At 52.5% G+C, this 58,260-nt stretch overlaps 1 protein-coding gene across 5 annotated transcripts; it reads right to left on the bottom strand.

The window, feature by feature from the left end:
- Positions 1 to 5,247: 5,247 nt before the first annotated feature.
- On the bottom strand, positions 5,248 to 49,075 carry Pstpip1 (proline-serine-threonine phosphatase interacting protein 1). 5 transcript variants are annotated; one of them, XM_006971555.4, is made up of 15 exons: positions 48,578 to 49,075; positions 21,103 to 21,203; positions 20,006 to 20,080; positions 14,393 to 14,427; positions 14,113 to 14,219; positions 11,385 to 11,447; positions 11,070 to 11,168; positions 10,452 to 10,497; positions 9,611 to 9,690; positions 9,103 to 9,201; positions 8,121 to 8,217; positions 7,411 to 7,501; positions 6,698 to 6,753; positions 6,355 to 6,488; positions 5,248 to 5,541 (listed from the first exon to the last, which is right to left on the bottom strand). In XM_006971555.4, the coding sequence occupies exons 1-15, from the start codon at positions 48,611 to 48,613 to the stop codon at positions 5,410 to 5,412; spliced, it is 1,251 nt and encodes a 416-aa protein (XP_006971617.1). In that variant the 5' UTR covers positions 48,614 to 49,075; the 3' UTR covers positions 5,248 to 5,409. The 5 variants fall into 5 exon arrangements, with proteins under 5 accessions (XP_006971617.1, XP_076432453.1, XP_076432450.1 ...); XM_076576338.1 differs by lacking the exon at positions 48,578 to 49,075 and adding an exon at positions 26,134 to 26,363; XM_076576335.1 differs by lacking the exon at positions 48,578 to 49,075 and adding an exon at positions 23,162 to 23,296.
- Between the last annotated feature and the right edge of the window lie 9,185 nt (positions 49,076 to 58,260).

Here is a 58,260-nt window from a genome sequence, read left to right as displayed (position 1 = left end):
AAGAAGAGGTCCGGCATAAGTGATGTGGGGCACCTGACAAAGTCTTCTCACTTTCTCTAGGATAGAGTTAACCATGTTGTTTCTCCCAACCGAAAAACAATCTCTAGAGAGAACGAGCTGCTGATAGAAATATCCTCCCCAGATTCAGCAGATATTTCTGACTTTGGCATGATTCAGATTTGACAGGTAATTTGCCAAATAATTTTTTTTTTCCGATTTAGGACTCTGATGACCCAGACAGCCTGCCTCCCTTTCCTGTTGTTTATTTTATGTATCCCTATGGAGCAGTTCATACTTTATCATCATCGTCCTTTGGAAGGGACTAAGGGTTTGGCTAGCTGGGAGCCTCTTCAAGCTGTCCCGGCATTCAGAAGCACTTCTGTCATGTCTGAAATGAGGTCCCTGGCTTCTCTGTGATGATAAGTCTGGGTGTGACCTGGATGCAGTCACCGGATTGGTGCTTCCCGAGGAGCCCTGGTCCTGCTGCTGCTACTGAGTCATCAGAGCTTCTGTCTTACCATTAAAAAAAAAAAAATTAACAGAAGCTTATTGGTACCTTTCAAAAATGTAGTCTGTGTATAAAGAACAATGTGCCTCGGTCAGAAGAGGTGTGTCTTTCCAGAGGACAAGCGCAGAAGCAGCTTGTCCTCTGGAGCAAAGCTTCGCCTTTGGTTTTTGCTCTTACATGAGCTTTGTTCCCTGGAATGTGCCTGTCCTCCCACAGCAGGACATGGTAGTCTTTTGAAGGCCAGACTGGAGAGCTGCTAGGGCTTTATGTTAGCATCATGGATGTCTTAGAACATGGCTAACCACTGTACCGAGTGGGCTGCTTCCTGCTTTGCCGAGGTGGACACCTCCATCTGCAGTCCAGTCACACGTTGCTTCTCGACAAGCACGTGTTCTGAGAAACGTGTTGTTCCGAGAACCATGCTAATTTCATTGTGCAAACACCTTGAGTGGTTAAGGCAAGTGAGTCCACTGGCGAAGCTCCTGCTGGTGTGACAACATGGGAGACGGGGGTTGACTAAACTCACCACGTAGCCCAGGCCGGCCTCAGACGTGATCCTCCCTCCCCGGCTTCCTGAGAGCTGGGATTACGGGTATATGCCACCAGTCCTGGCCACTCGTTTTAATAAATGGAAGGCATATGGATGATTAAAAAAAATCATAAAGATCAGGCCTGATGATACAGTCCTGTAATCCAGCTCCTTGGGAATCTGAGGCAGGAGAATTGCAAGTTAAGGGCCTGTCTAGACTACAGAGTGAGAAGGCCAGCCTCTGCAGCCTAGTGAGACCCCGTCTCAGAAAGTAAAAGGGAGGTTTGAGGAGCTGGAGAGATGGCTCTGGCTGAGTTTGAGCGGCTTTTAGGACTCAGTTCTCAGAAGCCACATCAGGCAGCTCATGGCTGCCTGTAATGCTAGCTCCTGGGACTCAAGGCTCTCTGGCCCACCTCCGCTCACATGAGTGCTTGCTGTCTCTCTCACACACAAGTAAAAATAAAATCTTCAAAAACAAAACCTTTTTTTTTTTTTTTTTTGGAAAGGTGCTTGGACTGTACCTCAGTGGCAGGTACTTGCCTATCGTGGACAGTGTCCTGGGTGTAGTCCCCAGTACCACACGAAACAGTAGTGACTACAACGTACAGTGTAATAAATACCTAAGCCTGTAAGTACAGTGTTTCTGTCTCTGAAAGTGTGTTCTGTGCAGCAGAAACCAGAGTGGAAGGACTTGGGACGTCGCCAGGTGGTGGGAATGTTTCGGCTCCTTTGTCATCTTGTATGTGCCCTTTGTTGACAGAAACCTGTGATGTACTGACTGCTGGCAGGCCTTTTGAAGCAATACTCACATGGCATAAAACGGACCAGTTTAAACAAGCTGTATGATGCTGTCCAGCCCCCATGGCCAGTTTGAAAGCCATTTTTATCATTCCATGTCAGCCTTTGTTTGCATGTAAAGGATTAGTTTATTCTGTACCCAAAAAGGTCACATTGAGTTTTCACAGATGTTTCCCATTGCTTTTCAAAAAAGATTGTACCGATTTATGTTACCACTGGCCAGGCATGTGAATGTGTATTTCCCCACACCCTGTTGGCCCTCAGGATGTTACCTGCCTTTACCTTCTGTTCTGGTAGGTAAAACTGTGTCTGGCAGTTAGAGCCAGTCCTGGACCTTTTAAAAAAGTGGGTAAGCATTTTTATCTACTGAATTTCCAACGTCATCCTTTACCTTATTTGACAAGGCTTGTTTTCTGTATGTCTTAACAGCATCTAGGTAACTTTTCTGTGAGACCTCTGATTTCCTGATACTCTGTGGGTGGTTGCTATGGAGGAGCACCTAGTTTTTTAATGTGTTGACCCTGTTATCCATCATCCTTGCCAATCTTGAAAACAATTGTGTGTTCTCTGTGGCTTTCTGTTCTGGTTTCTTTGGGGTCTCCTAAGGGTGCTCCAAAAGAACCACCGAGTTTACCCATTTTTTTAATTTTAATTTTTTTATTAAGGAATTTTTTTTATTCATTTTACATACCAGTCACAGATCCCCATGAGTTTACCCACTTTGAGAGGGGATTCGGGCAGCTGAGGGGAAGGTGACCCCTATCTGCTGAATATGCCCAGTGAGGACAGAGATGTGATCATTCTAACAGAAGCATCCTTGGGATCTGACACCTAGTGGACACTCAAGGTCGGAGGCAAGTCGATGTGTTATCGTAGAGTATGTTTTTCAAACCTTGAGCAAGAACTATGGCTGATGGGCTCCCGACACAGGAGTTTCCTGACTCCTGCTACACATCGGAACCACCAGGAGACATGTTGGGAATACAGGCTACACTGTACAGATCAGGGCTCAGTGGCTCCCTCAGCAGCCTAGATTGAGGAGCATTGGTGGGCCAGCGTGTAAACCTTGAGTGCAGCTGGAGACAGACTGGGCTTTCTCCTCCTTTGGCCCTGCAGTGGGCTCTGCTTAGACAATTGGAAAGCCCATCCCTGAGATCCCAAGACCTTGAGGCTGCTGAGGGCAGTGAGTCCCCTGTACGCGGTGACCTTTTAGGGGCCACAATGGGAAGTAGCCAGACCATGGAGTAGATCCTGCTGAGCTGGCTCGGTCCAGGAGCAGCTAAGGGGAGTGATTGGATTTAGGTGCTGGGCACCAGTGGCGCTTGACTTGTCTGGTCAAAGAAGGTAGCACCTTGCACAAGGCCAGCGGTGCCCCTCCTGCTGGTGATGGAATTCGCAGATAGGGAGAGGCTTGCCTGAGGCTGCCCAAGGGTAGTCAGACCCCCTCCTCTGACACGAGAGGCCACATTCTCCCTTCTGCTGTCTTTGAGCTGCCCTCTGACGGGAGAGGCCAGAGTTATTTATGTTCAGTTGTGCCAGCTCCTTCTTCGTCTGGCACTGTCTCCCTGTGTAGTTGGTTCCCAGCCACTGACGTTGTGACCTGACCCACAGGAGAACGGGGAAGCTGACTAGCATTCATCTGGGGCCTTATTTCCCCCTGGTATAAATTGAGATCCAAGCGTTGCTTTCCATTTTCTCTGGACGCTGGCGAGCAGGCTGTTTACCCATCACCCACTGGGGCCCGCTGACACTGCAGTACCTGTCAGGGATGATGATAAATATCTAGGCCAAAGGTTTTTAAAAAATCTTTGCCGTGGAATGGGATGATCCATCAGGATGACAAGGTATTTTCAAGGAATAAAGAAAGCTGTAATATGGCTACCTTAGAATCCAGTCAGCCTGTTTGCTCGCCTGCTCCAAGTCCCCTGCTCCACGCCTCCTAGGGAAGACCTGCCCACCTTGAAAGGCTTAGGTCAGAGTTCACATCTCTCTTCCCACCCTTCCACACACCACCCTATTCCCATCCATTCCTATGTCCACCAGAGTTCTCTAGGCCACTTTGCAGACCACCCTTCATCCTGTATATGGGACCGCCCCCTGACTGCCTTGGACAGAGAAACAGCAGCTGTGTGCCCTCTGGAAGGGTGAGCTCTGTCAGGGCATCTTGGCAAGTACCAACCCTGTGACTGTCTGGGTTGAGTGAGCTGTGGGAGTCGGGTTGGGCGTGGCAGGGTAGGACGAGGGTGACCAGGGTAGCTTCCCGGTTTTCTGACCCAAGCAGGTTTGTCGTGGCTGAGTCTTCCTTTGCTAACTCTGCTGACCTTCGAGGGAGGAGACCAAGCCCTGAATTAAGTCACTCTCCAAACATGTCTGTGTGCGTATCTGATGTGTCACAGGTGGGTGTGGTGTCTGGTCACCTCAAAGGGTGTTCATGAGCAAAATAACACTTCCAGAAGGATGTCAGCATCTGGTTCTTTCCCATTCTGTCTGCCACATACTCTGCCAAGAAGCAGTGATGGCTGGACCCTCCCCCACCCCCAAAAGAGCCTGTCCTCAGCTCAGAGCCCTGGTTCCAGAGAGCTGTTTGGGGGTGAGTCTTTGTACCCTAAGATGGAAAGGAGACCACAACCCATAAAAGGCCCAGCCTTGGGACGAGGCATCCTTGCTTAAGCCAGCCCACCTTTCTGCTCCATTGAGGAAGATCAGAGGATGGAGGCAGGCGTTGGTGGGGAACACTGAGGAACCCCTTTCAACAACTCCCCGCTCCTCCTCTCTAGGCCAGTGTTTGCCCACAGTTTTGCCTCTGGCAGCTGACATTTGCCTAGGTACCTGGATAGGTAGGCAGTGTCCGTGAGTAGGCCACAGCTCCCACAGCTGGCTTCTGTGGTGCAGGCCCAGCTCTCACAGGGGGTAGGGCGTGTCACGGAGGGACACCGAGGGCAGTAGTTTCCTCTGGTAGACGGTGAGGGGGCCACTGAGGGCTGTACACCATGAACCTGAGTGTCTTCAGCTGCCTCCAGGCCACCCACCGGTTATTTCTTGTCCCCAACAGTGTTCTTATTCCCAATGTCCTCTGAGTATGCCAGTGTCCTGTGTTGACACGTTTGCCTTATCCGAGCTGCTGCTGCCTCTCTGAGGTCCCACTCCCCTGCCGCAGGATGCCTGATCTCATTCTGCAGCCCTCCTGAGCCACTCTCCAGCCTCACCCACCTGCATCTTCCTGGCTGTCCCAGGGATCAGTGAAGCTCTGGCAGCCTGGGAGCTTCAGCCACCTGGGTCCAGGCCTCTCCTGTCCCTAGCTGCTGAGACTGAGCACAGCTGAAGACTTGTCTAAGTGGCAGAGCTCTGTTCTCCCAGACTCCGCCTTCTGAATTGAGCCCCTGGACACGGGTAAGAGAGGAGGACCCCAGCAGAGGAAGAATGTGCCCTTTATTCCTTCTGGAAGAATAGCCAGCACCCATCCCATCCCTAGGGCAACCAAGCTTGAGTCTGGCCCCACAAGGCCTGGGCAGTGATGAGAACAGTCCTGACCTCACCGCCAGGGCAGAGGTGCATGGGTACTACTGTTCTTTCCTCAGAGCTTCTCCAAGTAGGACCCAGGAACAAACCCACGCTGTCCATTCCGTTCCACGGTCCACCAGCCATCCTCTCCTTCCGAGATAACCACCAGAATGTCTCCTGCAGAAATGTCCAGCTCATCGGAATTCTGGGCAAGAAATGGCAAGTGCATGAGCTGGGAGGGCCCCCTGGGTGGGCTCTGGTCAGGCACACCCCTCCTTGACAGCCCATGCATGCTTGTCCCAGGGTATCTAGTCTGCTGACTCATGCTCAGGCCTCCAGGGTAGTTCCTTTGGAGATAGACAGGCTGTGGGATTCCCCAAGAGACTTGGCCTCCTAACTTGCTCGGGTTGTCATGGAGACCTCCTGTCCTGGGCTCCTTTCACTGCTCCAACCACTGCAGCATCTCAAAGGCGTTTGTCACACCCCAAGGGCAAGCTGTCTTAGACTTAACTACAGAGCCATCTACTGTCACCTCAGTACCTCAGTGCTCTACAGGCCTGTGTCCCCGAATGTGACCTCAGTTAGTGCAGCCCATATCCAGCCTGCCTACACGCGTGGGTATTTTGGCTGAAGTTCAGGGAGGGCCTGCCTTTCAGGGCTACACCCCTCCCTCACTTCAGGGCTAGCTCTGGACTCCATCTCAGCATAGCCGCTCTGCAGCTGCCCTGATGAACTTTCTCCAAGGATGCCAGAAAATCAGTTGTTCCAGGGCAGCTGAAGGACTCATTTGATCGATGTGGCTCTCTGAGGCCACAGCTAGGAAATAAGGCCTGACCCCCAACCGATCATCCACAGCAGCCCTGTCAGCCTTGTGGACTCCACATGTGCAGATCTGAGCAGCTGTCGGCCCGGCAGATGTTCACTCAGCTCTTCCAGTCTCCGGTGCTGGTCTAAATGCCCACACCCCAGGCATGTTCCCAGGCACTGGTGCCCTCGAGGCGGAGGGTGAAGGCCTCACCTGTGCCGTGTAGTCATAGAGTGCCCGGTAGTCCTGGGCTGATGCGGCAAGGGTTCCCTGTGTTGCCTGCACGTCGATGGCTGCATAGACCAACTCGTTTCGATCAGGAGTGGGACCCAGATTCTCTGTGGAAGCTGGGAGCAGGATGAGGCTCAGATTAGCCCCTCTCGGAGGACGGTGGTCCCTGGAGACATCCTACCCTCATCCTCTTTCTTGGACCATATACCCCTTCCTTTTGGGGTGTTCGTGCTCCCTCTATGCTGTGTAGGAATCCTCTCCTCCCCACTGGGGTCTTAGGTGGAAGACATGTCCCCTGTCCCAGTGTCCCATCCCCCTCACTCACCAGCAGGAGGTTGAGAAGATGTGGTCTTGGGACTTCCGTGCAGCAGCCCCGAGAACCTAGAGGAAGGGAGGGGAGAGGGGAAACGGAGGGACTGACTGGAATTCTCAGCGCTCTACCCGCCTGTGGCCACCCCACAGACCATTGCTGGCCGGCCGTCCATTCTGAGCACCCCCTCCCATACACTGTGGTCTTCCCGGCACCTGCAGCCAGCAGGACCCTACCCCCACATGCTCACCACCCCCACTCCATGCAGAGGAAGTCTCCCTTTCCTTGGGCTCATGGACACTAGACTGGGTCACCCACAGGGCCCAGAACTAGGACTTGGCACCTGACGACAGCCAGGCCAGGGAGCTGGCCCTATAAAAGCCTGTGAATTCTCCAGATGTCTGGGCTCTGGGCCATTTTTAAGCCACCTGGAGAGTGCCACCACTGCTGCCTGACGGTTAAGACACCATCCTGCCTCACGGTAGGGCCAAAGGGACAAGGGACAAGATGAGGTGCTTGTCCAGGAGTCCGCATAGTCACTGGCCAGTAATTGTAATGTGAGTGGTTAGTACTCGGATCCTCTTGGACCGAGGGCTCCCTGAGGATAGTTTGATCATAGACTATCTCCGTGGAACGCCCTGCACCTGGACAGCTTACAGGAGCTGTTCAGTCATTCACGAGATGTGGAAGGGGCAGGGGCAGGTGAGGCCAGCCCTGGTGTGTCTCACCTCTTTATCATACCGCAGGATGGCTGGACACTGGGGCTGCCGAGGAGTGGGGTGACCTCCCTGTCGTAGTAATTCTGATACGGCACCGGAGCTGTAGGGAGCAAATGCATGAGGCCCAGAGCAGCGAGGCAGGCGGGACCGTGCCTGGTCCCTCCGGGTAACCCTGACTGTCCCGGGACTCTGTGTAAGCTGGGTTGGCCTCACATTCACAGAGATCCACTGGCTGCTGCCAAGATTTTTGTTAATTTTAATTACGTATAGATGTGTATGTGTTCATGTGGAAGCCAGAGGCGTTGGATTCCCTGGAGCTGGAGTTGGACAGTTGTGAGCTGCCTGATGTGGGGACTGGGACCTGAATGGCTCCTCTGGAAGAGCAGCAAATGCCCTTAACCACTGAGCCATCTCTCCAGCCCAGAATGGGTATTCTGGATACATGATTTTATGCAACTGGACAGGCCTGGGATTGGTGCAGACCACTCTCCTGCGGCCCACATAAAATTCCCACCCTCCTCTCTTGCTCCTGAGAACACTGGTGCACTCAGCTCTCTTCCTTCTAAACCTTTAGGGAAATAAGCTAGGAGGCTAGCGCCAGAATGTACTGTCCCCCAGCCTGTGTGTGGCCTACCTCTACCCAATAGGGAAGTGTGAGCCACCCCAGCCTGAGCTTGGCATCCAAGGCTCCAGAAAGCTGCCTTCAGGCTGGGTCTTACCCGGGGGCTCTCTGCCGGTGCTCTTGGACTGGATGAAGCCATTGATGTCGCCGTCCACATTACAGCCTTCAAGTGTCAACCGTACTTCTTCATAGAGCTGGGGGCAGGGAATGAACAAAGGTGTCCAGGCTTCCCCCCAATATCTGCCCTTGCCATAATCACCTTGATAATCTAGCCTTGCTATAGACAGTCCTGCCTCTGAGTGTGAACTTTCCAGCTTTGGTGCTGGCCAGGGGAACCTTGGGATGTCTGGCCTGCCAGAGGGATTACGGACCTGGCTGATGTTCAGAAGTTTCCTGAACACCTGAGCTCAGAGCCCTGACGAGAGGCCCTGGATCACTCCTTTCCTCCAAAGCCCATGGTTTAACTTGTTTTTTTTTTTGTTTTTTTGTTTTTTTTTTTTTTTTTGGTTTTTTGAGACAGGGTTTCTCTGTGTAGCTTTGCGGGTTTAACTTGTTTTAAGATGAGGGAACTAAAAAAAAAAAAGGGGGAAGTGGCATGCCAAGGTCACTCTGGGCTTTGACTCTGTGGTTAGCTTCTGCTGCCACAAGGATCAGCTAGGGCATGGGCAAGGAGTGATCAGAGCTGCATGGGTCCCTGGTGGAGGTGGTAGCCCCTGACCTGGGGTAGTTTACCCTGGCCAGCCCTGAGTGTTGGGCTCTGTAAGGTGACAGAGACCCTGAGAGAGAGAGATGGGGAAGGAGTGTAAGAGAACCTAGACCAGGTTCCCACAAGCCTGAGGCAAGTCTCTGCTGTGTGGGGGAGAGTGGGACACAGCCTTGAAGGGACAGGTGCCCTGAGTGCAGGAGCAGGGAGGAGAGGACAGATACAGAGAACACAGACAGGAGCACAATGTTCCCGAGGCCTGGAGACCGGGCCAGAGGCCTTGTCAGCCTCGTGTGTGAACTGAAGAACCCTGGGGAGAGGCTGCTGGCCCCAGGAGAGCTGAGCTCACCAAGTTGCCCGCCCTCACAGCACACACCTCGTCATCCTTGACGCACTGCATGGAGAGCTGGTTGCAGTGTACCCACAGAGCGTTGCGGAGGATGGTCAGGCGGTCAAACTCCTGCAGCTGGAAGGCCTGTGGGGGAGGACGGAGGATGGTGGCGCCAGACCAGGTGGCCAGTGCAGACCACTCTGCTGCAGCCCTGGGGGCCCCCACCCCTGCCTCTGGCTAGGGCAGCTGCAGGGAGTTGGGCTGTTAGGAATGCCTGTTTGCTGCATCTCCATCAAGTCCCCTGTCCTAGAGGGGAGGCACGGGACTCTGTCCTGGTTCTGTCCATCAACAGGTCACAGGGCAGGCTTTGAGCTCAGTTTGGGTTCTATGAAGAATATATCCCTGCAGCAAAAGGATCCAGGGCATAAGGCCAGATAGGAAGTACTGGGGACAGACCCTAGGCACCAGCCAAGCAGGTGACTTAGAAGTGAAATGAAGGAGTACCATCCCCACAGATAGAGTGGGGGTGTATGTGGAGGGGCAGGCCACTTGCCTCACAGGTGGTCCGGTGTTCCTGCTCCCATTCGGTCCTTGCTCTCTCCAGCTGTTCAATATTTTGCCTGTACATTCGCTCTGCAAGCACAGGGGACCCTTAGGCAGGTCTGGACCTACCCTGAAGGATCTCCTCTGTCCTTCACTCCTGCAGAGACCCACCCAGCACGACCTCCCCCAGGTCCTGGGAGCCCCCTCCCCAAGGGGCCCGGCTAGCTGCTGGCCAATGCACACAGCTGCCATATTGCCCTTTCCCAGGTGACTCTCCAGTTCTCCATTGTGCTGAGTGCCAACAGCCGGAGCAGAGCTCTATGTGCAGAAGTTCTGCTCCATTTCCTGTGTCCCCTCCCCTCACTTTACAGATGGTAAACTGAGGCTCAAGGAGGGTGCCTCTGCAAGCTGTTGTACTACAATCCAGCAAGCTAGAGTCATGATCGGGTCATCTGGCACCTCCTGAGAGGTGGAGCAGAAGGATCTGCCCCTGGGATGGGAGGCCAGGGAGCAAATGCTGCCATCAGGTAAAGGATGGGAGCCAGGTCCCAGGAAGGCTGAAGGTGAGCATTTGTCACTGAGTGTGAGATACAGGGATATCACCCTGTGGATCCCAGGCCCTGAAACCCAATGACTTCGATTCAATGCTAACCACCACTCAGTGGCTGCGTGACATTTTTGTTTCTGTAGGTTAAGAACAAACAGTCGTCATGACTGCAGGCAATAGCTGAGGAAGAAACATGCCGAGTCATGAGGAATGGTCTCTGTACTCTGGAGTGGCGCATGGGGGACACAGGCATGTATGTGGGAGAGCACCAGCCGAGGGAAGAGGAGTGGCCAGGGCCTCGTACCTGCCTCTGTGGCGGACTCTTTGCACTGCTTGGCTTTATTCTGGCTCTGAGGAAAAAGCAGAGTGGCATTGAGTCCCAGCCCAGGAATCCTGGCTCTGAAGCTACACAGAGGTGATGGGCACCCTCCCTGGCAAATCCAGGGACATCAAGGTGTGGGTAGGTAAATTCTACCATTCACCAGCAGCCTTGCTGCAGAGGGGACCAGGCTGGTTCCATGAAAGGAAAATAAAATAAACCCACAGCCACCAGGAAACATAAGAAATGCAAATGTTGAGACCCTTGTGGCCTTCGATGCATTGCCGCTTAGAACCTGGCCTCCGGCCAACCGGGATTCAACTCATCCACAACCCCCTGCTCTGTCTGGGCTGTGCAACAGGTGTTAAGGGCCCTGATAACTCACCCACTCCCACCCTGTCTGGAGGTTGCCTGTGCTACAGAGGACCTGTGCTTAAGAATGGTTCTTGAGGAGTGGACACTGAGAATTGGAAAGGGGTAAGCTGCTAGCATGTCCCAGATGCAAATCCAGCCCAGGGATGGCAGCCCTTCCCTGCCTACCAACTCTACCCTGCTCTGGGTGCCAGGACATCCATCATCTCCACCCCCCAGTACCCTACATACCTTCTCTACTTGCTTCTGGTGGCCGTTGGCACTCACGCGCTCAAAGACCTGTTCAGCATCATCTGCATCCCGGCACTTCTGGTCATATACCTTCTTGGACTGAAGGAGCAGAGAGGTGTGTCTGTGGGGCTGCATGCCCTACTTGGGGCCCCAGGATGAGGCTCCCTAAGCCCGGACTCCCTCCCTCTGGGGGGCTTTGGTGGAATAGGCATCCCTCCCATGGAGACTTTGGGCCCTGTCTTCTGGGTCCTTACACCTGCCCTCTCAGATGTCCAAGGTCTGAGGCAAGCCTTGGCCCAGAGCCCTCCCGTTTACCTCCATGGTCTTCTTGTAGAGTGACAGCTTGCTCTTCTGGACTCGGTCCATGACGGCCTCATACTGCAGGAGACATGAGGCCCTGAGCTGGGGGCTCTGGTCTCAAGGTGCTCCCCTAGGCCAAGAGGATGGGTTGTCCTTGTCCCTGGCACATAACACCTCTACATCATGTGCATGTGTGTCAGTGTTCAGTCTGCCCTAGTTATCTTCTTCAAAACAGTACCTTTAATCCCAGCGTTTGGGAGGCGGAGCCAAGAGCAGCTCTAGGAGTGTGAGGCCAGTCTGGTTTATATAGCCAGCTTCAGACCAGCCAAGGTTATACAGTGAGACCGTGTCTCCAACAAGCAAGGACACAATACCTACCTCCACAGAATGACAGAGAAACTTAGGCTGTGGGTATGCCTGCTGCTTCCTTACCATGGACCTCAGCCTGCCTTGGTCACAGCCAGGGAGAGCATCCTCACTTACACATCCATGAGACCCGAGTCTTTCATTCACAAGCTGCCACTTGCTCACACTGAGTGGACACTGGCATACACATGCGTACCCAGTCCATCCCCAGCCCCCATCTCCCAACCGCTCATACTGCACACCCACAGGCCACTTGTGCATACACGAAACACACTGGTATCCACCCATTCATGACCCTAGGCTGAACATCCATGTATGCATGCACACTCATAGCCACATCACAGGCCCAGCACAACACCCACCCTGGGCTGCTTGGATGGAGTCGAACAGCCAGGGCCGGCTGAGAGTCAGGAGGATTATAAGTAAAATGCCCTGGCTAATAGGATTGGAGCCAGTCTGGCCCCTGAGGTCCTGGGGAGGCTCTGACAAGCCACCAGGTTACAGAAGCAACAGCAGTCACAGGAACCTGCCTGTGCACCTGGCCAGCCAAGGCCACCATGTGTCCCCCTCTTCACCGAGGGTGTATATAGACCCAGTCGGGCTCACCACATGACCGCGCCGGTGGCAGGGCCTGAGCCCTCTGGGTCACAAAGCTCACAGCAGCCCAACCAGGTCTCTCCTGTCACTGCAGGTTTTCCAGATGCTGTGACAAGCCTCTGATCAAAGGGGTCAGGTCACCTGTCAAACACTCAAGTCCAGGGAGTTTCTGGAGATAGCTCTGGGGACTCATCGGCTCAGGAGAGCCTGTTTAGATTCCTGGAAGACTGAGGCTGTCCGGATGGGCAGACAGGGTGTGGTAGTTTGATGTAATCGGGCCCCATCATATCTCACAGGGAGCGGCACTGTTAGGTGTGCCTTTGTTGGAGTGGGTATGGGCTGGTTGTGTGTCAGTGTGGGGGTAGGGGTGGACTTTGAAGTTTCCTATGCTCAAGATACTGCCCAGTGTCTCAGTCAACTTCCTGCGGCCTACATATCAAGGTACCAACCAGCACCACATCCATCTGCATGCTGCCATGCTCCCCACCATGATGATGGACTGAATCTCTGAAACTATAAGTGAATCATCCCAATTAAATGTTTTCTTTGTAAGAGTTGCCATGGTCATGATGTCTCTTCACAGCAATAGAAACCCTAAGACACAGGGTATACAATCCACTAAGTTTCTACCTTAGAGCCTTGTTTGTGAGGGGTCAAGTTCCCAAGGCAAAAGATCTCGTCAGAGTATCTCGTACAAGAGAGAAACTAAGGCATGGGAAGGGCCTTTCCTGGATCTCCAGGTGCTGCCTGGGCCCCAGCTCTGAAATACAGCCTCTGCCCTCCAGAGGCTGGGGGTCCAGGGGGCAAGGTGCTCAGCCAGTCAGAGCCACAGGCTTGGGAGAGGCGTTCCCTACCGCAGCCTTGCAGCCTCCCTGGGAAGCACCCCCAGGCCCGCGCTTACACGTGCACTGCCCGTGATGAGATGCTCACTTGCTTCCAGTGTGACCACCCCATGGGGGCCAGCCGTGCCCTGCACCTTAACCAGAAGCGCCTTCAGACGAACTGAGCCTGAAGCCTGGGCTGCGCCCCTGGAACTGTGTCTTCCCCCTACCTGTTGAGCAGCCCTGGCCCCCAAGTCTGCCTGTTTTCAGAACCTGCAGCACTAATCCTTGTGTTCAGGACCAGCTTCCAGGGGCCACTCAACTCAAGTGGGCTCCTCTGGACACCTGACGCTGTCGCTGACCCTCTGCAGTCTGTGAAGTGGGATGTTGGTCAAGCACCTTTTCCTCTTCCTGGCATGGGGCAGCCCTGCAGTAGCCTCCGTGGGGCACTGTGGCCCAGAGCTAAGCCTTTATCTAAACCATGTTGTCGTGGTTGCTCTCTATTATCAACTTGACACCCCTAGGAAGAGAGAGACCCTGGACTGAGGAATTGCTTCCACTGGATTGACCTGTGGGCGTGTCTGTCTGGAGGGCATTTTCTTGATTGTTACTAGGAGGGCCGAGCCCACTGTGGGTGGTACTATCCCTAGGCAGGTGGGCCCGGGCTGTGCAAGAAATGAATCTGGATATGAGCCTGGAAGCAAAGCCAGTAAGCCTTCCCTGTGGTCTCTGCTTCAGTTCCCGCCCCAATTGCCCTTAGTGATGGATTGTGACCTGGCAAATGTAAGCCAAATAAACCTTTCTTCCCAAGTCAGTGTTTTATCACAGCAACAGGAAAGCAAACTAGAACACACGCCTTCTCTTTTCCATCAAGCCATACTTCCCAACTGGCCCCCAGAACAGGGGGTGATCTCAGCCACCATTCCCTCCTTGGTCCCCTGCCCCCCATCCCTCCTCACCTTCTTCCGCTGCTCTTTCTGCCTCTCACGGAACTCCTCCAGGCTCCGCAGCTCCTCACGCAGGGCCAGGGCCAGCTGGATGTGTGCGCTGCCCACGTTCTCCGTCTCTAGGGTGACAGTAGGGCCCCCGCCTGGACCAGTGTGGCACCTCACACTTCACCTCCCACCCCTCCCATCTTCGATATAAAGCTGGGCCCCAGCCCAGGTGTACAGCCCAGTCACCCCCGTGAGAGCGGCACCCCATGGCCCTGCTGCCCGTGTGGGGAGGGTTGGAACTCACGCTGCTTCAGGGAGTCAAAGGAGGTCCTCAGGGAACTGCAAAACAGAAGTCCAGGTCAGCAGGCAGGTATGCAAACCCCGCAGTCCTGCCCGGCCCACAGGACTTTCATTTCGGAGAGTGGTCCTAAGCCATATGCACTGCCGAGGAAGGGACTGGACAGTTCCTTCCAGCAGGTGGCCTGGAAGGCTGTGGAGAGGGTGGGCAGGGTCACAGGCCCCGAGAGCTACGGCAGCAGGCTGCCCCTTGGTGCCCTCCTAAGGGGAAGGAAGGGAAGAGGTAGCCCAGGACACAGGAGCCCAGACAGTGCTCAGGCAGGAGCCGGGGCTACGTGGGGCACATGGAAGCACCTGGGGGTGTGGGGGAGTGGCACAGCCTGGAGTCCTAGCGCTCAGGCAACAGAGGCAGACAGGCCACAAGTTCAAGGCTATCCTGAGCTACACAATTAGCCTCTGTCTCAAATGCCCCCACACCCCTTTCCCAGAGATCTCCATTGGACTTAGTTCACTTGAACCTTATTTTAAAATTGCTTCCTGAGTGTGAACATGCCCTGAATGACGAATGACCGACACTTGACTAAAGAGCCCGCCCTGCGTGCTGAGCAGTGGCAGAATCAAGTGCCCTGTGTTCTGTCGGGCAGCCTTGTTTGCCGCAGGTGGTGCTAAGGGCCGAGCTGAGGTGCCAGCACTCCCACCCCGGGCACACTGCTCTTTAGCAGTGGGTATAGGAGTCATGGGAACCACGAGGGAGAGCCTGAGCTCTCGGGAGCAGGGCCTTTGAGGGGCATGAGCTTTGCTCAGAGGATGGTGTAGAAGTCAGGGGCGGCCTCCTATGGTGAGCTTGGTGAGCTTGGTGAGCGTCCACACGCGACAGCGGCAGACGCTGGAGCCAGATGACCAGCTCTGCCACTCACTCACCGTGTGACCCCAGGCAAGCCTCCTGGCCCTCATCCTCGCTTCCCTTCTACAGAGAGCGGTTAGCAGCACACAATGGTCCAGAATGTGAGTCCAGTGTAAGGTGCCGTGAGGCCTGAAGCAAGGTCGGAGCTTTACATGCCTGTCATGCCCATACGATTGCAAACTCTGCCAGTCCCGGGACACCCTCCAGGCACCAGCAGCCCACCTGGCCTTTCCCCCAACCCCAAACTGCCCCTTGGCAGAAGCTGCTCCCTTGACCTCAGGTAGGAGTCTCTTGCCTGGCTACCCCGGCTTGAGTCCTTTCCCACACATCAGGCCATGGGCGGTGAGAGAGGTCTGTACCTCTGTGCTCCCAGCTTGGGCTTAGGAGTGCTGAGTCTCTTAAGGACCCCACAACAAGTGCATGGTGGTGCAGCTTACCCCAAGGTCTCTAAACACCATCTGTGGGTCCTAGCTAAGGAAATAAAAATGCCACGGCTTCCTGCTCACCAGGATGCCTGAGGAACCAATCAGTTGGGCTGGTATGGAAACTGAGGCCAGAGGATGGCAGTGAGCTCACTAGAATCAGTCAGCAGCTGAGTTGCATGCAGTCTTTCACGGCCTCTCTGCAGCGCGCTCTCCCGCCCCCTGGTGGTGAAAATTCATACGACACCCATCGCATAACCCATTCCCCAGGTGTCCTTTCATGGAAGCCCACCTGCCTGTGCCTTGGGGTAGAACAAATCCGTTCTGCAGAGGTTTCCTCTTGTCCTTAGACAGTTGGGGAAACTGAGATCAAGGAGGAGTGGCAACCCAACAGGACCCTGGGGATCCAGGCCTGAAGGAGGATTATGGGGTCCTAGTTACCGCCAGGCCTCTTGCCCTGAATGACAAAGCCACGAAACAGCCCCAGCAGCCTGGGAGCCTTCGGACAGACAGATGTGCAGGCCTCTGCCCGTGACCTGACCACTGGCCACTCACTCTGTACCTTGCAAGGGCTGCCAACACACTCAGTATAAGAGGGGCTGGCCAGCCTCAAACCCACAAGCCACAAGATACCTTGATTATTGCCCTTTACAGATAAGGAAACTGAGTCACAGAAGCAAAAAGTGACTCCATGCAGTTGGTAAGAAGCAAAATGGCAAGGCCACGGGCTGGAGCGAGGGCTCGGGTTAAGAGCACATTCTGCTCGTGCAGAGGACCCAAGCTTGGTTCCCAGCACCGGCTTCAGACAGCTCACAACCCCGTGACTCCAGGAGACTGGACATCCCTGCCTCCATGGGCACCTGCACAGATCCACACAGACATACTGACAGACACATTTTTAACAAAGCTTAAAAATAAAACATCAAGGCAAGCCCTTCCACTTTGCAGAGGAAGACGGGGATGTCTGCTGTGGTGACCCCGCTTTCTCTTGATAGGGTTTAGAATGATTCTGGCTTTTGTCAGCTACCGCCCATGTCCACACATGCAGTTCTTCCTGTTGGCCTTTTGGCTTGGCCCTCAGAAGACTCAGAAAATCTATGCTTGAGTCTAGTTTCACAGGATAAGTGTTCCCCCTCACAGAACATGCACCACACTGCGTCTCCTCGTCTTAGCATCCCCAACCCTTGGCCACCTGCCAGCCAGGAAGCTAATTATCTCCTGGTTGGAAGCAGGCCTTGGGCCTACAGGGAGCCGGTTGGGAACAGGGTTTCCACCCTCCTCGATGACATCTTCACTTTGAGCTCAGTGGAGCAGAGATCATAAAACACACACACACACACACACACACACACACACACACACACACACACACACACACAATCCCCTGGCAGGAGAATCTCAGCACTTAGGTTTGTGAAGGGAGAAGGTGAGGTAGGCCTTAGGACCTGGGCTATCATTGCTCATCTGTAACCACAGAGGGGGTCACAGGACACTGGCCTAGCTCCACCCTCTGAGGTGACCCTCCTGGGGCAGCAAGAGGAAGAGGGGGAGGAAGTGACCACTTCCTGGGCAAGGAGGGGGTTTGGGCAGATCCAGAGGACCCAATAGGGATAGACAGAGAGAAAGAAAGGGTGATAGCAGCTAGAGAACCAAGCGAAACCTTCTGCAAGGCTGGCCACAGGGTGTCGACAGTGACAATAAACTCCCGCAATACCTAGCCTGTCCCTAACATGCAGGGGCTCGGGCCGGTTCACTGGTGTGAACAAACTCATTTCAAGGTGTGACTAAAACTTCCTTTCATCTTTGTGGCCTGAGCCCCTGGTTCTGTGAGACTCAAGCTCGTGTGAGGCCAGGACCCCAGGCAGGAACGCTGGTTTTGGGGGGCTGCAGAAGTGGAGGCAGCCAGTACAGTTCTCTTAGTGTGGGCTATTTATGAAGTTACTTCAACCTCAGGCCTGTCTTTCCATCTGCTCAACTCTGCTCCCTGGTGTTGTAGGCAGGGGACTGGGTGTTGGAAGACGGCCACCAGCCAGACTCTTCCTAAGGACCACCACTTCCCCAGGCTGGAGAGACAGCTCAGTGCCTAAGAGCACAGGCTGCTCCTCCAGGGGTCCTGAGTTCAATTCCCGGCCACCACATGGTGGCTCGCAATGATCTATAGTAGGATCTCACATAAAGTTATACATGCAGATAGAGCACTCGTATACATAAAATAAACAAACATTTAAAAAAAGAAAGGACCAACCCCACACACACACCCGCAAGTGTCTGTAACAAACACTGTGGACCCACTCACATTCCCTGCTGAAGGACAGGCGGGGGAGGCCCACAGGTATGTAACAAGGTAATAAGGAAGACACAGGGCTTTGTCGTCCCAAGTGTGTCCCCAACCCCTGCTAGCAGACCAGTCAATAAGTTCAGAGCTGGATCAGACATGCTGTGGTCCGATCAGACCAGTCAATAAGTTCAAAGCTGGATCAGGACATGCTGTGGTCCAATCAGACCAGTCAATAAGTTCAAAGCTGGATCTGGTCACGCTGTGGTCCCATCAGCCATCCCTTTGTTTAAACTGACCCCTCTACACACACAAGGCCCCTAGCCTGGCAAGAGCCTGGGCTTAGGGGTCCTGAGCCTCCTCTGTGTTGCAGGGTTCTTTCTGTTTGCCTGGCTGTGTGTACTTTTGCTTGTTTGCTTTTTGAGACAGGGTTTCTCTGTGTAGCCTTGGCTGTCCTGGAACTCACTCTGTAGCCCAGGTTGGCCTCGAACCCAGTGCTGGAATTAAAGGCATGTGCTACCATCTCCTGGCTACTGGTGTGTACTTCTAAACAAAAGCCTTCCTGTAGCCATTGATCCTGTCTGCCACGTCTGAGATTTTTCCCTGTTGTGTTCCAGATTCTTCCTACCTTTTAAATCCTGCAATGCCAGAGAAACAAACCCGATCTAGACTCCTAAGACTAACAACACTATCAAGAGCCCTCCAGGTTGGAATGGAGGAGAAGGCCCTGTCTGAGGCAAGCTCTTGACAGTGAGGCAATCCGGAGGTCCTCTTGGAGGAGGTGCCTGTGGGGAGGGTCTGCTGCAAAGTGCTGAAGAAGAGGAGATCATCTCAGGGGGTTGAGTTTTTGAACGTCCTTGGCAGTCCGGGCCAGGACACACAGCAGATACTCCATAAACGCTCACTGAGGACATCGGCAGATGACAGACACTTGGTCCACAGTTAAATAAACAGTGTCACATGGGACAGCGACATCACTTCCTGAATGCCCCCATGTGTGGGGATCAGCGGGACCTGCAGGCGTCAAGCTCTGAGGGGGGGGGTAGGCTCCACCCCACTGTGCAAGGGCTCTATGTGTGCCGGGTATCGTGACAGCTTTGAGCCTTTGTCCACGAGTAGTCAAGATGGGAATGCCCTCTCCTCCTGGAGGGGGTCCCGGTCAGCCTCTCTCCTGCCCCAAACTTGGCCTGCTTTGGTCACTTTCTTTTCTGGCTAGCGCCCCCTGTGGGTTTGCTTGCCCCTGGGAAACCCCCAGGAGCCTGGCTCCTAGATCACTATGCAGCTGATAGTGCATAGGATAGCTGATAGGAGCCCCATGGTCTCCGCACTGGACTAAGGGACCAGCCTGAAGAAAATGGCTTAGGAAGCCCGGCGGGCCCTTGTAATGCTCAAGTAAGCAGTCCTGAGTTCACCTGGAGGGGCACGTGGGCGGGGCAGGCAAGGCGACAGATACCCCACTGCTCACTGAGTGCATCTGCAAGCTCTCCCCTTGCACAGACTTGGGGTTCAGACAGGGAGTGACTCTCCTGGGGTCCTACACAGTCAAGGCAGGAACACACTGTCCCTTCTCTAGGCAAGCAGCAAGCCCCAGGGCCCCAGTTCTTCTCCAGGGGGCAGGAGACTGTGTGCCCCGCCCCCTTTCACGAGATGCCTAGCTCAAACCCGCATCAAGCTGTCAGATGGAGGCATCTCCCACTCCGCTGACAGCCACGGGTGACTCATAGCCCACTGAGCATGCCTCATCCAGACCTGCCGAGAGCTACACAGACAGGAATAGGGCCTGTCACCGGCGTGAAGGTGAGGCGCACTGGTGGGTGGCACGTACCCTGTTCTTCCCAGAGCACAAACTAGTGCAAGGCCCCGACCTCAGAATGCCTGGTGACAGGCACCACCCAGGGTCCAGATGCCGCTGACCAGCCCCTGCCCAGTTTACCCGACATCTGCAGAGCCCCGAGTTCCTGAGTCAAGTCCCCAGGGTCCCCCAGAGGAGTGGTGGGAGCCACGGGCGGGCGCTCTTACTTGATCTCTGTGTGGCCCCCGGCCTTGCGCGCAATCTGCACCAGCTCCTTTCCGTACCTCTCCTCAGCCTGGGCCCTGCAAGGACAGAGCAAGCACCGTGTCTCTTCCGCCACTGCCAGCTGCCTATGGCCCCCACACAGGCCTAGGGCCTGAATTCTCCCATCATACTTTGCTGGCAAGATGACTACTGAAAAAGTTGAGGCCCGTCTCCTGAGGATAAATGTCAGTTGAAAACAGGCCTGTCCTAAGGGCGGCTGCCTGGGATGGCGCCCGGAGGAAGCCCGGGCCTAGGGGCCATAGGAGACAACAGACAGCTCTGGCTTGTGTGTGTGAGTGTGTGAGTGTGCATGGGTGTGTGCATGTGAGTGTGCATGAGTGCAGGTGCACAGGGATCACAATGCAAGTGTAGAGGTCAAAGGACAGCTTCCCCACCTCCCCCAACCCCCTTTAAGCTTTCTTTCTTTCTTTCTTTCTTTCTTTCTTTCTTTCTTTCTTTCTTTCTTTCTTTCTTTCTTTCTTTCTTTCTTTCTTTCTTTCTTTCTTTCTTTCTTTCTTTCTTTCTTTCTCCCACCTCCCCCAACCCCCTTTAAGCTTTCTTTCTTTCTTTCTTTCTTTCTTTCTTTCTTTCTTTCTTTCTTTCTTTCTTTCTTTCTTTCTTTCTTTTTGGTTTTCCAAGACGGGGTTTCTCTGTGTAGCTTTGCACCTTTTCTGGAACTAACTTGGTAGCCCAGGCTGGCCTCGAACTCACAGAGATCCGCCTGCCTCTGCCTCCCGAGGGCTGGGATTAAAGGCATGCGCCACCACCACCCAGCCCCTTTAAGCTTTCATACATGAGTATAGTACACTCTGCAGAGACGCCAGGGTAACCGGCCCATGAGATTCTAGGATTCTGTCACTGCATCCCCTCTTGCTATAGGAGGGGATTTGAACTCAGGGCCCCATGCTCGTTTAGCAAGTGATTTACCCACTGGGCCATCTCCTCAGTTTTAGCTCTTGGCTCCGGAAAAGCAGACCCGTACTGAGATCAGTTAGGTTCTAGGGGGCGTAACCACGTCCCTCCCCATCTGCCCTGACCCCGCCAGCCCCGCCCTGCTTACCTCTGTCTGAGCAGCTCCTCCACGTCCTTGCACATCTTCCTGCCATCCAGCAGCCTCTGCAGCAGCACCTCGTATCCCGTGTGGGCCGTGAAGTCCCTGCACTGGAGCACAGGACGTTCATGAGAACCCCAGCAGGGCAGCAGGGAGCCTGCTGACCACCTCCCGAGCACAGCCTCTCTCGGGCCTCCATGTCCCTGGTCAGGGCCCAGCCTCATGCCGGCGCACAGCACCACCCCATATATGGAAGTTCCAGAACCACAGCTGTCCAGGCTGCTGAGCTTGGCCTCGGGCCTCAAGAGTCTGACATGTTAGCGTCAACCCAAGACAGTGGATGGAAGAGAAGAGGCCCCCACTGAGGCTCCATGATGACACCCAGACCCCAGATTCTTCTTCATTAAATGCCCGGTGTGGCCCATGCCCTTACGACCTCACGACTTCAGCTAAGTAAGGAAGCATGTGGAGGAGGCAGATCTGGTGGCTGGTCATAGACCACCAGCTACCGGGCTCAAGTTCGGCTGCATCCCTGGCTGTAATTCATCTCTTAACTAGGGTCAAAGGGCATTTGGGAATTCTGGGAGGCAGCTAACCTTGTACCTAGGCCTTGCCGAGCCAGTCCAAGTGACCCCTGACCCACGTGATTCCCACATCTCCCACTAGAGGGTTCTGAGCATGTCTGAGCCACCAGCATGGGCCACCGGAGAACAGAAGTAGAGTTCAAGGACTACAAGAAGTTCCTGCAACACCCCACACCCGGGCCTCTCACCCGTAGATCTCCTGGCTCCTGTGTGGTTGACTGCAGATGGTAGGGCATGGGTCCTGAAGGAAAGCGGGGCATCTGTCTCCCTCACTGGGGCCTCATCAACCCTCCACCCTTGGGTATTGGGGCAGGAGATTTGGTGCCTACCCTGGGTGTCTTCCTTGTTCCCTCAGACTCTCTCAAGGCCCCACAGACTGAAAGGGACCCAAACTTCCCTGAACACGTCCCCCAAGACCACCCACAGAGCCTGTCAGAGGTCAAGGCGTCTCTCTATGGGTCGGTCATACCTAACCCGACTTCTTCCCATGTCTCAGGCCCCCCTTCAAGTTCTGAGTGCGTGGTGAGCATGCATGGGGTTGAAAATCAAGAAAAGGGCTAAGGGTATGGCCCAGGGATATGGTGATTGCCTAGAAGCCCTGGGTTACGTCTCCAGAAAGCGTCCCTCAGGGGCATTTGGTGTGTGCTTCAAGGTCCACAGAGAATCAGATACTGGGGAAGAGTTCAGGGGGCATGAATGCTCCCCCCACCACCACCCCCGCTGCCTCGCCCCCCCCCACCCCGCCCCCGTGCACATTCAGCCAACTGGAAGTGTTGAATCTTTCCAAGATTTCAGCCTCTGAGTTCATATCCCTCTCTCTGAGCAGCCTTGCAGGGCCAGGCCCAGCGTCAGCTGCCCAGCGGCCACTGAGCTGTGGATCTAGTCCTCAGCTGGCTATCTGAGACCCCAGCCTGAGACAGCTGCCCCTGCTGCAGGCCCATTGGGGACAGGCATTCCGCCCCCCCCGCCCCCCCCCCCCCCCCCCCCCCCCGCCACACACACACCCTCCGCCGCCAAGTCTAGGCTGCACCATCCTGAGGCAGGTTCCTATCTTTTAATGTCTTTTAAGGGGAGCCATTTTTTCATGAACTTAGAGCACAACTTCCCACTCTTGGCCTCTGCCCTCCCTGGGGACACCCAGGTCAAAGCCTGTAGCAGCATGGGGGAAAATGTGAGTCAGAAGTCACAGGCCTAACCCCCCCTCTTCTCTATGGGGGTCACTGATGTTAGCATTCAGGCCACAAAACCACAGACCCCTCAGCGCTTAAGAAACTGAGCCCCAGAGAAGGGAAGGGCCTGCCTGAGGCTATATTACAACTAGAACCTAGCCCTTTATCCCCCAGTTTCTCCACCGTGCCTCTGAGGAAGACTTGTTGGAAGGGCTAATGGTCTGAGTTTCCTCTCCCGATGCCCAGGCCTGACGCTCTAGGGCGCTCTTTCTGTCCTGAGTCCCAGAGTAGAAAAGGAAAACCCACTAGACTCACATGGGCCATGCTGGAGGACATGGAAGGCAGCGGCTCGGGCCTCTAGCCCAGGTCTTCGGGAACGCGTCTCCCCAGCACCCGCCGCAGCAGGCTGGAGACTCCCAGGCAGCCCCTGGACGCTGCAGTGGCATCAGGCAGAATGAGCCACAGTCACAAGTGACCCAGCTGTTCTAAGGAAGTACCTAGCCCCCCAGGCTGCCTGCCTGGCCTTCCTTCCCTGCCCCCCTCCTTCCCCTCCTCCTCCACCCCCACACCGGCACCTTCTTAGCAGATTCACTGCTCAGAAGGGAGGGATTATTGCAGAAAGGAACCTCTCAATCACATCTATCCACCATCTATCCAAGGCGGACTCACCCAGGGCTGCCTTTCCTTCCCTCACCTCCCTCATATCCTCCTGTCCACCCTCAGCCTATCAACCGAATCCCGACCGTGATCGTACTTTAAAGCATGAAAATGGAGCCCCGCCTGGGGCTGGAGAGACGGCTCAGCGGTTAAGAGCACTTGCTACTCCTGCCGAGGACCAAGTTGCGTGCCCAGCACCCACGTCAGGTGGCTCTCAACCTCCTGCAACTTCAGCTCCAGGGGATCTGACACCCTCTTTCAGCCTCTGCAAGCACCCACATGCACATGTGCACATACATATAAATAATGAGACAGATCCCTTAAGAAAATGAAGCCCTTCCTTCATCCACTACAACCTGCTAGGCATTTGCCGGAGAAGGGCTTTGGAGCTGTGAATGGGGACCTTCTGAGCCCTAGGTAGCACTCCAGGACCTGAGCCATTCCCAGGAGACAGCCCTCCAGGGGCCATGACCTCAGCTTCCATGGCTGGAGGACAACCATGGAGGACAGCCTGACTTTGATTATCAGCAGCCAGCCAACGCTGAGGCCTCGCAACATTTACCCTCACCCTCTCTTTGTACCATTCCCTGCTCTGGCTGAGCCTTCGCGGGCTCCCTAGTCACTTTGGGTTTTCTTCAGAAGTCACGATTCTAGACAACTGAGCTGTGCAGTATCAGTCTCCTGCTGGCCTGGCTGTGCTGGACCCACTGACATGAGGCATGAAAATCAAGCCTGTCTAGGCCACTCACTATTCACAACCTGGAGGCCTGTCCCGCACAAAGCACTGTTCTTCACCTGAGCCTTCATAGGTGTCGTTTGAGTGACCTTTTTACCTCAAGAAGCTAAAAATTTCCTCAGACAAGCTAGCACCCCCACTTCCTAGCCAAGAAGAGCCATAAAGTTCGCACTCATGCGGACCACGTGACTTCTAGTCACGTTCCCCATACCTTGGACCATCCTTCTTCCTAGCTCTGTGAGAAGCCCCCGAGTCCTATCCTGGGGGCAAGTGGACTTGGAGCTCAGTCCCCCTGTGAATTTACTCTTACACGGGTTTCCGTGGCTGGGATACTGGGCAGTGAGGAAAGAGCCTGGCAGGAAGCAGCAAGCTCTCTGTTTGTTGAACACCTACCACACACTATTCCAGAACATCCCAGCCTTTGCTGCTGGAAACACCAAGATGCAGCATGGGAGAAATGGGACTGAGTCTGCCCGGAGAGGGGGGGCTGCCCGGAGGGGGCGGACTGCCCGGAGAGGGGGGACTGCCCGGAGAGGGGGGGCTGCCCGGAGAGGGGGCGGGCTGCCCGGAGAGGGGGGACTGCCCGGAGAGGGCGGACTGCCCAGGCAGCGCAGCAGAACCTGGAGAGTCCTAGGTTGGCTGGGACCCGGAGCCACAGCCCCACAGACATTCAGTAGACCAAGGCCACTGAGCCATCCAGCCCAGAAATGATTTCACCTTGAAGCATTACAAAAATGACTTTATAAAAGATAGCTTTTGGTGTGGCTCAAAGCAAAACCCTGTGCAGAAGGTGTGGGGTGTAGACAGCTTTGGGGTTAGAGTTGGTTCACTTGGTAAAGCGCTGGCTTTGCAAAAATGAGGATTGGGCTTGGTCTCTGGCACCCACATAAAAACAGCCGAGTGTGGTGGCACGCATCTGGAACCCTGGATTTGGGAGGCAGAGACAGGCAGGTCTCTGGGGCGTGCTGGCCAGCCAGCCTCGCTGAATTAGTGAGCTCCAAGTTCCAGAAAGAGGCTGTCTCAATCAACAAGGTGGATGACTCCCAAGGAAGGGCATCTGAAGTAATACTCTGGCCTCTGCTCACACACACACACTCTTTCTCTCTCTCTCTCACATGCATGCACACTCACACACTCTCTTTCTCTCTCACACACATGCATGCACACACACACACATACATACATACACACTCCCTCTTTCTCACATACATACACACTCTTTCTCTCTCTCTCTCTCTCTCTCTCACACACACACACACACACACACACACTCTCTCTCTCTCTCTCAGGCACACACACTCACACACACATACATACTCTCTCAGGCACACACACTCACACACACACACATACATACTCTCTCAGGCACACACACTCTCTCTCACACACATATACATACATACACACTCTCACACACACATACATATACACACACACTCTTTCTTACACATATACATACACACTCACACTCTCACACACATGCATACACATACACACTCTCACATACTCTCTCACACATACATATACACATGCACTCTTTCTCACACACATACATACACACACTCTCTCTCACACACACTCTCTCACACATACATATATACATACACTCTCTCTCACACACACTTTCACACACATACATACATACACACTCTCTCTCTCTCTCACACACACACACTCTCTCTCATGCACACATGCATATGTGATAACTTTTGAGGCTGTACATGGTGATACAATGCCTATAATCTCAGTACTTGAGAGACTGGGGTAAGAGAAAAACATGAGGTCAAGTCTGGCCTGGGCTGTGGAGTGAGATCCTGTCTCAAAAAAATCAAAACAAACTACAACAAAATATAAGCAAACTAACGCCCAGAACCCAAGTCAGAACAAAAGATACCTTTGGAAAATGATGACTCAAATTGTCTCCACCTCAAAACCAGGCCATATTTTAGGATTTAATCCATGTGTCCTGGACTCAGGGTGTGCCAGGCTGGTCCATGTAACACCACCTAGAGAAAAAACCCACCAGAAAGCAGCCGGAAGTCACATCCAGCCTGGTGGCCTGGGAACCATCATGTCAGGCCAGGTTCCTGGGTGTTTAGCAGACATGGTCCCTCCACCCAGGAGGCCCACATGAACCAGATGTTGGATCAGCTTTGCCATGTGGTTTGTGGCCACTCAGCCCCAGGGGACCAACCCAGGCCTCCAGGAGGATGGGCCCAGGAAATCTGAGGGCAGAAAGATGAATCCTCCTGCCTCAGCCTTGAGGGAGTAGAGCAGAAATCCAGGTGCCTTGCTGTGCAAGGGTGGCCTGCTGAGTCCTCTGGGGGTTCCCAGTGTTCTATTTCAGGCCTGCAAGCCATCAGACCTGGCTGTACGTGCCCCACTGCCTGAGAGAAGAAACAGCCTCCATTTCCACTACCACTTCCTCCTTTCTCTGCTCATATCACTCTCAGTGGCTATGAGGGTTGGCCACACGGACCAGGCCCCCGAATAAGAAACTTGCACCTTCAAAGGGCCTGCTTTCTTCACCCAGGATGTGTGGGCAGGAGGATTTCTGTAGGCTAGACCCACTAAGGGTGCTGGAGGTCAGTACTAGGTTCCCAATCCTGCTCGAGAAGACGGAAGGAATTCCACAGGGTAGATGTGGCTCACCCAACGCACATGAGTGCTATGGCCCTGGCTGTTCTCAGTTCCCACTTCCTTCCCTGTGGAAATGACCTCACAGTTCTTACTAGGTAGCATCGATCTGAGAAACACATGAACTAGGGTGGCCATGGAGGACGGCAAACCCAGATCAGAGCTGGTTCTGACACAGGCCCTGGGATCCAGATTATGACTTCCTTCCGAGTTTACGGATAAGGAAAATGGGACCTGGACAGGTTGCATGACCTGCAGGACATAGCCAGAACTTGAGCTCAGAGAGCCCAGACCAGGAGCCTGGTCCTAAGCTTCCATTGCTCCATTTATTTACCAGAACCCATTCTCAGGACCCACCACCACAATGGCAGCTTCCTAGGCCTGCCCCTACCAGCTAGATAATACCCTGTTCCCCTCCACCAGAGAGAATCTTTCATCTACCAAAGCCCTGTGGCCTGGCTGGGGAAAATGAGTCATTCTGCCCTTCCCCCACCCCAGATTCACTTGAAGTGGGCTGTGGGGGTTGGGGGAGCCATTATCAAAGGTTTCCTTGAATAGAATTCCAGAACGAAAAACATGGAGGACAGATCATTTCTAGCCTTCGGGGGAGGCCTGGGTTTTGGTCTCAGTTTTCATGTGCCAGGAATGAAGCTGGGCAGTCAAGCTGAAGTCACCTCTCTCTCGCCTTCCAGACCTTGGAGGCTACACCGTGACTCTGGGCAGCTCTCCAGCAGGGCGCTGCCGTGAGTCTGAGCGTTGGCATCATGCCGACCAGTGGTTTCCTCTGCCCTAGCAATTCAGGACGGGGTATGGCTGCGGCTGCTTACAGAGCGGAGTCTAGAGTGAGAGCGTTCAGCATGTCTAAGAACCACACTGGAATTTTACTTGGGGGGCTGAAGAGATGGGTCAGCAGTTAAGAACACTGGCTGCTTTTCCAGAGGCCTGGGTTCAGTTCCCAGCACCCACATGGCAGCTCACAACCACCCGTAACTCCAGTTCCAAGGGATCTGTCCCCTCTTCCACCAGAGGCTCCCTGTGCAAAGCTACGAGAGCAGGAACTTCGGACGACATTAGACGGTAAGATTTCGATACTAGGTTGGGCCTGCCTGGGTTCTATTTGAAAATGTCTATAAAGGCCCAGCAGGTGCCTGAGTGTTGGGTAATGAGGTCTGCAAGTCGAAACCCTTACTAGTCAGTCTCTCATGGGCTCTTCATTTTTTTTAAAGCCTTAAAAAAAAAAAAAAAAAAAAAAAAAACTTTATTGATGGGAGTGGAGTCGGAGCTGAGCAATCAGTCCTCTGCCTGTCACGCTCTGGCCAGCCCTCTGCACACTGACCGGCAAGCAGCAGCGTGGCTGGCTGCTTCCGCCTCCCCTCCCTCAACCATCGGACGGCAGGGACTCTGCATCCTCTGTGCCTGCCATTGCTCCGTCACTAGCAACTGCTTTCCTGTTGCCTGCCTCCTGTGGTCTGAGAAACCCAACCGCAAAGGCTATTGGGGAACCTGACACAGAAAACACAATGCTCTAGAGACTGTGAACTCCAGGAAGGTGGCAGGCTTGGCTCCCTGTAGGGCCTGGTACTCAGAGCCTGTGCTTGCCAGAGCTCAACCAGGCGCCTAATGACGGGCCAGAGAAGTACCTAGGGACTCTTCCAGAGGAAGTCACTCTGTGACTGCTGCTGGTGTGGGGCCCCAGGAGGGGGCCAGCCCAATTGCTTGTGGATTTAATGAGTCATCACTCACCACCCTTAAACAGCTAGCCCCCCCTCTTTCTGGCAACAGTGTTCTGAGGCTGGTATTGTGATACCCACTGTATACATAGTGAGGATAAGTGAATGGGCAGTAAGCAAGCTTTTCTATTGCCCCCGTAATTACCCTGAGATGGGGCTCACTCCCACACTGGTTGGTTAATTATGGAAGGTAAGGACTTAAATACTCAGGTCTGACTTGGATGGACAGACAGACAGATGGATTGATGGATGACTAGAGGCATCAGTGAGTGTGCCAATCACTAGCCTAGAGAGTCTGGAGGGAAGGATGTGTTGGGAGAGGTTCATAAACTCAAGGTCTAGAGGAATGCTGCCCTACCTATAGATTTTGTGGGGCCATCGGGGCCAGGAGGAATATCAGTGATTGGCTTTTCCAGCTGCCCAAGCCTTGATCACTGAGGCAGAGACAGGAGAGCCAGTTCCAGGTTAGTTCACGGGAGAATTTCCACGTGAGGAGTCGTCTTGGAAATAAATGCAGGGCAGTGCAAGGATAGGTGGAGAGTGCCCCTGGCTGGTGATGTTCTAGCAGGCCAGGAATTGCCCAGAGAGGACTCAAGCTCAGGGCACCTGATGTTTTGTGTCCAGGTACCTCTGGCGCAGGGGCCAGAAGGGCCCTGTACAAACAGACACGTGTGTCGGGGAGCAGTGCTTTGTGGCTTTTCTGAGATGGCTCAGGCTAGGAGTGGGAGAGAGAGGGTCAATAAAGAAAGCAAAGGCAAATTTACTTTTAGAGAGCACGGCGCAGCCATGGGGGCAGATGAGCATACACCAACGTAGTCAGAGGGAGACTGCCCCTGTATGAAAGCATTTACGAGGCCAAGCGCCTGAGCTTCATGATTATGGGGAGTTCAAATGTTACAGACCAAGGGCAAGTCATCCTGGGCTACTTTTAGTCCCTCTGAAAGCCATTCACTACCCAGCCCTCTATCCGACCTTGTGACTGAGAGCCTTTAAAGGGTACACCTGGCAGGCCACTAGCGTCCACCGATCCCAAAGCCAGGAATGCCGCCAGACAGCATCTAAAACCCATGTCGGCTTCCCTTCTTTGCTGTGGACCACAGGCAGGTGGTCATTTGATAAATGCCTCGATGTATGAGATCCTTTGTTCTATAACTAATACATGTGTGTGTGTGTGTGTGTGTGTGTGTGTGTGTGTGTGTGTGTGTGTGTGTGTGTTAAACCCAGCACTGTTTGCAGTATAAAACACTTCCACATGGACCATATTTTGGGGGGCAACTTGTCCTGGTGCCATTGTCATTCATATTTGGCTTAAGAATAAACTCTTACCTCCTCTCAGGTGAGAGCTGCTCTGTGTCCATCTGGGCCAACTAGAGCTCAAGGCTGGAAAGAAGTTTCTAGAACCTTCCACCAGCTTGCAGTCTAATGGCCTTGCAGGACCCTTCCCTTGCATTGCTAACCTGCCAGGATCCAGGGACGTGTAGGTCCACACTGGGCTCCAAAGTACAGGGAGCCACGGGGATGTGGATGATGGCTACCTTGTAGCCTCTGGGAGCCCAACAGAGAGAACTCTGTGAGTTTCAAGCCTTTCCAGGAACCACTTGAAGAGACGAGTGTGGAAGTGGGCCTACTGAGCATGAATTGGTACACACTGTGGTAGTGGTCCCGAGGATATGGGAAGTGGGTATGAAAGAGGTTACATCATGTTGGGTGAGCACACCTGCTTTTGAATAAGGTCTAGCTGGTTGGCAAGCTTTATGCTTTTAAATGGCTAGGCATGGGGGCACACGCCTTTAATTCCAACATTTAGGAGGCAAAAGCAGATAGATCTCTTGTGTTCAAGGTCAACCTGAGACCCCATCTCAAAAAAACAAAATGAAATGGGTCTCAGTTGTGAGGAAGGAAAGGCACCCTGCCGTGGTCCTTGAGAGACCCTGTTCTGTGAGGTCTTGCTGTCTCCCACCTACTCTGTCTTGTCTATAGGTTCAACTGAACCTCTACTTCTGTCTCCTGGTTCATGAAACCAAAACGTTAGAAATGGGGAAGGGTGTGGGGCACCGGGGAGAGAACACCTTGCAGGCAGAGCCCAAGATGGAAATGAATCCCTTGGGGGATGGAGTCTGTAGTGCTTATGTCCACTTTCAAGGTAGCAGCCAACAGAGCCATCATGGAGGAGGAGGGGAGGAAGGAGGAGGCAGGGTGGGGACAGACAGAGAGTCTGAAGAAGTGGCCTGCAGGTGGCCAGGGCAGAATCATGTCAGACAAAGCGAGAGACTGAAGCATCCCAAGGAACACAAAGAGACAGGTTCCAAATCAGGAAGAGGAAGCCAGTGGCATGGGGGACCTGGTGGGGTGCAGACCAGCATGAGTCAGGTGCTCTTGCCACAGGATCCCCTCCAGTCCTCACAGAGCCTGCAAAGTCAGTGCTGTGTCTGTGGGTCTGTCACACAATGGTGTGACTGTCCCCATCGCAGGGTCAGCCAGCCTAGTGGCACACGTCCATGGAGCCCTGTCACGTGGATTCAGCCGTCCGTCCAGGGCTTACCCAGGGTCCCGCAGAGAGTAAGGTCGGAGAGCAGATGCCTCAGGTGAGGGTACGTGAATAAAGAGGTGGGAGCTGAGGTAGTGAATGCAGAGGCGGGAAGGAAGCCTCCCCTGACCCCAAGACCAGGAGGAGACACAAACCTCTATTAGCAACCTGAAGGGTCCCAGGCTGTCTCCAAAGGATGGACAGACGCTGCTCACAGCACACCCTTAGCTGGGCCACACAGGACTCCTTCCTGTAGCCTGTGAGGGACTCCCCCACCCAGAACCAGGCACCCAAGGCTCATTGTCCCCGTAAGTGCCGTCCCCAGGTACCACAGCCTCTCCCCTTACTGCCAGAGAATGTTGGAGAGCATTGTCCTGAGAGGGAGTTCCAGCAACGGACCCAGAAGAGCTGAGCATGGGGTTCTGGTCCTGGTCAGTCCCACTTAACGCAGACATAACCTTGGGCTAGTCTCTTAACCCCTAGTGCTGAGACCATGCCTGGGTAAAGCAGGGCAAACATCGTGAAGTGACTCATGAAGGAACCTGGACACTCAGTGAGCTTCTGGAAAATGGTGCCTGTTGTGGTCAGCACATACGGACTAAAAGACAACCAAAAAGGAAATTGAAAAGGAGAACTGGGGTTGGAGTCTCACAGTGATACTTATCTGGGTCTCAATATTTCCATCTGGAAACTGGGTGAATACATACACCTCGTGCTCTGCAGGGCTGCTGTAGGCTATCCTGCTTTGTGGCTGTGAATTGCAGGGGGGTGTTGGGTTTTCTCAAAAGACAGAAATGAGCTACTGGACCTGTAGGGTAGTCCATGCCTGTCCCACTCCCTCTGGAAAAAGCCTTTCAGACTATCCCGCATTCTCAGTAGGGTCTGGACTCGGAGTGGATCCCTGTTCCGGCTGAGCCGTCCCGAGGCTCAGAGCTAGCCAGGGTCTGCACCTTCCGTGACTGTGTGTGAGGCCCCTTTCCTTGTTAAGGTTTGTGTGTCTCCTAGTCTAGTCTAGCCACAGAAGTTGATTTATATCCACATCCTTTCTAGACAAGAAACCAGAGATGCAGGAAGCTGAAGGGTTCCCAGGACCCCCCATGAACAGAGATTTGCAGTAGGGCAGCTCTTGAGTTCCAAGGGCAGAGCGAGAGGGAAAAGATGGCACTCTCTAAGAAAAGGACGCTGTCAGAGCTGGGACTTTGCTTTGCCCTGCCAAACAGAGCCAGTAAGTATTTGCATAGAGCCACACCTTGGGAAAATTTGTCTCTAAACAGCAAGAGCTTCCTTCCCCTTGGGCCCCAGAAGCTGGGCAGGCTGGGGGCTCCTGCACATTCATTGTTTAGCAGATCCTTCTCTGGCCAGGGAGATAGTTCAGGTGGTCAAGCACACTCTAATCTAAGCACTGGAGGACTAGAGATGGTGAATCCCAGGAGCCTGCTAGTCAGCCAGCTCAGTCCAATCAGTGAGCTGTTAGAAGGTCCTTACCCAAACAAACAAACGAGGTAGTTAGGAACTCCTGAGGCACACGCACACACATGCATGCATGCTTGCACACATGTTCACCTGTACACACACACACACACACACACACACACACACACACAACAAGGTAGCCAGTTCCTGTGGAACTCCTATGGCACACATACACACACACACACACACACACACACACACACACACACACACACACTGGCATGCACACATGTGCACCTGTACACACAAGTGTATACACACATATTTCCTCTCAATCTCTGTATACAAACTCCTTCCTCTAAGGCTGGGAATTATCTGAAGGCTGGGTGGAAATTCCCACAGGCTGGTGGAAGATCCTGCCTCTCACTCAGCCCCTGGCCGGAGTCACACACTCAGTTCTTTGTCTCCAGTGTCACTTTCCACTCATCTCTGCATCAAAGTGGGAGCCATCACAGGTACTCCTGACACAGCCCCTCCCCTTCTCGCCACGCTGAGCTGGGCAGACGCCACCCATCCCCCATCCCACTTGATCCAGCGGTCATGCAGCTCCAGGAATGTGGTCTACACTTTGTGAGGCTCCCCCTGCTCACCTCACCCCTGCTCACCTCACCCTTGCTCACCCCACCCCTGCTCACCCCTGCTCACCCCACCCCTGCTCACCCCACCCCTGCTCACCCCACCCCTGCTCACCCCACCCCTGCTCACCCCACCCCTGCTCACCCCACCCCTGCTCACCTCACCCCTGCTCACCCCACCCCTGCTCACCCCACCCCTGCTCACCCCACCCCTGCTCACCCCACCCCTGCTCACCCCACCCCTGCTCACCTCCCCTAGCCTTGCTTGCTTCAACTGTCCTCAGCTGCCCTTCCTATCCTCTGTGGTCTGGAGACCCGGCGTCTGGAGAACAGGCTCTGAGCTAGTGCAAGGACAGGTCTTGAGAGGATACCAAGAAAAGAACACCATTTGCTTCCAAGACTGTGGTCCTGGAAGCAAGCCAGAAGGCCAGATTTTCACAGCCTTCACAGCTTCAGGCAGGCAGAGGTCACAGTAGTATCGATTCCCTTTAGGCTTACCATGGTCCATGGAGGAGGGCAGTGACCTGGGCTGCCAAGCTTCCCCCAGACCCTCCCTTGAAGAGTGTTGAGAGTATCTGGAGCATGAAGCGGGGCTGGGAATCAAGAGCCTGCCAAAAAGACAGAGGAGGGCACCACCAAGAAGAATCAACCACTATGGGGTCTCCCTAGTGCACCCAGGGTGGGGATGCAATGGGAACTTGTTGAGTGGGTAGCCTAACCAGACAAGGTAACCAAAGGAAGGCCCAGACCTCAGTTTCTTTATATTAACTGAGAACAAAATTCCCTACCAAACATCCCAACCTACCAAAACCATCTCGAAAAGGAACACTTTGAAGAGTCATACTCCTTGATTCCAGACTTTACTAGAGAGCTAGAGTAATCAGAGCATGGTACTGGCCCAAAGGCAGACTCACAGAACAACAGACGACAGAGCTCGGAAACAGAGGCGGGAGGGGTTGTTCAGTGCTTAAGAGCACTGGCTGCTCTTCTAGAAGACCCAGGTTTGAGGCCCAGCACCCACATGATAGCTCACAACCATCCGTAATTTGAGTTCTAGAGGATCCAATGGCCTCTGCAGGCACAGGTGACGCAGATATACATGTAGGCAGGACACCACCCACACACATTAAAATTAAAGAGCCCAGAAATAACCCTCACATCTAAAATCAATTGATTTTTAAAGATTTATTTTGTGTGGTGTATGTGTGTGTGTGTGTGTGCGTGCCACATGTGTGTGGATCCCCTTAGAGGACAGGAGAGGCCATCAGTCTCCTCAGAGCTGCAGTTAAAGGTGGTTGTGAGCCACCTGATCTGGGTGCTGGGATCTGGACTTCGATCCTCTGGAGGAGAAAGTCCCATCAACCAGTGAATCATTTCTCCAGCCCCTGGTCATCTGACTTTGCATGGGTGCCAGGAACATTCAGTTGGGAAATGACAGTCTTTTTCACAAACACTGCTGGGGAAGCTAGATACGTATGTGTAAAAGAGTGAAGTCAGACCCTTACCTTATACCATGTGCAAAGACCAACACAAAATGGGTCAATAACATAAGCACAAAACCTATCGCTATAAAAATCTGTAAAGAAGATCTACGAACGAGGAAAGTTTCCCGACACTGAGGCTAACAATGCCATCCTGAGTACAACACTATGACCAAACAACACAATACAGGTGTGCTGTGCCTGACTACAGAGTAAACATCTGTGCATCAGAGGACGTCGAGAGACTAGAAAGACAATTTACAGACTAGAATGGAAGATTCGAAAGTCACATACCGACCGAGTAAACACCACCCATCTAGAATACGTAAGGAACTCAACAACAAGATGAATGACACGATTCGAAAATGGGCAAAGGTCTCGAGCAGACGTTTCTCCGAAGAAGATACACCAATGAGCAATGAGCACAGGAATAGATGCCCTACGTTATTAGTCACCAGGGAACTGCAAATAAAAACCACACTAAGACACCACTTCATGCCTATGAGGATTGCCATGACTCAAAAAGAAAAAAGAAATCAAGCCCCAGCAGAGACGGAAAAATCAGCACCTTCCCCATGGCTGAGGGAATACAAAATGGGTCAGTCTGTATGAAAACCAGCTTGTCAGGATGTTGATGATGTGGGGTCAAGCGCAGGGGTAGAGCACTTAGGCCCTGAGTTTGATCCCAACATTGGGGGCGGAAAGTTAAACATGGCCATTACCATGCGGTCCAGGAACTCCAATTCTAGGTCTGCATGAATGAAAAGCAGCATTAATCATGATGGCTGAAAGGAAGGACTCAGACAGGTATCCATCGATGAGAGTGAATGCCAGACCAGGCACATGCTCGCTCTGTCTGAATTATGAAGAAATAGTGCTGTCTTTTCTATCCAGTGGTCAATAAAACAAAATTCCACCAAAAAAATGTTTTTAAAAAGAAGCTACTTGGTAGAATTTCAAATTCCTCCAGAGCCAGTACTTCTTGAAATCAAAATATGTGCTCAGAGTTACTCTTTTTGCTAAAAAATTGCATTCTGCTTACAGCTGCGCTGTTTTAAATCAGCCAATTGTACAAGAAAGTGAGTCCAAGCTCAGAGCACTCGGAGTGTGTGAGGCACAGGACCCCTTTGCTTTAGGAATAAAAACCCAGCAGGGCCCGCTGTGGGCATGCTTGCCTGCTCAACTGGGCACAGAGCCCTTTCTGCAGAACTCAAACTTTCTGCTTTACCAAAATACTTCCGATTGTGTGGTCATTTTCCCGAGGCTCCAGACCCTTATCTCTCACTGTGATGGGACACAATTGTGCCATACAAGAAGAGAGAATTCCTGACAGATGCCACAGCGTGAATGAGCCTCACAGACGTTATGCCAAGTCTATTACGCCAGACAGAGGAGAATAAATATGGTAGGGCTCTGCGTGTATAAATGTGGGTACCCAGACCAGTCAAATTCACAGAGGTAGACAGCAGAGCTGGGTGTGGTGAGCACAGCTACAATTGCATCGTTGAGAGGTAGAGGCAGAGTTCAAGGGCTGTATAGGAAGACCCTGTCTCAAACCAAACAAACACGACTGGAAGGAACAGAGCAAGAGGCGGTGATAGATGCAGATATGTGAGAGAATGCCTGCTTTGCACATGCAAGGCCTTAGGCTCAATCCCCAGAGCCCAGCCCTCCTGCCCCACCCCAGCGCACACACATGTCGAATAGAGACGAAATGGGATGAGGAGAGAATGTTGTGGTTTAGAAGACAAATTTTATCCAAAGACCTACATGTCAAAGGCTTGGCTGCCGGCCTGTAGCACTACTAGAGGGTGGCAGAGCCCTTAGAAGGTGGTCCTAATGGAAGGAAGTGATGTCACCAGGAGCCTGCTCTTGAGGAAGGAACTGGGACCCAGCTTCCCTCCATCTCTCCCCTCCCTCTTCCTCTCTCTTCCCCTTCCACTTGCCTCTTCCCTGTCCCCATCCCCTCTCCCTCTCTTCCCCACCTTCCTTCTTGGGTCCCATAAGGTGAGCAGCTTTGCTCGCCCGATCTTCTGCCTCACTACGGGCTAATGCAATGAGCCCAAGTAACCATTTGAAACCGTGAGCCAAAGAGACCTTCCCTCTTAATAAGCTGATTCCCCAGGGATCATGTCACAGCCCTGGAAAGCAAACAGAGCAGGATGCGAGGGAATTACATCATTTAGAGGGAGCAGTTTCTGTTCAGACGATAAACAATTCTAGAAACACTGAATGTGCTTAATATCACTGACCGACACACTTAATACTGGTAAAATTGTCAGTTCTATGCTACACATATTTACCACAAAAACCCAACACACAGACACCAAACCTTCAAGCTCACCTGCTTCTCAGGTGAGTCAAGGGAGCCATGCAAATGATAAAGGCTGAATGAGTGCCCCATCAGCCACAGGGCTCGTCACTACAGCTACGAGCTCCAGCGGTATTCCGGCATGGCCACACATTTAAGGTCGGCTCCACCCCCAGAAAATTTGACCTAATTTGTCTGGAGCCAGGCACTGGGGTTTTTGAGAGCTCTGACCCTGCTCTAGCTCTGACCTTATCTCCTCTGGCAGCTTCAGTTCTTCCTTCTGGCCACACATAGTCCTCCCTTTGAACCTAGCAAGCTGATACCTGCCTCAAACCATTACTCTCTCCCCCCCACCTCCACCCCCACCCTGTGGTTCCATTTCCCATTCCTGTCACTGCAGCTGAGAAGCCCTGGGTCCCTTTTGGCACCCCATCCTCACACTGGTGGCGAATCTCTGGGGCTATCACCTAATGGTGGCTGCCCTGCCTATCGGCGCCATCACCCATTGCTCAAGGGGTAAGGCATCATCACACACCACCCCTTCCAGAACCCCAAAGGGTTCTTTAATGCTAGCAGCAGCCAAGCCCCACTTGGGTCCAAGTTCCTAGTCTTGTTTCCCCAGCCTGCTTCCTCCGTGCGCAGCTAGACTAGGAACATAAGACTCTTCGATAATACTGTAAGTTCATTCCGAAAAGCTGAAAATAAGGATTTTTGGAAGTTTCACAATGAAGAAAAGATAGCATTTAAGTGGATATGATTATACAATGTTATCAACCCATTTCATGATGCCCCATTAATGTGTACAGTTCTTGAGTGTGTGCACATTTTCCTGTACATGGAGGCCAGAGGTCAACTTAGGGTCTTCCTCAGCTGTTCACTTTATTTTTGGCTGGGTCCCTCACTGAACCTGGAGCTCATCCATTCAGCTGTGCTGACTGGCCAGGGAGCTTCAGGGATCCACCTGCCTGCACCCTCCCAGTGCCGGGGTTACAGGTGCCTGCTGTCTGGCTTTTACAGAGGTGCTGGGCATCCAAACTCAGGCTCGCATGCTTGCCCAGCAGGTACCTTACCAATGGAACCATCTCCCCAACTCGGTTGTTAGGTGGCGGTTAATGTAGTTTGTTTTTGTTGTTTTGGTTTTTTTGAGACAGGGTTTCTCTGTGTAACAGTCCTGGCTGTCCTGGAACTCGCTTTGTAGACCAGGCTGGCCTTGAACTGAGAGATCTGCCTGCTTCTGCCTCCCAAGTGCTAGGATTTTTTAATTTTGAGACAGAATCTTGCTGTATTGCCCAGGCTAATCTTGAATTCATGATTCTTTTATTTCAGCCTCCCCAGTGCTTGGATTACAGTTATGTGTGCTCCTGGCCGCCCCCCCTCCATGCCTAATTGAAAAAAAAAAATCATTAAAAAAAGGAATAACAATCTCATGAGACCATTAGTGTAATTGAGGGAGAGGACATGGGTCATCTTGTGATTTAAAACTAAAGAGACAACTCTCTGGTGGTAAAATGTAATTTTTGGACATGGTTAAAGAGGAATTCTAGAAAGACGTTCAAAAATCTTCCCTGAGGCCCATTCTGGCCCAGCTCACTATGGTCCCCTACCACTGCCGAGAACCTCCCCTTCCTCCAAGCCAGTTTGTAGGTGATAGTGACTCATAGCTCCAAAACAGGTAAGTAAAGTGGGGTTCAGAAAGAGAAATGACTGTCTCCAAGCCCACCCAGCAAGTGGGGGTGAAGCCAGGCAAGGCGTCAGGAAAGCCTGCTCCACTGGAAATCTGGAAGTCAAAAACCACAGAGCCTGTGAGGGAGTGGCCTTCCCAGAGGGTAGCGGCTCAAAGTCAAGGCATGTTCAGCTTCCCCATTAAGTTCCTTCCCCTGGAGTGCTTTCCGGTGCCAGCCAGCTCGGGCGGGCGAGGTGGGAGGGCAGTCCAGCTGTAGGCTGCAACCACAGACCATTTAGCACCAGAGGAAGCAGCCACCAAAGGAAAGGGTCAGAGAAGGCAGAAGGAAGTGTCTCTGCCCCTGCTTAGGGATGGAAGCCTTTCACAATCCAGTGGGGCTCCCCTGATGTCAGCTGCTTTGCACAATGTCCACAGCACCCTCTCCTCTTTCTACACCTCTGCTCTGCCCATCTCCTAGCTCCCAAATCCTTCCCACCCCCTAATATCCAAGCAAGCACTGTGCCCCCTGCCCAAGCCTCCCAGGGCTGCTCTAGCTCTATGCAGATGCCAGAAGAGCCAGGGCAATGTTTGAGTTTCTAAAGTGCAGAGCAGGTCATCAAGAAGCGCCTTCACATTTTCTCCAGAGAGGGGATCCTGCAGCCAGAACACCCTGGAGTGGCTATAGGCAGGCACTGCAAAAAATGGAGCCAAGCTGGGTGGCGGTGGCACACGCCTTTAATCCCAGCACTCGGGAGGCAGAGGCAGGTGGATCTCTGTGAGTTCGAGGCCAGCCTGGTCTACAGAGTTCCAGGACAGTCAGAGCTACACAGAGAAACCCTGTCTTGAAAAACCAAAAAACCAAAAACCAAACAAACAAACAAAAAAAAAAACAAAACCGACCAACCAACCAAAACAAACAACAACAAAAAGCGGACCCAGGACAGCTGCAAACCTCTGCGGTCTCCTAACCCTTCAGGCAGCTGGTCATGCCAGCTGAATGAGCACAGCCGTGCCAAGTTGCTGGTCTCTGGCTGCCCTCATGCACAGCCTTTGGAAGGGGTAATGCTATCAAACCACAAACTTGGCCTTCAAATAACTTCTGGGCTGGAAAGCAGGAATTACTTGGTTTTGTTTTAAATGTCGTGTGTGTGTGTGTGTGTGTGTGTGTGTGTGTGTGTGTGTGTGTGTGTGTGTGTGTGAGAGAGAGAGAGAGAGAGAGAGAGAGAGAGAGAGAGAGAGAGAGAGAGAGAGAGACGTATGTCCTCTATATTTACTTGCAAAAAGTACTACCCCCTACTCCATTGGGATGAGAAAAAGTGGAGAAAATCGGCCTCTACCAAATCCACAGAAACCAATTTTAACATGGGTGGGGGCATGTTAATGTGGGAGTCATCCCACTCAGATTATAACTGAACCAAGAACCAACGAGCTTAGAAGCCAAGAGCAGAGGGCACTGAGCTGCCTGTGCCCTGGCTCCCACCATGGAGCTAGGAAGCCACTGACTAGATCTCCCTGCAGGCTAGAGTGGGGGACACATGTGGAGTAGCCATCTTGGTGCTAGTACAAAGGGGCGCTGCTCTGTTCCTGTAGGGATGACTTCGGCAGCTGAGACCGAGAAAAATCTTCTTGGAAACCGAAACGAACATTCTCCTTTTCATTTTGATTTGTTTAATTCATTGAGTGTTAAATTGGCATGGTTCAAAACTCAGTGGTAGATACATTTATATTATGAAAATGCTCACAGCCACCTAGCCCGGTCCCTCATCACTTTCTTTACTCTTACGCTTCCAGCAGCTAACTACATTCATGCATCCCCTGGGAAGCCCTCAGAGAGTCTGGCTGTGAAGACATGCTTATGCTGGTGTCTACTGAGCCCCAACTTTTCACAACAGGTTGCACATGAGGCCCACAGCATCCTGCACACACACACACACACACACACACACACACACACACACACACTAACTATAAATATATATATATATATAGTTTTATATATGCATATGTATGTATGTATGTATGTATCACATCTTACAGGCCTTTTCAGACTGTCCATCCCCATTCCTTCCAACAGTCACTCCAGGGAGATGTGGGAGGTGGCTAGGGACAGCCAAGGCTAAGACACCAGAGCCTCCTGGTTCATGTCCTGCACTCTCTACAAGGCCTTGTGGCTTCCCAGCCCCTGGCTCACATGGAACCACTGGCCACTGATCCTAAGGTAATGAGGTCCTGCCCGGCTCCAAGTCCTTCCTCAAGGCTTTATTGGCTTAGTTTGTCCCCCACAGGCCCATACCTTTCCAAGTCACTTGGAACTGCCCTGCTGCCCTCCTCCTTAGCCAGAGGATTTTATGAGGTCCAAAAGCAGCTGCTCACCCCAACAGGAAGGGGCTGACTCACTCTATTTTATTTTAAACAAATTTATTTTACATCACGGGCTGTAGTTACCCCTCCCTCCTCTCCTCCCAGGCCCTCCCCCAATTCTTTCTCTGTTCCCACCCCCGACCCCACCCCAATTCACTCCCACTCTGTTTCTGTTTAGGAAAGGGCAGGTCTCCCATGGATATCAACAAAACACAGCATGTCAAGTTGCAATATGACGAAGCACCTCCCCATGTATTAAGTCTGGGCAAAGCAACCCAGTATAAGGAGTAGCTGGTCCATTCTTTAAAGCAGAGGTTTGTCTCAGACATCTATCCCCAGGAAATAATCCCCAAGTGAAAAATCTTTATATTCAAAGATCAATCCCTTGTATCACTGGCCAGAATAACAACTCGCAGCAACCTAAGAGTTCAACACTAGGGGACTGGATAAGTAAATTATAGCCTGTCCACCAAATCCAAAAGCTGAAGAACTGTGTTGCTATTCACTATGGTCGCTGTTGAATATAAGGAAGGCTCAGTTGTGTCCACAGGTTCATGCTAAAAAAGGTCATACCACAATGTGAATATTCCTAACATAACTGAATAGTATAATTTAAAAAATGGTTAAGATGAGCTGGGCAGTGGTGGTCCACGCCTTTAATCCCAGCACTCAGGAGGCAGAGGCAGGTCGATCTCTGAGTTTGAGGCCAGCCTGATCTACGGAGTGACTTGCAGGACAGCCAGGGCTACAGTACTGGGGGAAGGAGAGTTAAGATGACTAATAGATGGGGTCAGTTGAGTTTTTCCCTGCCCTGCCAGTCAGATGCCTACAGGGAAATGCAGCCTTTTGGTATCGTGGCTACCACCCATCAGCCAGCTGCTGGCAGTTTGTGGACAACCATTAGGCTCAGGTTTTGTTGCCAGCTTCACAATATGTAGTTCAGCCTGGCTCCACCGTCCCCTGCAGTCCCTGGGTTATGTGTAATAGCATTCAGCTTCCCACTGGCTCCTCCATGCTCAGATTAGCCACAGTGATCCCAACTTTTGCTTCATGGCCTCTCATTTTTGTGGTGTGGAGAGGGGTCTCACTGTGTAGTCAGAATGGACTCAGACTCCTTATGTAGTCCACAGTAATCAAACACTCACAGTCTTCCTGCCTCAGCCTCCCAAGTACATCATTGTGAAGAGAACGCCAGACTCTGAGATGAGCAGATTGTGATATGCTTGATTCGTATTTGGCCAACTATGTGGCACAGTAGATTGGGAAACAATGCTTTCGGTTCCCTTTATTGTGAATATCAGAACAATTTCCTGTTAAGTAACACACGTTTTGAATTTTTGTCTCAGTGGTTTTATACAAATATCCAAGGACAAATTCTTCAACTGACTGCTACTACCGAGAGGCTAGTATCCAATTGATGTATTTTATACGTGTATTTTACCACAGTTTAAAATAAAAAATTAAATAGGAGAAACAGAAAAAGAGAGAATACAAAATTATGCACCTAGTATGCCTTAAGTAAACTAAATCATATATGGCAAAATAGTACTGCTTGTGTGGTGTGGTGAAAGGTACTCTTCCCTAATTTTTTTCTCAATTCCCAATTTCCTTTTTGGGTCTTATATTCATTGATTTTATGTTTTGTTTTTGTTTTTGTTTTTGTTTTAGGAAGATATACTCAAAGCTTTAACAGCCCAGGGCAGACTGTCAACAGTGTGGCAAATGGCAAACGATCTTAGCCCCACGGTAGACTGGTCCCAGAGAGAGGACAAGTGGTTTTAGGCCACACTGATGTGGGGCCCCTTGGCTTTCCTCTCTCAGCCTAAATGGGGAAACTCAGAGTCTCGGGCCTGGAAGGGGAAGAGGCACCTGCAGCTAAGGGGACACACAGGGAAGGGACACGCCCAGCCTTGAAGGATGAGATATGATCATGTGCTAGAGGGAAAAGCTCATCGGTGTCCCTTCACTCCCAAAGGAGAGGTGAGGGCCCATGTCAGCATACAGGCCTCAGTCTCTTTTGCTCTTTTCAGCTATCCCCGAAGAGATCAGATGGAGCTGACGAAAATCTGGCTCAAAAATAGATTTTCTCTCTTAGAACAATACACAAGAATTCCTTTGCAAAGGCCATTGGCTGTGCAGGTCCCAGTGAGCGGAGAGGCCAGGGAGGGAAGTCACTGCTGTTTGAAAAGATACCCTGCCTGGCCCAGTCATTTGGGGCCCTCAAGCTCTCCAAGTGGACTGCGACATCCTTGAAGGCAAGATAATCTTCTTCAGCTAGATGTGGAAATAAAACCCAAGGGTCTGTCTCAGATCATTTAGCACAGAATTCTACTCCAAAACTATCTGTAGGGGCTGATGAGATGGTTCAGGGTAAGGGTCACTACTGCCGAGCCTGGGGACCCGAATTTGATCCCCACCTCTGTGGTGGAAGAGAAATAACTCCTGTAAGATGTCCTGTGACCTACACTGGCATGCCATGGTGAGTGAGCCCTTCTATAAATTAAAATGTAATTTTGAGAAACACACACAGAACACAGAAAAGGAAACCAAAGGAAAAATGAGTTCAGGAAGGCAAGTAGACCCTAGGACATTCACGGTCACCAGCATCTGAGGCTGTGGTGGCCTGGACTTCCTTAAACTTGTGACCCAGTGCTGAGCAGGGTCTATAGGGTATGAAGCCCTCTCAGTGGGGGAAGCTGGTATTCTTGGTCTCAATTTGGTCTCACAGGACAGCTCCTGCTCTGAGGCTCAGTCACAAATTACCTGTAGGTCTGCAATGTTCTTTATCAGGTGTACGTAGAACAGAAATCAAGCCATCTCTCCTCCTCGATGTGGCCAGGCGCCCAACTCACCCCTACAGCAGCCAGCCTTGGAATGCGGGCCCTCGGTGCCGCGGGGGCTCTATGGATGGACTGCAATGCATGGCTAATGAGGCACTGGACAGCTGTTCCCATGCCAAACGTCCCACCACTTCCAAGTCATTATATCTGCTTTTGCTGGGAGAAAGGGCTTGAGACAGGCCTTGCTGTGTATCTCAGGCTAGCCTACAGCTTCCTTTGTATCCCAGGCTATCCTCAAACTTGCTATGCTCCTGCCTCTACCTCCCAAACACAGGATTACAGGTGTGTGCCACCATGCCCAGTCTATTATATCTGTTTTCTATAATGTTTCTGTCTCCATTGCTACCAGGTGAGAAATCTCTAGGAGCTCAGGTCCACCCATGTTTATCTATCACCAACTATGCAGGCCCCAGACAGACCTCTACCAATGACTGTATCTACAAGCCCCCATGGGACACACTTGTTAAAATTCCTTCCCTAGATGGAGGCATAAACAACGTCTACCCTCTCCTCCCATGGTCCCAGTGACAAATTGCTATGGGACTCTACTGAGTTTCACAGAAGATAACCAAGGAGCTTACTTACTGAGCAATGGGTGAGAGGTCGTGGGCAGGAGCGTGGACGATCTTAAGGCAGCCCGCAGGAGAGCTGCACCCAGCAGGGATGACAGCTTCACCCATGGCCTCACAGACGGAACCCCTCCCTAGTCCTTCCCTGTGTATACGCTCTGGCCCTTTCCCCAGAACCTGAGGCCAGGCCATGTGTAATTAGGGCAAAATTGCTGACCACTGGGAGGGAGAGGGCCGGCTCCTCGGGTGAGGGTGTCCTGGCTCTCCAGGCCCTTCCTTTCAAGAGAACCAATAGCAACAAGCCCCGCAGAGACGATCTTCGGCAAACAGCGCCAGCTGAACTCATAAAGATTGTGACGGTTTGGCTGGGAGGATAGTCCTCTTCACCACTGTTCAAACTGTGGGTAAATAAACTTTGTGGGGCCTGTTAAAATCTTCAGGGTGGGGCGGGGGAGATAGCAAGTGCCTTGCACCTAAGTATAAAGGCTGGAGTTTGAATCCCAAAACTCATAAAATCCGGAGCAGCTCATGTCTATAATCCCAGAGTGCCTAAGGCAAGATTGGAATGACAGACAGAGTTCCTGGAAGCCCAAGGGCCGGATGGATAGCCAGGTGCTCACAGCAGCAAATGAGGAGCCCCTGTCTCCACAGGTGAAAGGGAGGACTAACACCAGAGACCATCGTCTGATCCACACACACCATGGCACACGTGCATCCATTCTTACATACACACACACACACACACACACACACACACACACACACACACACACACACACAGCTTTGGGGCATCTCCTATAAGTAAAGTCTATGAGTTCTGATGATAGCTCTTAATAACAACATCTTTAATTCCTAGGAAACCTTTGCTTCCCTCCTTATTATGAACTGATGTTAAAAGCACTGCTGGTCGATACTGCCTCCCTCATCTGCAGTGCAGAGGTGGGGATGAGGGAAAAATACCCTTCACTCTTGCCCCTACGGCCTCCAGCTGGCAAAAGACCCCTTTACCAGCTGCAACACTCGGGAAAGTGGGCTGGGCCCTGCCCCTTGTCTGGGCAGCACAGCAGAGCTGATCGTGTTGACAGATGAGCCAACTCTGGGAACATGAGCATGGGAGACCTAACCCCACCCCTCATCTTCCGTCTGGGGGCATGGGTTGGGGAGAGATGCTCTCTCATGGATGCCTGAGGCAGGTGGGAGAGCTGGCCCTGCCCCTCATCAGCTGCAGCACTTGGGAGAAGCGGCCCCTACACCTTGCCTGGCCAACACAGTAGAGCTGCCCCTGAAGGTGTAGGTGTGGGAGGACCGACCTGAGGATGTGAAAGTGGGAGAACTGGCCCCGCCCCTTGCTCGGTGTTGCCAGGGGTGAACTAGCCAGGGCAACGCTGGAGAGCTCACCCTGGTGGTGAAGACGGGGAGAGCTGGCGGACTGGCCCCGCCCCTTGCTCGTTGTTGCCAGGGGTGAACTAGCCAGGGCAACACTGGAGAGCTCCCCCTGGTGGTGAAGACGGGGAGAGCTGGCGGGCTGACCAACCCTGCAGCTACCCAGGCCCAGAACCAGGGTTATGTGTTGGCCCACCCCAACATCCACCCCATCTGTGATTTCCTGGAGCATGGAGGGGTGCGAGGGTCAGCCCTTCAGACTCGGGGCTGCAAAATCTCCACGACACAGGACAGCAACTGGATGTCCAGGGAGAGTCCCAGCGAAGGCCCAGCGGCAATGGTGTAGCAGAGACCCGGGGCCAAGAACCAGACCAGTGATTCTTTGGGATGAACTCCCGCGTGTAAAAATGGATGGACAAAGGGGTTTACTGCGTGACTCACTGTGCCACGCTGCAGCTTCCATGAGGAGATGCTCCCTCTTTTTCTCCCCTCCTTTCTTTTCTTAAATTTTATTTTGTTTCATGGGGGGGGTGGCGGCAAGGGAGATGAGTAAAATCGGGAGACATGATGTGAAAGATACAAAGAATAAATGAAAAGAAAGGTAAAAAATATGGCTGGTTCCCATTCGCGGTCAGAATGGACAAAGTTGCTGGATCAATGATGTGTTCTGATATTACACACTTTCCATCCAGCTCAGAGGTTTCCTTCCACTACTTAAAAACTAGATGTTGGGGCTAGAGAGATGGCTGCTCCTCCAGAGGACCCGGGTTTAATGCCTGCTCCCATAACGTGGTCCACAACCCTCTTTAACTACAGTGACGGGGGATCTGACGCCCTCTTCTGGCCTCCACAAGCATTGCATGCACATGGTACACAGACACACCTTCAGGCAAAATACCCATACACATTAAAAAAAAATAAAATTTCAGTTGTTTTTTTTTAAAAGGCTAGATGTCTTTTTCTTTCTTTCTCCCTCACCGCACTCACTGCCTTGGTCTCCCCCTCTTATTGGAGACATGCTTTTACTATGCAGACCAGGCTGGCTTTGAACTTACTTTGAACTGAGCTGAAAGTACAGGCATATGCCACGGCTCCAGGCCTAAGACTATTTTCAAAGAGCATGCTGCTGGGGTTGCAGGATTCCAGGGCAGTGGGACAGGGCCCCACTGTCCACTTCCCTCCTTGTCCCTGCTCTGCCTTCCCTGGGACGCTTCTCCTAACCCAGGCCCAGGAAGCCAGCCGTGGAGATGAGAAGGTGCCTGAAGCCCTAGAGGCTTGCAGCAGCCCTGAGGTGTGGCAAGGCCAGGGTGTGGGTGTGACACCACCCAGGAAGCAGCCCTGGGTGATCGGGGTGCTGCTGCTGCCACGGAGCCACACCCTGATGCCGTATAGACTGTCCTTCGGCCTGGGTCCTGCCCCTGGGGCTACTGCTCCCCTCAGCTTTGCTCTAGGGAAGGTGAGCCCAGGAGTGTGGGCTTGGGGTAGAGATAGGAGGGCAAAATGGTTAGGGTCCACGGCCTTCCCTGGCTGCAGAGCTTCCCAAAGCAGAGCAGGAATTGGATTCTGGCTGTCGGCTTGAGCAAATGAACACCCTGGTGAATGAGACGGGCAAGCCAGTTGCCTCCATCCATAGCTGTGGACTGGTCCTACACTCTCTTTGTAAAGATAGGGAAACTGAGGCCCAGGCAGGCACAAGGTGCCCTCTCCAGGCAAGGTCCTGTGTCTTCTGTACAGTCAGTTTCGAGGGAGGAAGGTCACTAGCGTGGGCCTCAAGTGAAGCTGGCCGGAAAGGAAGGAAGGAAGGAAGGATGGCTTTTTCGGCTTTCATCCTCCTGGCTGCGGCCCCAGGAAAGGACCCAGGCTGAGGCTTGGAGTCCCATGAGTGAGATATTCGCGTGAGTGAGAAATCTAGAGAGTCCCCTGTGGGCTTGGCGGTGCCACCCTCAGAAGAAACCCTTCCTCAGCTTTAACCAAAAGGTCTCAACTTGTCTCTAAGCACCAGAGAGGACAGTTGGGGTGGGGTGGGGAGTTGTGGGGGAGAGGAAAAGCTGAGGCTGCAAAAACAGGAGGCGTGAGGTAGCTCTGTGGCCTGGGCCAGGCCCCTCACTAGCCAGGTTTCCTTCATTCATGGGTGAAAAGATTTGATTTATACCTGTGCCGAATTTGAAAAGGCAAGCAGGGAGCTGCCTAGGCCAGCAGCCTTCTTTAGGACCTGAGGGGTGTAGGGGGTCAGAGGTGAGATAAAGAGAAATGACATCAGCAATGGGCCAGGGCTTGACCACGCCGGATCACCTTCAGTTGTCCAATGTTTATTTGTATTTACCTGCATCATATAGGTGTAGGAACTGAGAGGAAAAAAATGACCTATGCAGCCCATACAGAGCTGGGAACCAAACTGAACGAAAGGTGACCTGGTGCCGGCCGGGGCTGCTGACATCTCCCTTGTGGTCCCCCTCCCCTCCCGTGTGTCCTCCGCTAGACTGTCCTGATGAGCTCTGCTGTTGGGGCTGCATGTCCCAGAGGAGAATGGGCCTGTGAGCGCAGAAGCCATTCCTCGGCCGGCTCTGGGGAGGACGTCTGTAGGGAAATCAGTATCTCAGCCAGGGTCCCAAGTGAGTCGAGGCTGTGGCTCAGACCGCCTCTATGATAATTAAGACCAAAGTCAAGGCCCAACTTTTATGAGAAAACTCCCTTCACAGGGCTGCCACCTCTATGCCACCGTCCTAGGTCACTTCTGTCCGACTGGACCTGTTCCGCAAGCTCACCGCCCCCAGCCAACTCCACTCACCCAGAAAGCATCTCGGAACTGCAGCTGGGCCATCATCCTCAGGCGTCTCTTGTGTCAAATGCTAGCGCTCCTGCCTCAAGCAGGGCTGAACATGGGCCAGGAGCCAGGAGCCCGTCACAGTCCCAGCGCGGCTGGCCCAGGCCCTCCCCTCCTGCTTCCAGCCGCGCGTCGCGGCGCCGTCTGCGAGCTCAGAAGGCAGCCACAAGCCAGAGACAACCGCCAGAGGGAAGAAAAAAGGCTCAACCTGTTTTGTTTGGGGCTAGAATCAGCAGCGAAATGAGGAAGGAGCCCTGCCCAGCGATGGGAGGGTGGACCACGATATCCAGCCCAGGCCCTTGCCAGCCTCGGTGATGGAGGACACAGGCAGAGGCCCAGGGCAGGCAGCCCAGGTGGCAGGCAGAGAGCGGGAGAGAGGCAGGATGTGTACAGGCCAGGAAGGCAGGCAGGCAGCCTGAGGCCTGCACAGGAAGGTTTGTGCAACCTCCCCCTCGGCAGGCAGGCGCAGGGCTCCAACCCACAGGAAGTGGAGCTGCAGTTCGTTCTCCTGTACAGCCCCGCCTGCCACCTGCCACCCTGATGCCTGCGCAGGTTCCCGGCTCAGTTTAGCCTTAGAACCATCAACGTAGGAATCCTGGGGCTGTCGTCCATCTGCCCAAGCCACAAGAGGATAGGTTCTTGGGGTCTCACCCAGGTCTAGGACACCCCCAATTCATTCCAGCCTTAGCAGTTGATGCCTCAGACCAGGTCCCACCTTTAAGTTGCTCACAGTATGGAGCAGACTCAGCTGTGGTCCAGGGGCGGTGTGAGCACAGAGGTGGAGTGAGCAGGTAAGCGGCTAACGGGGGATCAGCCTGGTGTGGCATGGGTCCTGGTACCTGTGCACATCTTCACCCATTCCAGCTTCAGTCCGTGATTGTGAGAGACAGAGAGACCGGAGTCTGGAGCCCCCAGCTCTGGACCAGCTTTTCTTTAATTTGGGCTCTTCTCTTTAGTAGCTGAAGGACCTTGACTGACCTTCAGACTCAGAGCCTCAGCCTCCCCTATCTGCCACCTGCAGTCTGTGGAAGAGTTATCTTGTATCAAGAATACCTCTGGAATTTCTCTTTGAGGGGCAGGTCCCGGGGAACACAATCCTAAGACAGGGTTTTGCCCACTCAGCAGAAGAGGCTTCTGGGAGTCCTGAGCCCAGGGTGGGTTGGTGAAAAGGATGAGTCAGGGATTGTCCACAAATCACCACCCTCACTGAGGCTTACCTTAGGACCGACTGGGTTGATCAGGCAGCTACGCTCCCAAGTAGGGGTTACACACACCAGGGCTTAGAGAGAGGTACACCCAGGCTTCCTTAGACAGCCCCCCAAGGAGAAGCACAATGAGCCTGGTGCTGAAAGCATCGCATGCTAGACTCCTGGGACTTGAGCTAATAAGCATCTTTTTTTTTTTTTTTTTTTTTTTTTTTTTTTTTTTTTTTTTTTTTTTTTTTTTTGGTTTTTCGAGACAGGGTTTCTCTGTGTAGCTTTGCGCCTTTCCTGGAACTCACTTGGTAGTCCAGGCTGGCCTCGAACTCACAAAGATCCACCTGGCTCTGCCTCCCGAGTGCTGGGATTAAAGGCGTGCGCCACCACTGCCCGGCTAATAAGCATCTTTTTTTAAGGATTTGTTTTTTATTTTTATTTGTGTGTGTGTGTGTGTGTGTGTGTGTGTGTGTGTGTGTGTGTCCTATATGTGCACAGATACCTGTGGAGCAGAAGAGGATGTCCGATCCTCTGGAGCGGGGCTTATAGGCAGCTGTGAGCTTCCTGATCCAGGTGCTGGAGATTGAACTCTGATCCTTCAGAAGAACAGATAGATAGCCAGGTGCACACAGACGCAAACAGGGAGACCCTGAGTCCTGGGATGGCAGCTGGTGTGTGCCAGCATGGCCTGGAATCCCAGCCCTCTTTCTGGACTGCCTCCCCTGGTCTTCATTCCTGAGGCAAATCCTCCCATCCTTCAAACCTTCTAAATACAAGACCTTCCTTCACCCTCTGCCTTTTTCAGCCGCGGAACAGAAGAGCCAGGGCGGCCAGTTTGGCTCTGGGGTACTTACTAAGTGTGAGGTGCTCCATCAAGTCTCTCAGTCCCTACCCGTTCCACACTCATCCTTGAGATGAGAAATTCAATGATTACCTTAACTTCCTCAAGTTCTAAGGGCCAAGAAGCAGAGGGTTGGTATGGTCCCAGGCCTATATGACACCAACACAGATGTCCTCAGCCTCTACAGTTCTTCCCACCAACACGCCTGTTCTGCCCCAGACCCTCTCGCCCCAGCAGATAGGTGGAAAACCTGAACCGAAAGAGGCCGTTGGGCTTAGCACGTGGTTTTGTGTTCACAGTGTTATATGTGTCAGCTGGAAAGGCTTTTCACCGTACAAAACATGAATAAGAGTACATGACAGGGAGGTATTACTGTCAGCCCACATGGGTGTGGAGGCAGGGGGTTCCCAAGCTGTTGCGCATCGAGGCTCCAGCTAGCTCTGCCCCCTCTGAATTCTTCTCCTGCTGATGGTCTTCTTCCCCGTGAGCAGTAGCACCTCTGGTCTACCCCTCCAGATGCAGCCACATCAAATAAGAGGGAAGCCCATGCCGTCTTCTCCAAAGCCCCGCTCCTCAGGAAATCTCCCTGGGTGTCTCATTGGCTAAGACTAGGTACCACTTAGCACTGTCACCGTGAGAGCTGACCCCATGGGGATGTTACAGATGCTGGAGAAAGTCCCAGAGACCTTCTCCTCAGTTTAGACCCACAAAGGCTGCTGAACCATGTCTGCCAGGAGGAGAACAGGCCTGGTTTCTTTGTTAAGGGAATTGCAGACCAAAAGACAAGTTCCAGGAAGATTTCTCCTTATGGGGTGGGATTGGAGGACAGTGTTTTGATGAGGAGGTGGGTCACAATGAGGGGGGGTGGTTACAAGGACAATAAGGCCTGGAAGGTGCCACCATGCAGGACGATTGAACTGGTAGAATATAGATGGAGGGATGTAGAGTAGCACAGAGATTTGCAGGAAGCCTTCAAAAGCTGGAACCGCATGTTAACCCGGTTTCCTCCCTCACCAGCCATCGCCCACACCAAACCCGGTCCTTAGGGAGGGGATCTGGGCTTGAAAATCACAGCTCTTTAATGACCGTTCCTGCGGCTTCAAAACACAGTTTGCCTTGAAGTCTAGGCAGCTGTACCCCAGGCCAGCCCAGACTGTTTGACATAGCATTTTGAGCACGTATGTTTGAAGAACTCAAGAAGTTATAGGTCCAAGGACTAAAAATAAATCGCAAATGCAGCTGTTACAGCATTGATTGGCACAGCCTGGTGGGATTCAGCTCTTTAGCCACTCTGTCCATCCTTTGAGCCATGTATGCAGCAAAGACAACGTCACTGGTAGACGTTTGGGGAGTCTTAATACCTGTGGTGTTTTTATTTGCTGTTTAAAGTTGCACTCCCTTGGGGAGGGATATTTGTAGAAGACACACTGAGATCTATCAAGTTCAGAGTTTTTCTGCCCAGTACCAGACTGGCCTGTGTTCTGCTGGGGACAGGGAAGTTGAGCCAGACATCTCCACTGCTCATGACCTGACTCCTCAGTCCACAGTGGACAGGCAATTCCCAAGGGTGTCGCAAACAGGCAAGGATGCATTAGGTGCATGGAATGAAAGTATTTCTGCGGAATATGTCATGTGTTGTCTGTCTGGGTCAGGGACAGCTGCCACAGCCCATCCTGAGATGCTCTTGGGCATACTCCTAACCCCAACTCTCTAGAAACCAGCTGGATCCTTGCTGTAGGCAGAAGGAATCTAGGCAGGAAAGGAGGGCAGAAGACCAGCCCAAGCGGAGCTGTAGGAGGCTACCACACGTGGAGCTAGTCCTTGAAGTGTGCGTCACTGTTACACCAGACTGCTCCTGACAAATCATACAAACCAGCAATATGGCTCAGCTGATAAAGATGGGTGCCACCAAGCCTGAGAACCTAAAGTCACCCCCTAGGATCCCGCATGGTAGGAGGAGAGAGCCTTCTTCTGTCACAAGATGTCCTGACTTCCACAGGTGTTCTGTAGCCTGTGCCCACACTCCAAAACACAGCACACACACACACACACACACACACACACACACACACACACCCCACAGAAAGTATTATACATGATCAATTAATTTAGCTGAAAACCTACATACAAAGATAATATGATATTATTTGAATTTCAAGACAGCAGTGGCAGAGCACCAGACCCTGGACAAGCTCGTTTCTGAGCATCGGGCTCCACGCAGTGGTGTTTGCATTCGAGAAGCTATCCCAGCTCACTGCTGCCTGCTCTCTGTACAGCAGAGTGATGTCTTCAGACTCAAATCTGGCCGCTTCCTGGCTGTTCCTTCTGTGTGAAGGATGTTGTTCTTGGGCCCATGGTCATTGTCACTACTCAGCTTACAGACCCTGCATGACCTAACCTCAGCGGGCTTTTCAAAACTTTCCTCGCACTTGGCCTCTCTCCTGCACTCTCTTGGTTTGTTATCCTGCTTCTTTCTCTCCTACCCCAGATCCCTTTTCCAGGCCCTCTCCTTTGCTTGGCAGGTTCTTCCTCCCTACCCCGGCCTCCGTCCTGGCCCAACTACTTCCCTTCAGATATTACTCTTGTCTCCTCTTCAAGAAAGCCAAGCGATAGACTGTGTAGACAAAACGCAGACAAGACAATATCAGTGTGACGACTTCTCAGAGGCTGGAGGAGGGGCTATTGTCATGGGAACAACCCTCATTGGTGGAGCTGATGCCAAGCTGGAGGGAGAGTCTGAAGCAAGAGCTTGGAACCCTGAAGAGGGGGAGGAGACTGGAGCAAAGGAGGCCCTGAAAATTCCTTAGTGACATCCAGGGAGTGAGGAGGTCGCCACCCTTCACTTCATTTGATAATGGCAATCATTTTATCCCTTTTGGTGCCTATATAATAATGCATTGATAATGCATCTCCTGGATGGAGGGGAGCCTCTGCTCTGGTGGGATATCCCTCCAATGCCAGGAGGCTGTGGCCAGCAGGGAATTCCTGGCAGGCTGTGTAGTCTGAGGATGGGTATGCTGCCTGTGGCTGGTCTGGGACATTCCAGTACCTGGTCAAGGTGGTCCACTGTTCCTGGAGGAGATGCCTGTGGTATTTTTCTAGGTGGCCCAAGGCCTGCATTCTATGTTCTAGGGAACGCTTTGCCCTGCCTCAGAATGAAAAGAGACCCGCTGCGGTGGACCCAGTGAAAATAACAGCTCTACCCTGCCTGGGGACATGGACAATTGAAACGATGTTGATTGTCACAGCAGAATGTACAGGGACAGCGCGAGTCTGCTGAGGAGCAAGCTGGAAGGAAGCCTGAGCCGGAGAGCAGGGACATGATCGACTCGACCAGCTGAGACCAAGTTCAGCAGTAACAGACGGCCGGCCCACCGAGCTCTGGCTGCATCAGGCCTGGAGCTAAGCACGTCACATACTCTGTGAGGCCTCGTCATCCTGCTCCACAGAGAAGGACACCGTGGCTTAGAGAGGTCGGTCGGTCGGCTGGTTGAGTCACTTTGTGCTCTTTCCCTGTTGTGCTGAGGAGCCAGGACCTAGGCGGGGACAAAATGAGGAGTCAGCGAGTTCCCAGCTGAGAAGCAACTGAGGAGGTCAACAGTCATGGTGAGGGGCTGGGGTCTTAGGTGGGGACTCTGCCTCAGGGTCCTCAGGGGGCTGAGGGTGTGACCCTTGGTCCTCAAACTGTGCTATCAGTACAGGATTTCAGTTTGCCTTGGGGACAGCGGTTGTAGAAGTAAGGCTTCTTTCCTCTCGCCCGCCCTCCTGAGCCTTCAGATCACTCACTCTCTTGCAGCCACAGAGACTGTGAAGGAATTTCTAAGCATTGCCTGTCACAGAGATGTGCAAAGTGGCCCACTGGCAGCTGTCAAGGTCATGGAACAGAGCCCTAGAAGGCAGACAGGAGTGAGGGATGTGAATCCCAAGACTCACCGTCCCCAGCAGAGATTATCTGGAGGGTGACAAATGGTGGCGCATAAGAGACCACGTCCCCGCCTAGACCCTTTGATGTTAGGTGTCAGACGTTCAGCCTAAGGTCAGAACTCCAGCCTTTTCCTGATTGCTTCATTTCCCAGATCGGGGATCTGAGGCCCAGCGTTGAGACACAGCAGCTGACCTGACCTGATTGACAGGGAAGGGAAGGATACTGGCTGCCTCCAGCAGCACCCTTTCTAGTTTGTTCCGTTTGACTTCCTCCGTCCTTGGCACCTGTTTCTTGGGAGAGCCCCCATGCATTGCTCGGCTCTTGAGTTGGCTCGGTTTTAATTTGGTTAGAACACAGGAAGGCAGAGCTGGCTCGAGCCCAGCTGCTGACTAATTATCAGTGACACCCACGACTCAGAGGCAGGAGATCTCGACTTCAGTCTTGACTGAGTCAAAAGATCAATAAGCTGGGAATGAAATCGGGTCAGGTGAATGGAAAAGCATAGAGAACCGAGGGGGCGGACCCAGGGATGTCCATAGGGCTGGAGCTTATTAAGGGGACTAGCCGAAGAATTCCAGCCTCACCCAGCCTCAGTTTTCTCATGGGGAAACTCAGCTTTCTCATGGGGGGAATGGGATAAGTCAATCCTGTGTTTGGTGGGGTTTTCCCAGAACTTAGGCAAGGAATGTGTAATGTGCCCATACCAGTGTTTGATGACGAAAAACCAGGTCCCATCACAGTGGGCTGGCAGGCCACAGTCATGACTGTGCCTTAGACACGGCAATGTTAACGTCACCAGCGTCACCCATGCAGGCTCTGGAAAGGCTTTATTCTCAGGATTCCAAATAGCCGGCTCCTGAAAGCAGCTATAAATAATACCCATTATACCCTACCTTTCCAGAATACTGGATCTGACCCTCCAGGTCCTCCCAAGGCTCAGACCTCCAAGCACCCTTTCCAGGGCCCTTAGAAGAGCTTCATTGTTTCATGTTCTTTTTGCAACTTTTTACTTTGGAATTATTTTACTTTAATATTCTGGTTTATTTTTATTCACGCGTGTGTCTATGCCTGACTGTCTCTGTGTGTGCACCATGTGCATGCAGTACCTGCAAAGGCCAGAAGAGGGCGTCGGATCCCCTGGAACTTTAATTATATAAACATGTAATCTTAAACTTAGAGAAAAGAATACAAAACTTCTTTTCTCTATCCAAAATTATTAAGTGTTTTATTTTCTCCAATTGCTGTTTCTTTGCTTTATCTGTGCACATTAGCTTGTTATATTGTTTGGTAAGTTAGATACACAGGTGACTAGTCTCCCTTCAGTTCTTCAAGTGTGCATTTTATAAAGATAAGAGCATTTTCTTACACAGCCACACTCAAAATCAAAGCATTTACTGTTGAGCTGGAATTGTAGCTCAGTGTTAGAGCACTTGTCTAACATGTAAAGGGTCCAGTACTCAAAAAAGAAAGAAGTAAAAATTACATATATATATATGTATATATATAGAGAGAGAGAGAAGAAAGGAAGACAGAAGGAAAAGAGAAGTTCCACAGCAGTCTTCCAGTGTCTAGCCTGCAGCCTGTTCACTGCAGCAGCATTCCAGCCTTTACTGATATCTTTTTCTTCTGGTCTCCATCAGTACGTGACAGCCCCTCCCCCATGCTGCTTTGACATTCACGACAGTGACATTTTGGAAGATTGCAGGTCAGTCATTTTGCAGACTGTCTCTTGGTTTGACTCACGTGTAGTCTTTTCCTTGTGATTAGATTCTGCTGGTGGGTCGGGGAGGCACACCACATCCAGGAAGCCATCCTCCTCTGTACATCAGATCAGGAGGCACATGGCATCGCTCATCTCAACTTCGGGGGGCGGGTGTTAACTTCGATCAGCTGATGAAGGTGATAGCTATCTGTGTCTTTACCACAGAGTTTTACTCTATCCTCTGTGGTTAAAGAGGGTCTTGGAGAAAGAGTCTTTGAAGCTAATATGCAGATCTTATTCCTCACGACGGTTTCTTCTGCACAAGATGATGATTTTCTAATTCCATCATTCCATCTGTATTTGAGTTAAGGCAAGAAAGACCACTCCTTCCATCCTGTTTGTTCGTTTATCTGTTAGTGTAGACTCTGGAGTTTCCGTTTCGTTCAGTGGGTTTCCGTGTGTGTGTGTGGGGGGGGGGGTTCTGTGGGCTGTGGAAGTACGTGTGTGTGCATGTGTTTAGAGGTCAGAGGTCAACATTGGGCATCTTCTTCAACACCTCTCCACCGTACTTTTTTGAGGCAGTCTCACGGAACTTGAAGCTCTCAACTGAGCTGGACTAGCTGGCCAGTGAGTTCAGGAACCTGCCTGTCTCTGTATCCGCTGCTGCCCATACAGGGCTACACACATGTCCTTCCACGCACAGCTTTTGTGTGGGAACTGAGACTCTAAACTCACATTTCCATGCTTGCATGACAGCGGAGGCATCTCCCCATTGCCCGCTCAGGGAGTTCCAATGTCACTGCTGTTTGCTGTGGATTCCCCGCTCAGTGAGTTCCAATGTTACTGCTGTTTGCTGCGGATTCCCCGCTCAGTGAGTTCCAATGTTATTCCTCTTGTGGTCCACAAGCTTTTCCAGATGTGGCCATTATGAGGCCCACAGGGCGACTTCTACTTCTTTCTGCTTTGGTCCCATTGTTTATTTTCTGAGCCAAGATGTTTCTGAGCTACCTTGTAAATTAACCATGTCTGCGCTGCCCCCCCCCCCCCGCCCCCGCCCCTCCATGAAATCGTCTTTCTCTGAGGATCAAGCCTTGTTTCCTTTCAGGGGTAAGTCCAGGCCTTCCGCTCTGATGCCACCCGTTGTTGCCTTTTGTTCAAGCAACTGTCTGGAGTGTACTTTGAGGAGAGAGTCAAGGGTTTGTGAGAGAAGATGAGCTGAGAATCTTTAAGCCATTTCTCACACCAAGCCCCTGTGAGGTCCATGGCTTGCAGAATCTGTCTGGTGAGGCATGATTCCTATTGCTATTTCATTATTGATTCATTATTGATAATAATACATTTACATCTATTTGCTGACATGGAGAAAGGACAGGTCATGTGGGTTTCATGTCAGGCTGCATCCAGACTTCAAGGTAAGGATGGGCATCTGCAAGGCACTGGAGTCCTTGAGGCCAGAGGGTCCTTCTTGCAAGGACTCAGCCTGTGTCTCTTTTTTAGGGCCCCCTCCCTATGCCCTGACTTTAAGGCCTTATGGCCAAATCACACAGAAATAGTGGAAGAAGGGAAATGATGCTCCTTTCCTTAAATAGAACTAACTCATGACATCACTGTGACCCAGCAGAGAGCATATTACCAGAAGCAGAGCTAAAGCGGGAGCAGGGGAGGGGGAAGTGGTGAAGATGATTGCCAGGCATTTCAAAACCATCGGGCCAGAAAACCAGGAACCAACTGACAAGGAACTCCTTTGTTTCCAACTCAAGACATCGTGTGCTCCCAACACCGTCCTCCCCTCAAGACATCGTGTGTTCCCAACACCGCCCTTCCTTCACAGGCACCAGGCACTACCAACTTGTCAGTGTTGGTCCTACAGAACCCAGTCTGCAACACCAGGACACCTAGCCATGGGGATAAGCAAGGACTGAAAACCAGATCCTCCTCCTTAAGTCACGTGAGAGGAACTTCAAGTGCTAGAGCAGGTGCCGC

The sequence above is a fragment of the Peromyscus maniculatus genome, chromosome 7 (assembly GCF_049852395.1).
Source record: "Peromyscus maniculatus bairdii isolate BWxNUB_F1_BW_parent chromosome 7, HU_Pman_BW_mat_3.1, whole genome shotgun sequence".
Taxonomy (NCBI): domain Eukaryota; kingdom Metazoa; phylum Chordata; class Mammalia; order Rodentia; family Cricetidae; genus Peromyscus; species Peromyscus maniculatus.
The sequence above is the reverse complement of the archived record's forward strand: the minus strand, read 5'-3'. Positions and strand labels throughout refer to the sequence as shown.

Bases quoted from the DNA above. Each gene is read 5' to 3' on its own strand.
- Pstpip1 (XM_006971555.4), bottom strand. From the start codon at position 48,613: ATGATGGCCCAGCTGCAGTTCCGAGATGCTTTCTGG. The intron at 10,498-11,069 runs GTATGTAGGGTA...CTTTTTCCTCAG, and splicing joins ACCAGAAGCAAGTAGAGAAG to AGCCAGAATAAAGCCAAGCA. The intron at 8,218-9,102 runs GTGTGTGCTGTG...CCCTGCCCCCAG, and splicing joins AGTGCGTCAAGGATGACGAG to CTCTATGAAGAAGTACGGTT.